Source organism: Lissotriton helveticus, chromosome 6, assembly GCF_964261635.1.
Source record: "Lissotriton helveticus chromosome 6, aLisHel1.1, whole genome shotgun sequence".
Taxonomy (NCBI): domain Eukaryota; kingdom Metazoa; phylum Chordata; class Amphibia; order Caudata; family Salamandridae; genus Lissotriton; species Lissotriton helveticus.
The window spans coordinates 35,738,836-35,799,783 of NC_136067.1; the positions used below are offsets into that span (position 1 = coordinate 35,738,836).

The 60,948-nt window shown below is 46.3% G+C and overlaps 1 protein-coding gene across 1 annotated transcript; it reads left to right on the forward strand.

The window, feature by feature from the left end:
- The first annotated feature begins 10,011 nt into the window (after window positions 1-10,011).
- On the forward strand, window positions 10,012-57,568 carry LOC144762166 (uncharacterized). The gene is made up of 2 exons (XM_078647324.1): window positions 10,012-10,141; window positions 53,811-57,568. The coding sequence occupies exon 2, from the start codon at window positions 54,419-54,421 to the stop codon at window positions 56,399-56,401; it is 1,983 nt and encodes a 660-aa protein (XP_078503450.1). The 5' UTR covers window positions 10,012-10,141; window positions 53,811-54,418; the 3' UTR covers window positions 56,402-57,568.
- The last annotated feature ends 3,380 nt before the right edge of the window (window positions 57,569-60,948 follow it).

A 60,948-nucleotide genomic window follows, 5' to 3' on the forward strand; every position in this document is an offset into this window, starting at 1 on the left:
GGCTTACAGCCAGAGAATGACGACACAGACCTCTTCTCCAATGGCTGGCCGCCGTTTAGGAGGCCAGCCAATGGAGAAGAGGGGTGGGGTTTACCCTCGCTACTCAGAGTCATTAAGTCTAACTGGCGAGACTGCGCATGTGTGCAGCCTACGCCAGTCTCAACCTAAAAACTTCAATATAGGAGGTTGTACCGTCACAGCTGCCTCCGGAGGCAGAAGTGAGGGTATTGTAGAGAAGCACAAGCACTACTCAAGCGTCTCGCAGATAAGAACCAGACCAAACGTTGGTGGCACCATGATGCGGGGATTCTGCACATATACAGAACTATGCACAGGAAAACAGGACCTCAGTAAATAGGTGATGTACCAACCTACCACATCCGTACCCAAAATCCAAAGCTGACTAGCTATAGTGTCACATTCGTTCTCCGGTTGTATGATTAAACAACTACCTCTGGAATCACGTGTGCCTAAACCACGAAGGCTAAATAACGACCAAATCCTAACCACTATTTTTTGAACCACGACTTACTGAACCACGTAAAAAATTCTATTGACATAAAAACCGAATCTAGTAGCAGGAATCTTGTTATTGTTTAGTATGCCCTTTATGAACAGTCGCTTTCAGTAAACCATTCTTTTATACTTTTTGAATTAAAAACCTAATATCTTCGATTATGCCACTGTTAGTGTTTTTCTTTTTTAACAGTACTAATATTTACACGTAGGCGCTTATCTCTGTTTTTAATGACATTGTCTACAATGCTACTAATCGTTAATCTCCGACTTGATTTAAAGAAAAATGTTGCTGGTGTTGACGTTTTATTACGGAAAGTATATTGTCACTTTGTGAACTTGGCCAAGCTGTTTTAGGATGGTTTCTTCGAACATGAAAATACTCGCAGCGGAGGCATTCCTAGAGCTGAAGAAATAATGGCAGAAAAGAGAAGAGAATGGAGGAAAAGAAATTAAGGAAACCCGTGAAAAGAGCGATTCTAGTGATGAAAAAGAGCCTGTTAGTATCAGATATAGAAATAGGAAGTGCCGGGTGGTCTGTTATTAAAATGATAACATATATTCCAGTAGCTGCTTGATGCAGGAGGACACATCAATTTACTTTTATTTCTGATCACTGAGTTATATAATCTGAATAAACATTTGCTAAATGACATAGATCATACAGAATGACACTTTGAAGCTGGGATGTGAAAATGGTCATAACTAGAATGCTTACTTAATTGGTGGCATATCAAACGAAATACTAAAACCAAATGCAGTATTTAAAGCGATTTAAAAAAAACGTCAGCATAAAAACAGTTGAAAACAATCCTACAGTGCCATCTACTGGCCTCACAAGGTAAATTAAAACTGTGTCTCCGTCCAATATAGTTTATTAAAAATAGTTTTCATTCATTGATCTTTAAATTAGTTAAATTTTTTTCGTGATTAAAGGTCGGAGTCGTTGTTAAGGCCGCTCGTTGTTTACTAAAGTAGTTCTTGAGGAGGTCGTGGGTCACTTCCAGGTCGTTGTTTATGAGTCGTTGTTAAGGACACTCGTTGTTGAAAAATCGTTGTTCAATCCGTTTCCCTCGTTCTCCGTCTTCAGCGAAGCTACCAATGATTAGAAAACCCAGAATACGTCCCTCTATCTTGGGAATCGCGGGAGCCAGATACTCTTTCACTTACACACTCATACCTGTCCACAATGCAAGTAATCAGAGACGCAGTATAGTTTAAAATGTTTACTTCAACTAACGTACTCTATGGTGCAGTACAGGAGCCAATACTAGCAGCAAAATGCATAAACACAATATAGTCAGCATTGTTACAATACCATAGAATACAAACGGGAATGTCATGTTATAATAAACAGTGGCAAAGGACTGAACGACCTAACCACCCTCCCCGTGATAAGAAATAGTTTATTATAAGAAAGAAGCCCTCTGGGCTTTGTCAGCAGACCCCCATACCTCAAGGACTAGATGCAATGCTCACATTGCAGGACAAGTGCAGCTCTTCTCTCTGGAAAGGTGTCTCTCCAAGTGTGTAAAAACAGGTTACAGTTGCAATATTAAAGTACATGATTTCCAGGAGTGCAGCTGTATGTAGCATGTTATGTCTAGGTGCGAGGGACTGATCAGAACAGAATAACAAGGGGCATTGTTGTTTAACCTTGAACATCGTGTGCAGACTAAACCTCAGAGCACAGCAAAGAATTTGCAAGGTAGACAGTTCTTATGTGAAAGGGGCACAAACAGAGTCTTATGAAATATATGCATGCAGTGTAGTGCGCAAAAGCAGCCTCATAGCAGCGAAGCTCATGCTAACTTAGTAATTGTCGACAATGGACCTATAAGCCTTACTACACAGTCAAAGGTATTTTGCATTTGTAGGGTAGGACCTCGTAGCACTATAAGTAGCAGCCCTGCCAAGTATCACGCATCAGGCACTAGACTAAGGCATTTTAGCGTGGTGGTCCGCATCACCGCACTAAAATGCGAAGTCACGCATTTATAGTGCCTCCTTGCACTACCCATGTGGAGGCAGACAGACACCAATGGGACAAGAGTATCGCCCTGCACTCATTGTTGTGCAAGCAGGGCGTATCCCGTGCTGTTCTGGAGTGTATGACTGCAGCTCTAAGTATGTTTTCATCAGGCCGGGCGTGTCGGTCGTAGGGCTGGACCCTCGAGCGTTAGCTGCAGCATTCATATATCACAGCTTTGCTGCTGAGACTCAGCCTGGCTCGGCTACAGCGGCATTCACATTGTGTTATGTGACTGCACCAGTCCGTTGGTTTATCTCCATTTGCCAGCAAGTGAAGTTGAGTGAGTGTAGCGCGGCCATTATGGATCTTTCGATATTGCAGGTACCTCAACCTACTGTGCTGTAGAAATATAGGGCCTAGCCTTAATATCTACGATAGCATGCATTGCCCGGTGAAGGTTGCACAGTCAGCGCACTCGCAGAGGCAGGATCATCAAGAGATAATCAATTGTCAGTCCGGGCCCCATCGGAAACCATGGTTGTTGAGTGACAGACAATCTCTATTACTGACCTCCTGTCCTCCAGTTACATGTGTTTGTGATTGCCTGGTGCAGTGTTTGTCCAGTCAGAGCTTGGCCGCAACAGACGGCGGAGCACACAAGTTTTTAAGTGCGACCACCAACCAGCTGGAGCCCTGTTGATCACTTTTGAGCTCCTCTGCCAGTGGTCCTACTCCAGTATCGATAACTGGGTCCTTGGAAGAAAAAAGGCTGTCTGTAAAATTGAGACAGAAACAGCAGCCTGCCCAACCACAGAGCATGACAGCACCAATATATAAAGCACCTGACAGTCTCTGGAGGATTTTAAAGGCTAGCCCAGTAGTAAGTCAAGTGGCCATTCAGAACTTTTAGTTTGTTATGGCGGTAGGGAGGACTGTGGTTGTGATACTGTTAGTTAGGATTGGCAATGACAATCGGCCTGGTTTGTTGTTGTAAGTTCAGTATGTTTCTCATGTGGGCTAGTGGCCTTCCATTTCTGGTGCTCTGCAGAGTTTCTAGTTGCTCAAATGTGTGTAATTTCTGTTATTTATATGTTTCGCTCATCTTCCTTACTTGAATTTTGATTACAAGAAAGTGTCACTCATAGTTGTTGAATGTCACTCATAATTACACTGAAATTATGAAAATGTCACACATAAGCAATCTGAAACCTTGGCAGCTATGCCTTACCATCTCTGGTTCCAATTATAGACAAATGTTCCTCCCTATCAGGTTGTAAAATAAATTGGGACACAAGTGAAGCACTACCTATCTCTGATGGTACTACGTGAGCAGCTATACATGGATTCCCTTTTCATTAGAAACCTTCACACCTTAAGTATCTGTGGATTCTGCTTAATAAAGGTATGGAATATATGATTACTGACAATGTGAATCCTTTGATCGCTTTAATGCAGTGAGACTTTGATAAATGGAAGATTTTAAATCTCTCTATGTGGGGCAGTGTTCAAGCTGTTAAAATGGTAATTCTTCCATATTTTTTATACACCCTCGGTATGCTTCCTCTTCACATACCTTTGTCCATGTTGCGACATATAGTCTCAAAAATTAAAACTTTTATACGGGGTTCAGCAAAATCTTGCTTAGCTGTGGCAAAATTAAGAGCTCATCATTCTCATGGGGGAATGAGTCTTCCATCAATTGAACATTACACCCTAGCATTACAAATCTCTCAATTGTCGTATTTGCTGCAGGAGATTTCTGATGTCCGACAATGGGTCCATATAGAACGACACCTATGATCCTCGGATTCAGGTATTTCTGCTTTATATGGTACAGGACTTATTCGCCGAAATCCCCAAAAAGACAATTTTATCAGCTATGTATAAATCTTGGCAAAGGGACATCGCTTATTAGGCATAAACCCAAATATTCATAAAAAGCGCCTACTTGGGGTAACACCAGCATTCGCATCAATAGAAAAACATTATCTTGGCCATTATGGCAGTCAGCTGGCATACAAACCCTAGATCAAATTTTTCATAACGGTGATTTTAAATCATTTACATTAATGGAAAAAATGTGGTCTCCCAATGCATCAATCCTTGAAATATATCCAACTTCAACAATGCTTGAAAAAACAACAAGGTCCATCTCCTTGGTCACTCCAAAATTCAAAAATAGTATCATATTTAAACACATGGGGCAGACCTAAAGAAGTAATTTCTGGTCTCTATAAAATTCTTACAACATACCTTTATTCTCAACCTCTCTCACATGCACTACAATTCATATGGCAGGCTCAGCTTTCAATGTCCTACACTACAGAGGAATGGGAAGTGTTGGTGGATGAATTAGACAAAAGAGCTCGTAAAGCTAGATGAAAATTCTGCCTCTTCAAAACCTTGCATGACTGGCACTGGTCTCTTGCGAAACTGCAAAAAGCTGGCCTACTCTCCCATGCTAATCGCTGGAGATGCTCTAATACTAACTGTAACACAACAATCAATCAATCAATCAAAGCATTTATATAGCGCACTACTCACACGGAGGGTCTCAAGGCGCTGGGGGGTGGGGGGTCCGCTACCGCTCGAACAGCCAGGTCTTGAGCTGCTTTCTGAAGGCGAGGTGGTCTTGGGTCAGGCGGAGGTGGGCCGGGAGGGAATTCCAAGTCTTGGCGGCCAGGTAGGAGAAGGACCTTCCTCCTGTGGTGGCTCTTCGGATGCGGGGGACGGCGGCGAGGGCGTGGCTGGTCGATCGAAGCTGGCGTTTGGGGGCGTAGAAGTTGAGGCGGCTGTTTAGGTATCCTGGGCCTTGGTTGTGTAGGGCTTTGTGTGCGTGGGTGAGGAGCCGGAAGGTGATTCTTTTGTTGACCGGGAGCCAGTGCAGATCTGTCAGGTGTCCGGATATGTGGCTGCAGCGGGGGATGTCCAGGATGAGTCGTGCTGAGGTGTTCTGGATCCGCTGGAGTCTCTTCTTGAGTTTGGCGGTGGTTCCGGCGTAGAGGGAGTTGCCGTAGTCCAGTCGGCTGGTGACGAGGGCCTGGGTGACCGTCTTCCTGGTCTCGGTGGGGATCCACCGGAAGATCTTACGTAGCATGCGCAGGATGTTGAAGCACGACGAGGAGACGGCGTTGACTTGTCTGGTCATGGAGAGGGAGGAGTCCAGGATGAAGCCCAGGTTGTGTGCGTGGTCTGTTGGTTTGGGTGCGCTGCCCAGGGCGGGGGGCCACCAGGAGTCGTCCCAGGCGGAGGGTGAGGATCCCAGGATGAGGACTTCCGTCTTGTCCGAGTTCAGTTTCAGGCGGCTGTTCGACATCCATTTGGCTACGTCTGTCATCCCTTCGTGCAGGTTGGCTCTGGCGGTGGCGGGGTCGTTGGTGAGGGAGAGGATCAGCTGGGTGTCGTCGGCGTAGGAGATGATGTTGAAGTTGTGCTGGCGTGCGATGGCTGCGAGGGGGATCATGTAGACGTTGAAGAGTGTTGGGCTGAGCGAGGAGCCTTGGGGAACGCCGCAGATGACTTCGGTGGCCTCCGATCTGAACGGGGGGAGGCAGACTCTCTGTGTCCTTCCGGCGAGGAAGGAGATGATCCAGTCCTGTGCCTTCTCCTGGATGCCGACATTGCTGAGGCGCTGTACTAGGGTACGGTGGCAGACAGTGTCGAAGGCCGCGGAGAGGTCCAGGAGGATGAGGGCCGCTGTTTCTCCGTTGTCGAGCAGGGCTCGGATGTCATCGGTAGCTGCGATCAGGGCGGTCTCGGTGCTGTGGTTGGCCCGGAAGCCGGACTGCGAGAGGTCGAGGGAACCATTCGTCTCGAGGAAGGTGGCCAGCTGCTTGTTGACGGTCTTCTCGATGACGTTTGCCGGAAATGGGAGCAGCGAGATGGGGCGGTAGTTCTGGAGGTCGGTGGGGTCGGCTGATGGTTTCTTAAGTAGAGCGCTGAGTTCGGCATGCTTCCAGCTCTCCGGGAAGGTAGCGGTGTCGAAGGAGGTGTTGACGATGTCCCGCAGGTGGGGTGCGATGACAGCGTCGGCTTTGTTGAAGACGTGGTGAGGGCAGGGGTCGGTCGGAGATCCGGAGTGGATGGAGTGCATCGTGCGGATGGTGTCTTCGGTGCTGATCGGGGTCCATGTGCGGAGGGTGGTGGTGGGGGGCGGTGGTTCGGTCGTGGCGTGCATCGGTTGAGTGCTGAAGCTGTTGTGTTTGTCCGCGATCTTGTTGTGGAAGTAGGAGGCGAGGGAGTTGCAGAGGTCTTGTGAAGGGGTGATGTCGTTGTTTCCGGCGTTGGGGTGGGAGAGCTCTTTCACGATGTTGAAGAGTTCCTTGCTGTTGTGTGCGTTGTTGTCCAGTCGTTCCTTGAATGCGGTTTTGTTGGTGGTGTGGATCAGTTGGTGGTGTTTTCGGGTGGCGAGCTTGAGGGCAGTCATGTTGTCCGGTGTTGGGTCTCTGCGCCAGGTTTTCTCGAGTGCTCTGCAGTTCTTCTTGCAGCTCTTGAGTTCGTCGTTAAACCATGGGGCTTTCTTGCTGCCGGGTCTGCTCGGCGGGGTCTTCAGAGGGGCGAGGTCGTCTGCGCAGTTGATGATCCACTTCGTGAGGTTGGTTGCCGCTTGGCTGGGGTTCGTTGAGCTGGCGGGAGGGTTCTTGCTCAGGGAAGTAGCGAGCTGGTCTGCAGTGATCTTGTTCCAGCTTCTGCGGGGAACCTGTTGCTGGTGAAGGTGGAGCGTGGTCCTCCTCAAGCTGAAGTGGACGCAGCTGTGGTCCGTCCAGTGGAGTCCCGTGGCGTGACTGAAGGTGATGTCCTTGCTGGAAGAGAAGACCGGGTCGAGTGTGTGTCCGGCGAAGTGGGTGGGGGTGGTCACCAGTTGCTTGAGCCCGAGGTTGGCGAGGTTGTCCAGCAGGGTGGTGGTGTTGCGGTCGTTGTTGTTCTCCAGGTGGAAGTTGAGGTCCCCCAGGAGGATGTAGTCGGCGGAGGGGAGGGCGTGTGGGCTGATGAAGTCGGCGATGTCTTCGCTGAATTAGGTGCGTGGTCCCGGGGGTCTGTAGATGAGGGTGCCTCGGAGGGTGGTCGTGGGGTTGACGTGGATCTGGAAGTGCAGGTGTTCGGCGGGTGCGAGGGTGTCGTCGGTGTTGGTCGTGATGCGGATGGTGTTCCTGTGGATGATGGCGATCACAACACACATTATATGTGAATGTCCAATGATACCGTCTTTTTGGATATATATGGGTAAAGTCTTACACTCCACAATGCCATTACGCCTCCCACTTACACCCACTTGTATTCTTCTTCATGATTTACAACTCTCTTCAAAGATCTCCAAACCACAACACCATCTTTTTCATACAGCTTTGGCTACAGCGAAAATATGCATACTACGACATTGGAAATCTGTATCCCCCCCTGACCAGAAAAATGAATGGCAACGATGATACAAACAGCATCACATGTAAGAGTAATTTACAATACCAAACTGATGTTTTTCTCCAGGTCTGGTCACCTTTCCTAAATATGAATTGTGATAGTACTGATACTGTTTCCGCAACAAATACTCCCAACTCTTAATCTAATATCTCTTTCTTAAGTGCTATTACGCTTACTTATCCTCTCTAATTCCCCTCCCCTAATCTTTGGCTCCATTTCCTCTAACTACATTACCTCTAACTATATCTCATTTAATCTTATTATAACTTATATTATCTCATACTCTTTCCTATTTTTATTTTAATGTATTCTGCTACTTATATAAACTATTCTATTCTATATTAGTGTTATAATTGACTTGTGTCTCTTTTCCCTGGCTGTGGCAGGGTATGCTCAGACGTGAGTCCCTTGCTCACTTGGCCACTGGATTCAAGATAGCCTGGCTGATGAGGATTATGAATCCGAAACCGGTCCCAGGATGCTTGTTTCCGGTCCATGGAAGACATGGCTTGGTAGTTCGGGCTGTACTGTTCCCATGAGGCACAGGGTCAGACTGATTTGCATATAGCCATGTTTGAAATGGGGTGGCTGAGTGGGCTAAAGAATGGTGGTGGATTAAACCCAGATCAGTTGACTGGGGGTGAGTGTTTGATTTGCTCAAACGCTCCGTCCATCATCCCCTTTTGTATCGCTTTGTATCTCTTTTCCCTGACTGGCATTTCCCTGTTGCTTAGATAGTGTGAGTGGTAGAATGCTTGGTGACATCATGGAATGTTTGGTGCCTGGCCTGTGTGTGGAGTGGCAGTTGAGGGCAGGCAGGCTGAGCGACAGGGAGATCGCTCCTGGTGGGGTTTTACATTTCAATCTACTCATCTTCTTACCTTGAACTTGACCTGGAACCTAGGCCTGAATAAAGCTATCCTGTTTTGTATACCTGTGTTGAGTATGTACTATAATTGTTCCGCCATCACCTTCATTATGGCCTGTATTATTACAGTATGTTTTTCTTGTTTACTGTCCCGACGTCACTGCTGCCATCTCCGAATGTTCGGAGACGTATTTATGTGACGTCACTGTAGACGCCGGGTCAGTCTGTGTCCCTGCTGTGACCTGAGCGCTTCCCCTATTTGCCTACCGTGGGCCCATATAATTACCTTAATAAATACTTATATATATTATCTTCGCCTTTGCCCTTTTCTTTCCACAACACTTGGCGATGAGGACGACGAGGACGACAGGGACGACGGGCTCACGAGATAAAATATTGAGGCAATATAAGAAACGAGAAACTTAACATAATAAGGTGGAGGAAGCACAGCATGGTAATAATTGTATGGAAAAAACAAAGCAACAGGAAACGCAATGAAGTGAATTTAAGTAGTAAAACTTCGAGATAACCGCTGCTGCATCGGAACTAAAATCTTGTCAGCAGGCACTTATAATTACCTTAATAAATACTTATACATATTATCTTCGCCTTTTCCCTTTTCTTGCCACAACAACCTGGCTGCTGGACTTTCTGTGTACAACAATATTTATTCTTTAATTCTGATTCACTCTATTTTATTTTTTCATTATAAAGTATTTATTCAAGAATTATAAAGAAAAATATCCTACTATCATTTACAGACAGTTGTAATGGTTTAATTCATGTATTTATTGAATTCTATTGTAATCTGCTTCTCATTTCTGTGCACTGTCCCCTCCCTTCTTTCTCTTTTATATTTCCCTCAACTATTTAACTTTTCAACGTTTTAACCAGTTAATCGAATATTAGTTTATTTATATAATCTATTTACTAACAAATGGTACTTATTACATATATTTCTCATTCGCATGTATTCACTTATTTATTATGAATTACTAGCTATTACCCTTGCAAAACGGTAATAAAAAAATTGCAACACAAAAAAACAACTCCTGGGGCTCAACCAATAGGAGCAAGAAAATATGGGCCAATCAGAGGCTGTTCTGCCCCAGTAGGCCAATCAGAGGCTGTTCTGCCCCGCTGGCGCTGCTGAAAGGCAGACTGCGTGCGCTTGCGCAGACGTTCGCCAACCGGAAGAACTAATCTTCGTATGCACTTTGACATCGGTACTGAATGCAAACGACCCCGGAAGAGCCGCTCACGGTGTCATCAGCACGCCTTCTGATGGGAGTTTCTCCGGGCGGGTGTGGACCCTCTCGCCCTGCACCCTCCACGGATATCACTGCCCTCTGACCCTCGGAGTAGAGGTGAGCTACTTTTTAATTGAAAAGTTTAAGTAGAGCCTGCTGACTTTAACGAGTCTTTTCTAAAAACACTCCATTTGATGTTGAAGTTAGTCAAGTCCGGTTGTGAGTGTTTACATCTGCGCTCTGCTCGCAAATGTATTTATTTTATTATTTATGCGTTTTTATATAGCGCGGACTTTACCCGAAGGTGTCAGAGCGCTTCACAATAGGAACAGTAATCATACATGAGAAGAAAATTACAAGTGAACAAATTACAAAAGCAAACGTGACAGTTGTGAGCAAACAAAATACAAGAGGTAGCAAACAGTGCATTACATGAGGAAAAGTGACGTGTGTGCAGGTTACAAGAGAAAACAAAGTACAATTAGAGGTATAATACTGCAGTCTATGGCAGACATTCAAGCACAAGAACAAACGTTACGTAGGCAACGTTTCAAGACTATTTACTTTGGACTGTCGCGTCTTTTAAAATGACTCCACTGTATTGATGGAGGGTTATATGGATGCTTCTCCATCGAAATAACTGTTAGTGAGAATATTACTAGAATACTGCTAAACTCCACGAGTAAGGGCAAGGCTAGGGGTTGGATTAAGAAATATTCTTGCCTTTAGGGCCTGGGGTATAGTTAGGGTTACTGAAGTGAGGGTCTGGGGTATAGTTAGGGTTACTGAAGTGAAGGTCTGGGGTATAGTTAGGGTTTAGGGTTACTGAAGTGAGGGTCTGGGGTATAGTTAGGGTTTAGGGTTACTGAAGTGAGGGTCTAGGGTATAGTGGAGTATAGGGTTACTGAAGTGATACACAAAGGAGTCGCTTCACCAAAGGTTGTTGTGTTTATTTTGGATCGGCTGTAAACTGGGAGCTTCCTCGCCTTCCCATCCGTAACTGCTGTCACGGCCCGTTCGACTTAGTGACCAGACAAGAGCTCTCCTAAACCTGATCTGATGGTGGTCAGACCATACCAATGGTAAGGGCTCGGTCGGTACAATCTTTATATTAGAAAAGATTTGATCCACAATATGTCCAGTCTGGTGAGTGGGTTTATACACCTGTTGGACAAAGCCAAGGGAGGACAAAGTGTCTGTAAAAGAGGCTACCTCAGGGTCTAGAGGTTCGTCCATATGAAGGTTAAAATCACCTAACTCTAAAAAAAAAAAAAAAAAGGTTAGGGAGCCAGGATATCGCTCAATTATCTCCGAAAGGGGCCAGCATGACCCGGAGGTCTGTAAACCAAAACCCCAGCAATAGACTGCTGGGAAGATAGAGAGGAACGAAAGCCCTACCTTTCAGCTCCACCTAGCTCCTCCAAAGGGATATAAACATTCATGCTCTTGTTTTATGTATTATGGCCACACCTCTACCCTTAAGGCGCTCTTTCCTGAGGATTTTATGTCCCAGAGGAATGGCTGTAGCTAAGGTTGGATTAGAGAATTTTTAGTGAGCCCTGTTTCTGTTAAAAACAGACAGTCAGTCTGGCTTTTCTTCATCTAGTAGCTCCGGTATATACAGTTAAGGCTTCTGCAAGGAGTGGGCTTTTAAAAGCGCAGTCGAGAATACTTCTGAGACTGGGCTAATTTTTTTTGGGCATAAATGGTATTAATTTCTGGCCTGGACATTCGGGATCCATTAACAGTGTGTGCACGAAAATACAGGATTCAGAATGTTAGGTTGGCAGTGAGGTACACAGGGTTACTTGGGGGGCCTAAGCTGCGTAGGGCTGGACTGTTGTGGGAAACCAAAGACCTATATTTTGCATAAAAACTGGCAGAGTGACTGGTGCTGGTGGGCACAGACGGGCTTGCCTTTGGCGCGTCAGTGGTGCACCCACTGTATGCGTGTGCTCACTGCCTCTCCTTAAATGCATGTGGCCAGGGACTAGAGCTCACACTACTCCGTATGACCACATTTCTCTCCCTAGCAGCTTGTTCTTGGGAGGAGTGGATCTGTATCTTACTTTGTGCATTCCCATTATTGCGATGGCAAAACCATAGAATCATCTTGATACTAATTGCAGATAGGGGCCACACTCCTTTTACACCCCTTCCTTAATTATGATTTAGAATTGGTCGCAAATCCCCTTTTGCGATTCAGAAAGTTTTCAGTGTCACAAAAGAGTTTTAGTATGTTGCTAAGAAAGATTTTGCAGTCCCAGTTGCTGTGATTTTGCAAATGACATTGTTTGCAACTGCTAAATGTTTTTACTAACTGGTTCTAAATGAACATTTACCTTGCCTGCAAAGGAACAGAATAGAAAGAGCTGCAAGTCACCTTTCGGGCTGTTGACTTTGGTGAGCCTTGTGAAGTAATTCAGCTAGGATAGTTACCTAACCTTTGACTCCTGCGGGGCAGCTATTTGTTGTTTGGGAAGCCATACAAGTGGGATCTCCTGTTTTGTTCGCAGTTCCTGTGTTGTTCTTGAAATAAACGTCTGAGCTGGGTTTAGCCTGGAAGTCATGATCCTGGATAAATGGATGCATCAAGAGTGTCTGAGTGATGTTCTCGCGATGAAGAAATATATATTTGATAATTTCCTTCCCCTGTACTGTTACTGGAGAAAACAAATAAAGTATGTTAAAAAAAAGTGTCTGAGTGGACATTAGGAGATGTTTAAGTAAATCCAGTTGTAAGGTTTTTCTGGCTGCACAGTTTGCTGCCATTTGGATAGAGTCAGGAAGTGTGTATTTGTGAGGAGCATGGCAGGCCGAGATGCTGGATGCTACCAGAGGGTGAGAAATTGTACCTCCATGCTGATAGTAGTTTTTCTCTTTTATTGAGAGCCACCAGTGCACAATTGGGACAGAGTAAGGCTCTGACCATTTCAATAGAGTTGATTTCATGTCTGTTCGTTCTGAAGGATGGCACTGCATATGCACTACTAAGTCTCTCAGAAGTGTGGGGAATGCTGGTTGGTAGTGCTTTTGACCCCAGCAAAGAAATCTGATGCTCATGGCTACGTAAATGTGAGGAATGAATTATTTTCATCAATATTTGGCTTTTTCAGGGCATTATGTGTTAGAAAATAATCTTATACAGTGTAATTTTTTATCTCTATTCTTGAGAAATTTGTAGGGATGCTACATTTTCCTGGGTACTGTGCAAGCGGCAGATTAAAATTCTGAACTCAAAGATTCAGTGTGGTATGGTCACTGTGAGAAATTGGGGTATTAGCTGGCGGGCAGGTACACACATTAGGTAATGGCACCAATCCTTGCTGGGGTGAACCCTCAAAGTCACTAAATTAATTTGAGCTCAATCCCTCTTTTCTCTATGGCACAAAGCATTTAGCTTAACTTATAGGCAGTGTGTAACGTGTTTATGCTGTACTAAAGCAGTAATAAAGTTGCAATGAAAATCCCAAAACAATGTAGAAAATAGAGTAAAAGATCATAAACCAATTCATACCACATTGATAAAAATCTAATAAGGGGTAATGGCGGCATCCATTTTTAAAGTTTAAATAGAAATAGTCTAAAGGGTGCCTTTGGTAAATGGCCATAGTAGAACAGTACCGAGGCGCAATTTGATGCTGACTATGATGGAGCATGGGCCGCATACACTAACAAGGCATTGTCCTGGTCAAAGATTTTACTTTCTGGCTCATACACCACAGGAGTACATTTCTAAAGCTCATATAGGACCTCAGTGTAGACACTTTGAGACACTTTAAGAATCTGAGGCATACAGGAGGGTTCAGTCCAGGTCCATGTGCTTCTGGTCAGCTGCACAGTTGCACTAAAAAAGGCTCTTGTAGTTGGTTGTGTCTTTGTAACATTAACTCAACTAACTTTCAGCAGCTAGACAGTGGGTAAACACATTGTTTTAGCATTCTTTGTACTTCCTTGAAGTGTTGCCTCAAACATTACATGTAAACCTAGCAGGCCTATCAAAGAGGTTGTGACATAGTTATGTCGAAGAGGCCCACTATGATTAGCGCCAAGTCACCTATAGGTATACATGCTCTTTACAAATACTAATAGCTTAACGTAACACTGGGGCCTGACATGCTGGGAAGACAACAGACTGGCCCTTTCCAGGAGTTTAACATTTGCCTATGAATAGGAGCCCTCTTTGAAGTGCGCCACAAGTTACATTTGAACCCATCAGACCTGTCAAGCAAGATGTGGCATTCAAGCAGGATCCAACACATTTTGTTGTCTGATCCTCCCTTTCATATTCTGTCTGGTTCAGGTGGGTCATCTCTGCCCATCCAGGTCAGCCTGTTGTGGGCTACTGGGAGCAGCTCACACCTCTAGGACATGTTCAATACTAAATTTTTACATGTTCTATTCCTCAACACCATGCATGGCAGGTCACATTTTACAATTAAAACCGGCACCACTGTGCTCCACAACTCTGGCCCGCTGTCACTGCATAGAGTGGTACAATATATGTTGCAGCCCACTGGTTAAATGTAAAGTAGTTGTAGGCAAGTTAAATATGCTAATTAGGATATGTCAGTTTCATCATGTTGAAAGAGGGAGCATGGGCACCTCACCCTTAGTTAGCAGGGAGACGTCTTCACCAGCAAAAATCTGGGAGAATATCACACACAAGCTGGTCAATTCCAACAATCAAACACACAAAAAGATATGGGAGGAAATTCAAACCACTGGAATCGCTCTGCTTAGCGTTCCAACCCTTAGTTTTTTTGTTTTCTTTTGTCTTAAATGCCACCTTGTTTTGGACCCAGTCATGTGCAAATTAGTCTTGATTGTGCTCCAGTAGGAACTGTCCCATCCTAACTGCCAGGTCAGGTCCCCATTCTGGAACAAAAGCAATTCAAGACTGATTTCCCATTGATTGAGTCTAGTGAGATGCATGTAGTTTGGTTCCAGTAGCACAGTGAGTACAGGACCCAAGTCTGGGCATAGATACCCCTGCCACCATCATTTCCAAGAGACATCCACCTGTGTGGTCTTATTTTGAAGGTAATTTGTTGGGTAGTAGGGGCGGAGCGCAAAGGGGGTAGACACTAGACCACAGTGCACTTGTCCTGAAAAATCCCTACTAGAAGAAATTACCTCTTGTACTTGGTGGATATCACCTCTCTTATATGTAGGTCACTATTACCACCACCCATGTGCTCAGCAGGCAGACCTGACGTGCAAGCGGTGGGCATTGGATTGAGAGGCACAGCTTAGACTAGGAATCTCAGCTTTCCAATCAATACCTTTTTTCTCTTGGACAGAAATGATCACTGGTGTCAAAGTACACCAAGTATCTGGCTTTTCCAGTTAAGTTTTGTAAGGAAATAGACTTTTATGCAGTTTTCCCTTCACTTTATGCCGCCAAGTGACTACTAGGTGCTGGTTTAATGACTCTGAAGTGCCCTGTGCTATGCAAACAAATGATGGACGGAATGCTGAATAAATCATACATTCACCCTCAGTCAAGAGACCTGGGTTAAATCCATTGTTCTTTTGCTCAACATGGCACCCCAGTTTAGACCCAGCCATATGCAAATCAGTCTTGACCCTGTGCCTCATGGGAACAGTCCAGACTGAACTGCCAAGCCAGGTCCTCCCTGGACCGGAAACAAGCATTCCTGGGACCGATAAAGGCTGATTTGCATATGGCTGGGTCCAAACTGGAATGGCAGGGTGAGCAAAAAACGACGGATTTAGGCTTGGATCTCTGTACTGGGGTGAATGTATGACATAGTTTCTCATTCTGTCCATCAACTATTCTTTTTGCATTTGTCACCCCGAGTAGGCCCGGTATGCCCAGACGTGGGTCCCGGGCTCTCCTTGCCACTGGAGTCAAGCTACCTTGGCTGATGAGGGCTGAAAGCCCAAAACCAGTCCTAGGATGCTTGTTTCCAGTCCAGGGAGATCCCGGGCTGGCAGTTCGGGCTGGGCTGTTCCCATTGGGCGCAGGATCACGACTGATTTGCATATTGCTGGGTCCAAACTGGAATGGCATGGTGGGCAAACAATCGATGGATTTAGGCCCAGATCTCTGGGATGATTGTATGACATTGTTCTGCATTCTGTCCATCAACTGTTCTGTTTGCATTTGTCACCCCAAGTGGGACGGGTATGCCCAGACGCTACCACCTGCGCCTCATCCCTGGTGGCCAGTGGTAGGCCGTAGGTAGGTTTGTTCATCCTCCGCTTTATTGCTTTTTATTGTATTGCCTATATTTTCATTGTTGTGTCTGTGACTGCTATTGTCTGTCTTCCCCCACTGCCTGTTCGTGGTCCGTGCCCCTTTTTCTTCCCCCTGTTCCCCTCGCTGTCCCCGTGCTCTCTCTGCCGTTTTTTTTCCTGTACCCCTCGCTTCTCCCGTGTCTCTGCCCGGTTTTCCCCTCCTGTTCACCTCGCTGCCTCTCTGCCCGTTCTGCCTACTGTTCCACTCGTTTTCCCCTTGTTTTTTGTGCCTTTCTGCCCTCTGTTCCACTCGTTTTTCCCTCGGTTTTTGTGCCCCTCTGCCCTCTGTTCCACTCGTTTTTCCCTCGGTTTTTGTGCCCCTCTGTTCCACTCATTTTTCCCTCGTTTTTTGTCGCCCTCTGTTCCACTCGTTTTTCCCTCGTTTTTTGTGCTCATCTGCCCTCTGTTCCACAAGTTTCTCCCTCGTTTTTTGTGCCTTTATGCCCCCTGTTCCACTCGTTTTTCCCTAGTTTTTTGTGCCCATTTGCCTTCTGGTCCACTCGTTTCCCCCTCCACTGTACCCCCTTCAGCCCTGCCCCCCTGACTGCCCACTGCCCATTCACTGCCCCCGCCTCCCAGCTGCTCCTCCCTCCCACCTCCCCATATAGGCCGGCAGCTGCGCGGTGAGGAGAGTGACCCATGACCTCACCTGGTAGGTCGCTCCCCCTCCGCACAGCACCACCTGTGTCTCCCTGCCCCACCTGCCGCTGCTGAGGAAGTTCAAGGCCCTCCACCACTCGCAGGATACCACCTGCGCCTCATCCCTGGTGGCTAGTGGTAGGCCGTAGATAGGTTTGTTCATCCTCCGCTTTATTGCTTTTTATTGTATTGCCTATATTTTCATTGTTGTGTCTGTGACTGCTATTGTCTGTCTTCCCCCCCCCCCCCCACTGCCTGTTCGTGGTCCATGCTCCTTTTTCTTCTCTCTGTTCCCCTCGCTGTCCCCGTGCTCTCTCTGCCCAGTCTTTCCTTCTGTACCCCTCACTGCCCCCGATTCTCTGCCTGGTTTTCCCTTCTGTTCCCCTCGCTGCCCCCGTGCCTCTCTGCCCGTTCTGCCTACTGTTCTTAGTTGCCCCTGTATTTCTGTGTTCTGTATTTTGGCCTCTGTGCCACTCGTTTTTCCCTCGTTTCTGTGCCCCTTTTGCCTTCTGTTCGCCTTGTTTTTTGTGCCCTTTTGCCTTCTGTGCCACTCGTTTTACCCTCGATTTTTGTGCCCATTTTCCTTCTGTTACCTTCGTTGTCCCTCACCGCCCTCGCTGCTGCGTCTCCTGCAGCCCTGCCCCACTGACTGCCCATTCGCTGCCTCCGCCTCCCAGCTGCTCCTCCCTCCCACATCCCCATATATGCCAGCCGCTGCACGGCTGCGCCGCTGGAAGGCGAGCCCGTCTGCGCCTGGACCGCGCCCTGCGCCAGAACCCCTGGCCCCGGGACCTGCCACAACGACCGCCGCCACTACGCTGCCAGCACTCTGCACGCTCTCAACTCCGGACGGAGCCACACCTGCTTCAAGGCCGCCCCGAAACGCACACATGGCCCCTTCACCAGCCAGAACTGCAGCTACACCAGCCTCAGAGCCGACGAACCACCTGCCAAGGAAGACCCCAACCACCCCCGAGGCATACTACTGAACACCCGCTCCGCACGCAAGCATGCCGTCGAGCTCTGGGACCTGCTCGACACAACATCCCTGGACGTCGCCTTCCTGACAGAGACCTGGTTTAACGACTCCTCTGCACCCGACATCGCCATAGCCATCCCAGACGGCTACAAGATCACCCACAGAGACCGCACCAACGGAGTCGGAGGAGGAATCTCCATCGTCCACAAGAACAGCATCGACATCGCGCTCAGCACCGTCGAACACATGCATTTCCAGAGCCACACAGACCCTAATTCCACCCTCAGAGGCACCCGAGTCTACCGACCCCACTGGGCCCCGCCCCCAGTTCAGCTTCTCCATCTCCGACTTGATCAGCACGCACGCCCTGACCTCCACCGACTACATCCTCCTCGGAGACCTGAACTTTCACCTTGAGATCAACAACTCCACAACCCTGATCGATAACCCTGCCACCTCGGACTGAAGCAACTCGTCACAACGCCCACCCACTCCGCCGGCCACACGCTCGACCCAGACTTCTCCTCAAGCCCGTACGTCTCCATCATCCACACCACCGAACTCCTCTGAACCAACCACCACTGCATCCACTTCGCCTTCCAGAAACCCACCGCACCCAACAGATCCCCCGCCGCTGCTCGAGCAAAATCACCGAAGACCAACTACACGCAAACCCCGCTCTCAGCCCACCACTCCAAACCCTACAACACCGACGACGCTGCCCACAGCCTCAGACGCTGGATCAAGGACTGCGCCAACACCCTCCCCGCTGAAGAAACCTCCCCCACAGAGACACCAGCAAGTGGGCCAGCTGGTTCACCCCAGAACTCCTAGCCTCCAAGCAAGCCTGCCGGAAACTAGAGAAGAAATGGCACAGTGAACAAACTCCGGACAGCCACGCAGCACACAAGGACGCCATCCGCAAAAACCACCACCTCATCAGGGCGGCCAAGAGGACCTCCTTCAAAGACCGCCTCGACAACAACGCACACAATAGCAAGGAGCTCTTCAACATCGTGAAGGAATTCTCCAAACCCAGCTCCAACACCAATGACATCCCGCCGTCGTAAGCCCTGTGCCAATCCCTTGCCACCTTCTTCCACCGTAAGATAGCAGACATCCACGACAGGTTCAACACCCATACAGCCCCAACAGACAGCAACACAACAGACCCTCCGTACACCATTGACCGTGACCCCCTGCTAGCCTGGGCCAGCGTGAGCATCTGACACCATCAAGACCATGCACTCAATCCACTCGGACTCTCCGTCGGACCCATTCCCGCACCACATCTTCAACAGAGCAAGCAGCTCCATCGCACCCCACCTGCGCAACGTCATCAATCTCTCACTCGAGATCGCGACCTTCCCAGTGATCTGTAAACACGCCGAGATCAACCCCCTACTCAAAAAACCTATGGCAGACCCAAGAGACCTCAAGAACTTCCGGCCCATCTCTCTGCTCCCCTTCCCGGCCAAGGTCATCGAGAAAACCGCCAACAGCCTGCCTAGCCCCACCTCCGGTCTTCTTCCCTGGTCCACCACGGGGTTCTGTCCCGATTGAGTGGAGGGAAGTGCCTATTTCCGGTTGGTTGGCGGTCTAGTGCTGTTTCACTATAAATGCCCCCCGAAAGCGGAGCGCGTAGCGGACGCGCTTGAGGTAGTGGTGCTGTCTGTTTGGTAAATGCTACCCAGTGCTAGCTGCTGATACTCTACGCTTGATGTTTTAAAATTATTTTCGTTCTGATGTAATTCGCTAGCTATTTGTTTTGACTTGGCAATCACTTGATATTTACTGCGTTTTTGCTCACTTGCCTAGCCCCACCTCCGGTCTTCTTCCCCGGTCCACCACGGGTTTCTGTCCCGATTGAGTGGAGGTAAGCGCCCATTTCTGGTTGGTTGGCGGTCTAGTGCTGTTTCACTATAAAGGCCCCCAGAAAGCGGAGCGCGCAGCGGACGCGACGACGGCGCGCCGGAGTCGCGCCAGAGTCCAGCCCGTCTGCGCCAGTATGTCGCCAGGAGCTAGGCATGCTGACAAATCCCCACTAAACCATGGCCCTTGTAGTATATTAAACTACAGCAGACAAGAACTCCTTAAACTTCAGGCTAAAACATCTTCTGTCTGTAAAATTGAGCCATGGCCATGTGTTGAAGGCTCATTTTCCTGTCGTACGTGTCAGTTTCAATCATCTACTATTTTCCCAGGTCATTCTACTAACCCTCTTGTGAAAACCCTACAAGGAAAATGGAAAAATCGGTTATGTAACGTTCGCTCTCTGCCCAAACACTCTATGAAGGTATGGGACCTCGTGTCCTCAGCTCAGCCAGAGATGGGGTTCTTTACAGAAACCTGGCTAAAACCTCACTCGGTGCCGGCCATTACGTTAGGTATTCCAGAAAGATACAAAATAACCAGACTGGATAGACCTATTAAAACTGGGGGTGGCATTGCCATTGTATATAAAGACAGTATTAACATCTCTGTCTTGGACCAACGGAGTGACACCACTATGGAAGTATTAATCTTTAGGATTGATGCCCCCCTACATACCAGCGGGAAAGGGGCATTAATGTACCATCCTCCAGGACCTATAGCTAATTTTTCTCTACAACTGGTGGAAATACTTGCTCCTCATATGAACACATGCAATAACTTTCTTTTGTTAGATTTCAATGTCCACAGCGAAAACAATACTAACTTAGATGCTCAGACACTTCTGGCTGATCTATCCTTACTTGGCCTAACCCAGCTTAACGAAGGGCCAACTCATGTAGCCGGCCATACTCTGGACATTATTTTCTCCAACTCCCCTAAAATTAAATGTGAACCTCCCAAACAAATTAATTGGTCGGAGCATGCAGTTATTGAATTTTATATGCAGGACCTCATAGATCCTAAAAATTCTCGCCTGGCCACAACCTACTTATGTAGACAATGGCACAAAGTATCTGCGGCAAACTTCCAGATGGCCTTTATGAAACCCTCACTTACAGAATCCGACAATATTGAGGAGGCACTACTTAAATACAATGCGGCAATTGTAAAGACGCTTGACCGTATCGCGCCTGTGAAATCCTGTACTAGCCACCCCAATCGCCTGCAGGCAGGATGGTTCACAGAGGATCTGCGAGTTCAAAAACAAAAGTATAGGAAGTTGGTAAGGATCTGGCGTACCTCACGTAATGAGGTGGATAAGAACCAGTATTATTCCATCCTGACCGGATACCACAAAGACCTAAAAAGTGCTCGCAAATTGTATATAGCATCGCAGCTAACACAGGCTGGGAACTCCTCAAAGATGTTGTACAAAATCCTCCAGTCTTTTATCAATCCAAAGGCGTGTGGAAGTCTTGAGACTCCATCTCAACAGCTGTGCGATGATATTGCGTGTTACTTCTCACAGAAGATTGAGATCATATATGGCAAAATCACGGCAGCAGGTAATGAGGAGCATAAATCTTGTGCCCTAGAGAGCATCTTGAAAAGGGGGTGGTGATGAACAGAGTGTCTGAATTAAGCAGACCACTCTTACCCAGTCCAAAGATCAGGGCTTGATCCATCACCGTTATTTATCTCACTGCCCCATCCCAGCTCAGAACCTGGCTATATGCAAATCAGTCTGTCCCTGGCCCAGTGCATCATGGGAACAGGGCAGACCAAACTACCAAGCCAATTCTTCACCAGAAAGGAGACAAGCTACCGGGGACCGGTTTCTGGCATTTCAGCCTCTTCGGCCCGGCTTGCTTGAATCCTGATGGAGCAGTGAGAAAGGGACTCATGTCTGAGTATACCCTGCCACACCTATAGTGGCCAAAAACGATACAGAAAAGGGGGTGGTGATGAACAGAGTGTCTGAATTAAGCAGACCACTCTTACCCAGTCCAAAGATCAGGGCTTGATCCATCACCGTTATTTATCTCACTGCCCCATCCCAGCTCAGAACCTGGCTATATGCAAATCAGTCTGTCCCTGGCCCAGTGCATCATGGGAACAGGGCAGACCAAACTACCAAGCCAATTCTTCACCAGAAAGGAGACAAGCTACCGGGGACCGGTTTCTGGCATTTCAGCCTCTTCGGCCCGGCTTGCTTGAATCCTGATGGAGCAGTGAGAAAGGGACTCATGTCTGAGTATACCCTGCCACACCTATAGTGGCCAAAAACGATACAGAAAAGGGGGTGGTGATGAACAGAGTGTCTGAATTAAGCAGACCACTCTTACCCAGTCCAAAGATCAGGGCTTGATCCATCACCGTTATTTATCTCACTGCCCCATCCCAGCTCAGAACCTGGCTATATGCAAATCAGTCTGTCCCTGGCCCAGTGCATCATGGGAACAGGGCAGACCAAACTACCAAGCCAATTCTTCACCAGAAAGGAGACAAGCTACCGGGGACCGGTTTCTGGCATTTCAGCCTCTTCGGCCCGGCTTGCTTGAATCCTGATGGAGCAGTGAGAAAGGGACTCATGTCTGAGTATACCCTGCCACACCTATAGTGGCCAAAAACGATACAGAAAAGGGGGTGGTGATGAACAGAGTGTCTGAATTAAGCAGACCACTCTTACCCAGTCCAAAGATCAGGGCTTGATCCATCACCGTTATTTATCTCACTGCCCCATCCCAGCTCAGAACCTGGCTATATGCAAATCAGTCTGTCCCTGGCCCAGTGCATCATGGGAACAGGGCAGACCAAACTACCAAGCCAATTCTTCACCAGAAAGGAGACAAGCTACCGGGGACCGGTTTCTGGCATTTCAGCCTCTTCGGCCCGGCTTGCTTGAATCCTGATGGAGCAGTGAGAAAGGGACTCATGTCTGAGTATACCCTGCCACACCTATAGTGGCCAAAAACGATACAGAAAAGGGGGTGGTGATGAACAGAGTGTCTGAATTAAGCAGACCACTCTTACCCAGTCCAAAGATCAGGGCTTGATCCATCACCGTTATTTATCTCACTGCCCCATCCCAGCTCAGAACCTGGCTATATGCAAATCAGTCTGTCCCTGGCCCAGTGCATCATGGGAACAGGGCAGACCAAACTACCAAGCCAATTCTTCACCAGAAAGGAGACAAGCTACCGGGGACCGGTTTCTGGCATTTCAGCCTCTTCGGCCCGGCTTGCTTGAATCCTGATGGAGCAGTGAGAAAGGGACTCATGTCTGAGTATACCCTGCCACACCTATAGTGGCCAAAAACGAATCTAGAGAGCATCTTAGCAGATACTTCGATCTTTCTCAATGACTTTCCAGTTATTTCTGTGGCTGAGGTTGATACTCTGATCCACCAGATAAAGTCTGGCTCACCTACTGATCACATTCCTGCTAAAGTTATTCCATCTTTGTCTGATCAGCTTGCCCCTGTCATTCAATCTCTCATTAACCTCTCCCTATCAGAGGGTAAAGTTCCACTGGATTGGAAAATTGCCCAGGTTAGGCCCATCCGCAAGAACTCTAAAATCCCATGGACTGATCTTTCCAACCTCCGCCGTATCTCCCTCTCCTGAGCAAGCTAGAGGAGAAGCATGTGAACAGTCATCTTTCCAACTTTGTCGAACGGACTGGATGTTTAGACCATTCCCAGTCAGGCTTTAGGCCTAGATACAGCACATACTGCTTTAGGCCTAGATACAGCACATACTGCTTTATTGACAGTTACAAGTAATATCAGAATGACCCTAGATAAGGGCCATTCTATGATTCTGGTGCTGCTAGACCTATCAGCCGCGTTCGACACTGTTTCACACGCTGTCTTGCTCAGGAGATTGGAGGAGGTAGGGCTAAGCGTGTCAGCCTTAGCCCGGATGAAGAGTTTTTTGTCAGACCGGTCCCAGAGTGTTAACCTGGGCACGTATCCTTCGGCCCCTATGGAGTTGACCAAGGGAGTACCCCAGGGCTCTTGTTTGAGCCCTACATTATTCAACATATATGTTGCTCCCCTGGCTTCTCTCCTACGGACATATGGGTTTATTCCCATATCTTAGGCAGATGACACGCAGCTCCTTTTTCCATTTAACAAACTGACGGCTGCAATTCAGCTAGCCTTTTCTAATGGGATGAGGGCCGTATCCCAGTGGATGGTAAATCATTTCCTACAATGTAATGTAGGAAAGACAGAGGTGATGCTTTTTGGAGAAGCTCCGCTACTGTGGACTCCGGATTGGTGGCCTCCTGAACTGGGTTCCCATCCGGCCCCATAGCTTATAGTAAAAAATCTGGGCATCCGTTTGTATCAGGCCCTTAGCATAAAGGAGCATGTTATTCACACTGCTGGTACTTGCTTTCACACTATTGGACTACTTCGTCATGTTTTCCCATTGCTTCCTGATACTACCCGCAGAACCCTAGTCCAGGCTCTGGTGCTGAGCCAATTGGATTACTGCAATGGTCTGCTGATCTTGGCTAATGAAAGTGCACTCTGCAGGCTACAGGTAGTCCAAAATACAGCAGCACTGCTGGTATTGAATGCTCCCTTCAGGACCCCTTCCCAGCCACTTCTTGTTAAGCTCCATTGGCTTCCCATTCGACAATGGAGCAAGTTTAAAACCTGTTCTATCATACACAAGGCACTTCTGAACCTGAGTCCCCTTTATCTTGCGGAGATGTTTCTGCCCTATGTTCCTTTGAGATCTCTTCGCTCCAGTGGCAAACTTTTTCTGGAAGTACCTAGTATCAGGAGAGCTAGATTAGGAGGGAAGGCTCTCTCTCATCTTGGCCCTCGTCTCTGGAATGAGCTCCCTCTTTCTCTCAGACAGTGCTCCGAGCATCTGAGATTTAGAAAATTGCTTAAGACCTTTCTGTCTGGGACCTGTTAACCTGCTAGCACCACTATCTCCCTCCCCCTAGTCCGTTTAAGCGCAGAGATATCCCTTCGGGGGTCGATTCTAGTGCTATATAAACATATAAATAAAATTAAACAGACCGCTTACCCAATACCTCGAAGAAAACAGAATCCTGTACCCTTCCCAGTCAGGGTTCCGAAGCAACCACAGCACAGAGACTGCCCTCCTCGCCGCCACCGACGACCTCAGGACCCTGCTGGACAAAGGCGAGACTGTAGCACTCATCCTCTTAAACCTCTCTGCCGCCTTTGACACCGTCTGCCACCGCACACTACGCACACACCTCCACGCCGCTGGATCCAAGACAAGGCTCTGGATTGGACCACCTCCTTCCTCTCCGGCAGAACCCAGAGCGTCCACCCCCCCCACCCCCAATTCTGTTCCAAAGCCTCCGAGATCATCTGCGGCATACCCCAGGGATCCTCCCTCAGCCTGACGCTGTTCAACATTTACATGGCGAAAGCGGAAGGAACAACCTGCAGACGACCGACTACGAAACCCAGGGATTTCCCCTTAAACATCCACATCTTGAAAAACTGGATATTTGTTTGGAAAACAGTACAAATAACGAAAAAGAATTGCAATGAGCAATCTGTAATGTAAATAGCCTTGAAAAAGCCCTGGCGCGAATCGCCATAGGGGGCGAAACACGTGTCGGCTGTTCATGTTTTAACTAAAACTAATAAAAAAATAATTTTCCACATAAAAATGGACTCTTGACTTAATCTACATGAGCCAGGATTCAGCCTAAAGATATAAAGATTTGCTGCAAACACACTCACTATCCCCCTAAAAGACTTTATTGTTCAAAACTCAAGAGGTCCAGAGTTTTTTTGAGTGTGCTTCCCATACAAAAACCTGTGAAGACTGGTATAGTCTTGGATTCTCCCTTGGACCACCCTTTCCTTTTAGAAACTCAACATTTACATGGCCCTGCTCGCACACGTAGCCCGACGGCACGACCTCAACATAATCTCCTATGCCGACGACACTCAGCTGATCCTCTCCCTCACTAAGGACCCCATCACAGCCAAAGCCAACCTCCACGAAGGAATGAAGGCCATCGCTGACTGGATGAAGACCAGCTGTCTGAAGCTGAACTTGAACAAGACGGAGGTCCTCATCCTCCTGCTCCAAACCTTCAGTCTGGGACGACTCCTGGTGGCCAATGGCACTGGGAGCAGCCCGGACACCCACCGACCACGCACACAACCTGGGAATCGTCCTCGACTCAACGCTCTTAATGACCAAGCAAGTCAACGCCGTCTCCTCCTCCTACTTCAACACCCTCTGCATGCTCCGCAAGATCTACAGATGGATCCCGACAGATACAAGAAAGACAGTCACCCTGGCCCTCGTCAGCAGCAGACTCGACTACGGAAACGCCCTTTACGCGGGAGCCCCGACCAAGCTCATCAAATGACTACAACGCATCCAAAATGCCTCTGCACGACTGATCCTCGGCGTACTATGCCACAGCCACATCACCCCCCACCTGAGAAACCTGCACTGGCTCCCCTTCAACAAGAGGATATCGTTCAAGCTCCTCACTCACGCACACAAGGCACTCCACAAGACTGGCCCAGCCTACCTCAACAGACGGATCTCCTTCTACATCCCCAACCGCCAGCTACACTCCGCCAACCCCTCACTCTCCACCGTCCCACGCATCCGAAGAACAATACATGGAGCACCCTCCCACTGAGCCTACGACAGACCCAAGACCTGCTGACCTTCAGGAGGATACTCAAGACCTGGCTGTTTGATCAGTAGTGCCCCCCCCCCCACCAGCGCCATGAGACCCTCGCGGGTATGTAGTGCGCTTTACAAATGATTGATTGATTGACGTGGGTTCCGTGCTCTCCATGCCACTGGAGTCGAGCTATCCTAGCTGATGAGGGCTGAAAGCCCGAAACCGGTCCTAGGATGCTTGTTTCCAGTCCAGGGAGGACCTGTGCTGGCAGTTCGGGCTGGACTGTTCTCATTGGGCGCAGGGTAAAGACTGATTTGCATATGGCTGGGTCCAAACTGGAATTGCATGGTGAGCAAAAAAACAATGAATTTAGGCCCACATCTCTGTACTTGGGTGAATGTATGACATTGTTCTGCATTCTGTCCATCAACTGTTCTTTTTGCATTTGTCACCCAGAGTGGGACGGGTATGCCAGACGTGGGTCCCGTGCTCTCCATGCCACTGGAGTCGAGCTATCCTAGCTGATGAGGGCTGAAAGCCCGAAACCGGTCCTAGGATGCATGTTTCCGGTCCAGGGAGGACCTGACTGGCAGTTCAGGCTGGACTGTTCCCATGGGGCACAGGGTCAAGACTGATTTTCATATGGCTGTGTCCAAACTGGGGTGGCGTGGCGGGCAAAAGAACGATGGATTTAACCCAGATCTTTTGACTGGGGAGAATGTTTACATTGTCAGCATTCCGTCCATCATTTGTTTGCTGTAGTACAAATTGTCAGAACATTATTCCACTACAGTTAATACCATTTAATTACTATCCACATAATTCCACAGCAGCCCATACCACACATTTCCATTACACAACTCCAACACACACAATTCCACTACAAACAATTCCAATACAAGCCATCTCTACATTGCACTTCCACCAACCCGGTCATCTCTCCCCCACACACCCACTGCCCCCTCTCCCTCACACACCCACTACCCATTTATCAGCTCACAATTCCACTGCTCCCTCTCATCCTTACCTCACACTCCCTATCTCCTCTCTAAACTGCCTGCTCACACTTCCTCGCATTGTGCACTGGTCCACCTCTCGCCTCACCCCCCCCTGCTTTTAGGTCTCGCCTGTCAATGCAAATGCGCATTGAGCAGAGCGAGACTATAGAGGCTTAAACAGAGCTTACCTACACTGGCGATTTGATGAAGTGCATGTGCACTTTTAACTCAATGCGCAAGCGCAATTAGTTAAAATGCGCGTGCACAGCATCAAATCGTCAGCTTGGTGCCGCCAGCAGCTCTTCCCGCTCCACTCCCTGCTGCATCAAAGGCTTGGCGCTCTGCCTCAGCCCAGCCATTCTCCTCCCCTAATTACCCCCTGCTGCATCAAAGGCTTTTTCACGGCCGGCCGGCCATGCTTTCAGTTTCACGGCCGGCCGGCCGTGTCTCCTTTTCTTTTTTTTTTTTTTTTTTTATCCGCTGCATGTTGATAATAACGATATCTGCTTGCTTTGCTTTACAACACTTCTTATCATAGGTTTGCCGTTTCTAAGTTCTATCAATCACAGGTTCTACTGTTATCATTTTATTTGTACTGAATTTCCCAACCTCAGAAGCATGAATGCCTAAATAAGTCTTACTGAGATTCAATCTCATAACCTGCAGATCATGGAAGATGTCAGTGATACATTTTTAATGTGATGCAATGTCTTGCTGGCATCCTGAGCTTGACTCATCTAATCAGAATGCTTAGAATGCTTGCATTAAGTAACTACTATTTGCCTGCCTTGTAGTATTAATGTTGGGGACATGAAGCGTATGGAAACAGCCTTGGAATGCGCTCACTGGTAATCTCCCCATCTCTTGCCCACAACGAATGGATAACCAACATGTATAAAACCTCCTCATGAGTGCTGCAAAGCCCACGGCCCCCCTCCCCTCCGACAAACTTTAAGAAATCCAGGAATGCTGCTGATTTCATCTGTCATTAAGAGCCCGCAGCGTCTCAGAACCAGCTTGCTTTTTTTTTAGGCATGCCATAAGTATGCGCTATATCCACATCCACCACCACATCCACCATCACCTCCACATCCACCATGACATCCACCGCCACATCCACATCCACCATCACATCCACCATGACATCCACCGCCACATCAATCGCATCCACCACCATCGCATCCACCACCATCGCATCCACCACCATCGCATCCACCACCATCGCATCCACCACCACATCCACCACCACATCCACCACCACATCCACCACCACATCCACCACCACCACATCCACCACCACCACATCCACCACCATCACATCCACCACCATCACATTGACCACCGCATCCACCGCCACATCCACCACCACATCCACCACCACATCCACCACCACATTCACCACCACATCCACAGCATCCACCACCACCACATCCACCACCACCACATCCATCACACCCACCACCACTACATCCACCACCCCATCCACCACCACCACCCCATCCACCACCACCACCGCATCCACCACCACCGCATCCACCACCACCGCATCCACCACCACCGCATCCACCACCACCGCATCCACCACCACCGCATCCACCACCGCATCCACCACCGCATCCACCACCGCATCCGCATCCACCACCACATCCACCACCACCACCACCACATCCACAGCATCCACCACCACCACATCCACCACCACCACATCCGTCACACCCACCACCACTACATCCACCACCCCATCCACCACCACCACCCCATCCACCACCACCACCCCATCCACCACCACCAACACATCCACCACCACCAACACATCCACCACCACCGCATCCACCACCACATCCACCACCGCATCCACCGCCGCATCCACCGCCGCATCCACCACCGCATCCACCACCGCATCCACCACCGCATCCACCACCGCATCCACCACCGCATCCACCACCACATCCACCACCACATCCACCAACACATCCACCACCACACCCACCACACCCACCACCACTACATCCACCACACCCACCACCACATCATCCACCACCACCACCACCCCATCCACCACCACCACCGCACCCACCACCACCACATCCACATCCACCATCACCGCCACATCCACCGCCACGTCCACCACCACCTCCACCGCATCCACCACCGCATCCACCACCGCATCCACCACCGCATCCACCACCACCACATCCATCACTTCCACCACCACTACATCCACCACCACCACCCCATCCACCTCCACCACCACCGCATCCACCACCGCATCCACCACCACATCCACCACCACATCCACCACACCCACCACCACCGCATCCACCACCGCATCCACCACCGCATCCACCACCACCACACCCACCACATCCATCACACCCACCACCACTACATCCACCACCACCGCATCCACCACCACATCCACCACACCCACCACCGCCACATCCACCGCCACATCCACCACAACCACATCCACCACCACAACCACATCCACCACCACCACCACATCCACCACCACCACCACATCCACCACCACCACCACCACATCCACCACCACCACCACATCCACCACCACCACCACCACATCCACCACCACATCCACCACCACCGCATCCACCGCATCCACCATCACATCCACCGCCACATCCACCACATCCACCACCATCGCATCCACCACCACATCCACCTGACAAAGGTATTAATTTTGCTATTTTCAAAACCAACACATAAATAAAGTCAAACTTTCCTAACGCAAGACCTATTGCATTTCCAATGCTTGTTTCCCTGGGGTGCACTTCCCACTTGTCTCTCTGTCTCTCACACCTCTTTTGCTCTTACATAGACTCTTCTCACCTCTCTCATATTGGTTCACTGCAGATCTTCGAGTACAGTTGCTGTTCTGTGCCTTTTCAAGATTTCTGTCCCTCAACCACGCTCTCCTCCTCATATTGGGGTGTCTTCTGCATACACAGGGGTACACTCTTTATGCGTCTCTGGCCTGCTCTCCCTGTTTTCTCTTTTTCTCACACACTCTTTACACTCCTCTGTCTGCACAAACGACCTATTCCTCTATATTTTTTCTATCTATTTTGTGCAGGTCTCGCCTCGTATCTGTTCACCATGCAACATAATTCCACTACACAAATAACTTTTCACCACACAATTCTCCCACACACAGTTCCACAACTAACAATTCCAAGTCAACCCACATAATCCCAATTCAACCCACATAATCCCACTTCAAGCCACATACATCTACTCCAAACCAAAACAGTTGGGTAAAATACATTGTCATTTACAACCCCAATAGCTCTGACTTTTGCAAATGCAACACCGATTGCATTGCAAGTGCTTGTTAATATATGTAAACCACCCCAAGTTAGGCCTAACAAGCTCTAAGGCAGGGTGCTGTATGCTACAAATACGAGCATGCACTTTTACATGCGCCATCAGTAAAAACCCTACATTTTCTCAGGACAGGAGACAATAGGGGCCTGCCCAGGTGAGAGTAGTTGCCTCCCCCCAGCTCATAAGGCGAGCTTCAAAGCTGAAGCTGCCTTTGAAGGGCAAATGGGGGAAACTTGGGAAAAGGGCTGCTCTATTGTTGAGGTAGACAGACAGGCACCGGGACAGGAAATGCAAAACCAGTTTTCCACAGTCATGTAGCCCCTCTGGTAGCTGCACCTCTGAGTTGGGCTAGGGAGCTCTGGATGCTGAGAGATGGGTTCTGCCATGTTGAGATTTGGCAGAACGGTGCATCTTGGGAAAGCCATATGCCACACTTCTGAGTAAGGGGTCATCAGGAGGGAGGAAACCTGGTAGCCCATTGTCTATCAACTGTCTACTTCCGTGAGGGCATTTTCTGAGCATAAAAAGGCATCCCTTGCACCCAGAACTCTGATATCGACAGGACTGGAAGATGGACTTCCCTGCTGCACCATGGAACCTCACAGAGACTGCCTAAGTATGTACTGCACCTGTTGAACTTGGTGGCTATCAAAGAAGAGTGACTCTGACTCCTATGTTCTACTTGGGAAGAAGTAGTGTCCAGTGCCCGGTCAAAGCCCAGAAACTCCATTGGTTTTGACACTAAACATTGCAGCAGTAAACTAATAAAAAAAATTCATTAGCTTAGGATGAGCTCAAAGTAGGCACAATAAGGATAGCGGTGAGGTATTGCATCAGAAAACTTTCAAACAAATGTGATCCCCACCTCTACCATCACCAGTAGAGTCAATCCCTGTTTTTTTTACTCTTTCACTAACCTCACTAGCTGTTTAAAAATGCTGCAGTCCCCTCCGCTTATGCAAAAGCCTATTTCTACCCTTCAAGAGCCAATTTAGTTTCACTGAATATCCAAGCAAGGCCTTCATATCTTCGACATTCTGGTAAGTGGTATGCTTCAAGAAAGCCCTGTTCCTTTCCAGGGTATCCAGGAGTAGAGCACATCTACCCTCAAACATCACCACTTTTTTATGAATTGCATCATGTAGTCCTGTTTGAAGGGTTCAACAGAATTTAAGACTCCATTCCGTTCTAGCACCTTGTCGATTTGCGTTGTAGGTAGCCAATTCCCCATGCAGACTACATTAATGTTCTTGTCATCCAGGACCCCAGTAGGCCTCGTGCCGTCTTCAACATTGCTGTAATGAGTGGCATCTTGGCATTCAATAAAGTAACCCCTGGCACCCAATGGGAGGATGCCTCTCCAAAGATTTAGTGACTTGATTTTTTTGAATTCTTTTTATTGAACAGTTAAATCTATTACATAGGTACATCAGGTGCCCATATTAATTTTACACATGCAGGGTTTAATCAGCCATTATCATTACAGTCAACTTTATAGCATTTTATGGTGAATCATGGACCTCCATTGCAGGCAATTTTGGCGGGGTACAAATATTCCCTCTATACAGTCCAGATGGAGACCCATTTCTCGGGGCAGCCTCTTGCCAGGTATGCTGTTTTCTTGCTGAGCATGCACCAGTTCATGCCTCTCATCCAGGCCCCCACTGCCGGGGCGTGGTCAACGCCACAACGCTGTGCAGTATTACGCTTGGCTATCATGAGGCACAGCGTCACCCAAGTTTTATGTGCTACATTAAGGTCTTTTGGCCTCCAAGCGAATGGCCATATTCAGTGCGGCACTCGCGATTGCGTTCACATCAAGCCAGTATCGTTGTATGAAGTAACAGTTCCATAAGATATGTAAGAATGTTCCCATCTGCCCGCACCCCTTCCTACAATCCCTGCCCTCTGCCATCCCCATTTTCATCAGGCAGGTCTGTTATGCACACTCTGGGCAGATTTTTTAACTGGACGAGACGTAGCCTAGCTGATATTGTTTGAGAATTCATTAGCTTGAAATATGGTCAAATTTGAAAAGACCGTAAATGACTTGAGTGCTATATTTCGGGCTGTCTGGATTCTGATCCTGGAGGGTGAGGGTTTAAGAAAGGCAGGTAAATCTTTTAATGGCTTAGTAAAAACGATTGCCTTAACTATCTAGGGTGTCTAATAAAGAACTAACCTTAGCAAAGTTGTATAGATGCACATATGCTGATTTTGGTAACAGGAGCTTTCAGATGAAAATGATGATTGTCTGTCAAAAAGGCTCTAAAATTACGCACCACAGATGCAACTATGTATGAGCGATCTCAAAGCTTCCGGCCACCAGGCAAACCTAGAAAGAGCCAAAACCAACACAAGGAGCTCGAGGGGGAAAGGTACTACGAAGGAGGAGGCAGCCCCCCACTCAATCAGTATTCAACAATAAATACCTCCTCCAACTGACACCAACATGTCAAACAAACCTGGAGTCGAGTTGCTCAAAAGGTCAAGAAGTGTATACTTAACACTAATCAACAAGTCATGGTGTGTGTGCTACAAAGTCTACTACGGTCGTATCTAATTCCCACTATGAACTTAAAGAGAGAGCACTTCACGGTAGAAACACCCGAGGGGGTTCCTGGCCTGAAATTGCCAGTTTACCCACTTCTCATCATTGGTCGCTCTCTCCTTGTTGTGGCAAAACAACCAAAGAAAAACACTCAAATAATTGTAAGAAAATGAAAATATCAACTAATGTGGAGTGCCATACAAGTGGTCTAACCCACCACTCATCTCTATCAAAAACTAACAAACGTGAGTGTGTGCATCTAAAACCCCAGCAATGGCCAGATCACTAGCCACCGCAATTAAAATGTGGACCCACTTGCTAGCTCTAATAACTTTATTCAGCTGCTGCAAGTAGTCCAAATTAAAAATGGTTTCAAATTATACCATACTTAAATGATGCCGACATGTTTCATTGCTGTTACTTCAGAAAATTCGTCAGGGCAAAATCGGGGTTTCTGATTTGGATATTGTTTTTCTCAATTCAGACGACCTGTAGTAAAGTTAAAAAACAGACATACACCACACGGACAAGGCACAATGAATAATCAGCGTGTGACTGCCGGAATTTCCACACGAATACACACACCTCTCCAGGTGAGGTGAGCACCATGTTTTACCTGATGGCTGTCCGAAAGTTGCATACCAGCAACCATCAGTAATTTGGAGGTGGCGTGTCGACAGATCACGCGCTCGCAGGCGGTACAAATTGCATAAAAATAACCTGCAGAAAAAAATTTGTACATGAATGCACTGGGCACTGATCTAGTTGTCTTGATCAATGCCATTTTTGATATCTAATCATAACCATCCACGGGGCCTGGGACGGTGTGACTGCATACAATGAATTGCCTAACTGTTGAGGAAACAAACAAGTACAGTACTGTTCTCAGCCGTATGTCAGCACAATTACAGACTCAGGCTCCCCACATTCACAGACCTCGGCACCCTTACAGAGAGAATTATGTCGTCATATGCAATGCCCCCCGCTCCCTCTGGGCACACGTAAGTGGAAACACCATTTTGAGACTCACTCCCCTGCTCTCTTACTGCTACCGGCGCTGCTCGGTGCCAAATGCTCCCGGTCGAGGGTGCCGGTAACATCCACATTTAAAGCTGGCTGTGTGGCGTGTCACGTGTGCAGGGGTGATGACGCCGGGTACGCCTCCAGACAAAAACGTGGTGACGCGGGATGCAACAGCGTGTCCCACGTGACAAAGCCATTTAGGATTGGGGGAACTCTGTCTCAATAAAGTTAGAACGCTAAAAAAGCGTGACCCGACCTGCGAGTCAGATGCGCACCGCACCGAAGGGTATTTGAGAGGCAGACTCCCGCATAGATGATACATTATGCCGGGCGAGTCCAATCCCTCCACAAAAGGGCGAATAATAGGAGGGGTTTAAGTTTAAAGCACCATCAATGTCAGGGGGTTTGGTGTGTAAAAAGCCCCCCGTGCAGACACATTGAAAAGTAGAATTACTAGAAACAAGGTGTGACATGGAAGAGATCACTCCGAGTGTGAAAACACAACAAGGGGAACCTGTACTGTATGCTAGAAAGGGACCCACCCCACGCGCTGCTGGCCACATAAAAGGGGATTCAAGTTGTGGAATTCACGAAGTCAGACAGGGACCCACTCGCAACACGCCACTAACGTCTGCTCACTTTATTCCATTCGATGGTATCGTTGAGGCCATCCCGCTCAGCTTTTTCAGAAAAAATCAGTTTTGCTTCTTTGCGAGCCAAGATAGCGTCAATGTTGTGTGTTTCACCAACAACTTTTTCCAGAATGGTCCACTTAAAATCCCTATGACCATGCCCCTGTTCAATAAAATGTTGTACGAGGCGTGTGGTGAGATTCTTGGCCTTACGGGTACTAATGTGTTCTTGGATGCGTATTTTGGCTTTGCGAGAGGTGAGTCCGATATAGTACAGACCACAGCTACACGTCAACCTATATATTATATGGGACTTGTTGCAATTGCTGAAATATTTTAGGTGCCACGTTCTGCCGTCATGTAAAATGACAGATTTGGTGGCACACGTTAAATCGCACACCGAACAGCAGCCACAGGGATGATGTCCTCTGGGGAGGGTCCCCGAATTCGATTTCACTGGCGTGCGACTGTGAACCAGCTCGTCTCGCAAATTTGCTGCCCGTTTAAATGTAAAACGGGGCATGGGCATTTTGCCTGACGCTGTGTCCAAAATGGACCAGTGTTTCCGGATAATTTGGCGCATCTTCGTGGACAAAGGATCGAAAGTAGTCACGATGGGCAGACAGACCTGGCGTTCCCTTACATTTCTCTCAAGTAAGGCTTCCCTGGGCGTATTGAATGCTCTCTTCCGGGCTTGTTTTATCACTTTAGCAGGGTAATCCCTTTCTTTAAGTTTGGTGACCAATCCCTCAGACTGTTCTAAAAATGCCTCAGTAGAAGAGCAGTTGCGCCTATACCGGAGAAACTGCCCCACAGGGAGATTATCCCTTAACGCCCTGGGATGGAATGAGCGATAGTGGGGGAGGGAGTTTCTGTCGGTGTTCTTATGATGTACATTAGTTATTAGTCTGGAACCAGCCACAGAGATGTTCACATCCAGATATACGACAGTGGTGTTACAAATGGTCCAGGTGAAACGCAGGCTATCATCAGCCTGATTGATCCATTGTAAAAATGATGACAATCGGTCCTCTGTACCTGTCCAGATACAGAGGATGTCATCTATATATCTCTTCCAAAGTGAGATGTTACTCAGATATGGGTTGGTGCAGTGGTTGACCACATTCTCCTCGAACTGGCCCACATAAATGCAGGCCAGACTCGGGGCGAATGTGGCCCCCATGGATGTCCCGGACGTTTGTAAGTACAATTGCCCTTTGTATTCAAATTTTTTTTTGTCAATGCCAATTCTATGCATTGCAAGACAAAGGAGGGCGGGGTATCGTAAAACCACTCCAAAGAACCCAGGGCGCGTGCTGCTGCCACCAGCGTCGCGTCCTGGGGAATACTCGTGTATCAATCAATCAATCAGGAGTTTGTTAAAGCGCGACTACTCACCCGTAAGGGTCTCAAGGCGCTAGGGGTGGGGGGGGGTTGGGGGGTGCAGGTTCCATTCCATCAAGGAGGGGGTCTGTCGAAGAGCCAGGTTTTGAGGTTTCTTGCGAAGATGGGGAGCGATGTTGTCTGTCTGAGGTGGAGCGGAAGGGCGTTCCATGCTTTGGCCGCGAGGAAGGAGAAGGAGCGGCCTCCCGATCTGGTCTTTCTGGTGCGGGGGACCACAGCGTAGGAAAGCTGGGCTGATCGTAGGGTCCTTTGGGGTGCGTGGAATTTGAGTCTGCTGTTCAGGTATGCTGGTCCGGTGCCGTGGAGGGCCTTGTGTGCGTGGGTGAGCATCTTAAAGGTGATTCTCGCCTCGACGGGGAGCCAGTGGAGTGTGCGCAGGTGCTGGGAGATGTGGCAGTGTTTTGGCAGGTTGAGGACCAGTCTTGCGGCAGCGTTCTGGATGTTCTGTAGCTTGCGGATGAGGTTTTTGTTTATTCCGGCATAGAGTGCGTTGCCGTAGTCGAGTCTGCTGGTGACCAGGGCGTGAGTGACTGTCTTTTTCGGTGTTCGAGGGGGATCCATTTGAAGGTCTTACGAAGGAGGCGGAGGGTGTGGAAGCAGGAAGATGAGACAGAGTTGATCTGGCGGTCCATTTTGAGCTCGGAGTCCAGGATGATTCCCAGGTTGCGTGCGTGGTCTGTGGGGGTTGGCGGGTTTCCGAGGGCGGTGGGCCACCAGGTGTCACTCCAGGCGTCGGGGTTTGGGCCCATGATGAGTACTTCTGTTTTGTTGGTGTTTAGTTGTAGGCACCTGTTTTTCATCCATTTGGCGACAGCGTCCATGCCTTCTCGAAAGTTGCGTCTGGCGGTGTTGGGCTCGTTGGATAGGGAGAGGATGAGCTGGGTGTCGTCTGCATATGACACGATGTTGAGTCCGTAGGTTCTGACGATGGGGGCAAGTGGAGCCATGTAGACGTTGAAGAGCGTCGGGCTGAGGGAGGAGCCCTGGGGGACTCCGCAGGTGATAGGTGTGGGGTCCGAGAGGAAAGGGGGGAGTCTGACCCGCTGAGTCCTGCTGGAGAGGAAGGAGCAGATCCAGTCGAGGGCCTTGTCCTGGATTCCTGTATCGTAGAGTCTGCGTATTAGGGTGCGGTGGGAGACTGTGTCGAACGCCGCTGATAGGTCGAGGAGGATGAGGGCTACTGTTTCTCCTATGTCCAGTAAGGTGCGGATGTCGTCTGTTGCGGCGAGGAGGGCAGTTTCCGTACTGTGGTTTTTTCTGAAGCCGGATTGGGAGGAGTCGAGGATGTTGTGTTCTTCAATGAATGTGGCGAGTTGGCTGTTGATGGCTTTCTCGATGACTTTCGCTGGGAACGGGAGCAGGGAGATGGGTCTGTAGTTTTTGAGGTCGGTGGGGTCCGCTGAGGGTTTCTTTAGGAGGGGGTTGACCTCGGCGTGTTTCCAGTCGTCGGGGAATGAGGCGGTCGCCAGGGAGCGGTTGATGGTTTGGCGGAGCATGGGTGCGATGGTGTTGGCGGCTCTGTTGAAGATGTGGTGGGATTCAGAAAAGGGGGTGGTGATGAACAGAGTGTCTGAATTAAGCAGACCACTCTTACCCAGTCCAAAGATCAGGGCTTGATCCATCACCGTTATTTAGCTCACTGCCCCATCCCAGCTCAGAACCTGGCTATATGCAAATTAGTCTGTCCCTGGCCCAGTGCATCATGGGAACAGGGCAGACCAAACTACCAAGCCAATTCTTCACCAGAAAGGAGACAAGCTTCCGGGAACCGGTTTCTGCCATTTCAGGCGTCGTCGGCCCGGCTTGCTTGAATCCTGATGGAGCAGTGAGCAAGGGACTCATGTCTGAGTATACCCTGCCACACCTATAGTGGCCAAAAACGATTCAGAAAAGGGGGTGGTGATGATGTGGTGGGGGCAGGGGTCCGTGGGGGCCCCTGAGTGGATTGACTTCATTGTCTTCAGTGTGTCTTCGGTGGTGAGGGCTGTTCAGTCATCAATCGCTGGTTTCCGGGTGTCGGTGGTGGTTGGTGAGGGTTCAGTGTGTTGGTTGTCTTCGACGAAGTTGTCGTAGATGCTCTTGATTTTGTGGTGGAAAAAGATGCTGAGTTTGTCGCAGAGGTCTTGTGAGGGAGGGATGTCGGTAGACTCGCTGGTGGGTTGGGCGAACTCCTTGATGATGCTGAAGAGTTCCTTGCTGTTGTGTGCGTGGGTGGAGATTCTGTCTTCAATCGCTTTTTTCCTCGTTTCTCTGAGTTGATGGTGGGCGTTGGTGGCGGCTCTGAAGTTGTTGTGGGCTTCTGTGGATTTGGTGTTTCTCCAGGCCTTTTCGAGGCGGCGGCATGTGCGCCTGGACTCTCGAAGTTCGGTGGTAAACCATCTGGCTTTCTTGGCACGGGTATTGTTGTTTTTTTTGAGGGGGGCTATGGTGTTGGTGCTGTCCGAGATCCATCTATGCAGGGTTCGGGCTGCGGTGTTGGGGTCGTCGTTTTCCGCGATGGTTGGGGTGGAGTTGTTGAGTGAGGAGGTGAGCTGGTCATCGGTGATTTTGGTCCAGTTTCTTTGTGGAAGCAGGTGCTGGTATCTGTGGATGGTGGGTGTTCTGAAGGTGAAGTGGACGCAACGATGGTCGGTCCATGGGAGTTCGGTGGTGTGGCTGAAGGTGATGGAGTTTCCTGTAGTGAAGAGGGGGTCGAGGGTGTGTCCTGCTGAGTGCGTGGGCTCGGTCACGATCTGGCGGAGTCCAATGTTGTGGAGGTTGTCCAGGAGGGATGTGGTGTTTGGGTCCAGTTGATTGTCGAGGTGGAAGTTGAGGTCTCCCAGTAGGGTGTAGTTGGTGGATGCGATGGCCTGCGGGGAGATAATGTCCGTGATGGAGTTGGCGAAGGGTCCGCGGGGTCCAGGGGGTCGGTAGATGAGGGTTCCTCGGAGGGCGGCGGTGGGGCTGGCCAGTATCTTGAAGTGAAGGTGTTCCATCAGTTCTGTGGACTCGTCAGGGAGTGTGCTCAGGCGGAGGCTGGATTTGTGGACGATGGCGATTCCTCCTCCTGGGTGGATGGGGCGGTCCTTCCTGGAGATCTTGTATCCTTGGGGGATGGCGATGGCGATGTCCGGTCCCGAGGTGGTGTTGGTCCAGGTTTCGGTGAAGAATGCTACGTCTGGGGTTGTGCTGTCGAGGAGGTCCCAGATTTCTGTGGCGTGTTTGTGAAGGGATCGGACGTTGAGGAGGATGCATTGCAGGGTCTTCGGTTCGGTTGTGTTCTTGTGGGCGGGTTGTGCTGGATCCGTGTTCTTGGCGGTGCTGCAGGTGTGCCGGCAGCGGTGACAGCTGAAGGGTCCATGGGTGTCGGCTGGTGATGCTAGCTTGCAGTTGTTGTTGCAGCCTGGGTTGAGTGTGTGGAGTTCTGCTGGGTCGTAGCGTTGGCGGGGCGGAGGTCCAGGGTTCCTGGTGCTGGTCGCGGACGGGTTGCAGACGGGCGCAGACGTGCTTGCCTTTGACGCGCCTTTGGTCGCCATTAAGTAGGGGTCGGGGAGGAATGGACAGCTGGGAGGCGGGATCGGGGAGGGGAGCTGGATTGGGCCGGTCGTGCTGGGGGGGGGGAGGGGCAGCGGGGGCAGCAGCGGCGGGGAAAGGTAAAGGGAGGAAAGAAGGGATAAAGAAAAAAGGGAAAATAAGCAGCAATAAGGCACAAAAGAGCAGAGATGCAGAAAAGAGCAGAACGGTGAAAGATAGAAAGGGTAAAAAAAACGAGTGAAGACGAGTGAAGGAGCAGAGGGAGAGAAAGGGAAAATGGGCAGAAATAAGGCACAAAAGAGCAGAGGTGCAGAAAGGTGAAAGATAGAAAGGGGAAAAAAACGAGTGAAAACGAGTGAAGGAGCAGAGGGAGAGAAAGGGAAATGGGCAGAAATAAGGCGCAAAAGAGCAGAGGTGCAGAAAGGTAAAGATAGAAAGGGGAGAAAAACGAGTGAAGGAGCAGAAAGAAAGAAAGGAGACAGAGGTCCACTGGACCACCAGGGATGAGGCGCAGGGAAAGCTGCGGGTGGAGGAGGGCCTCGATCACCAACACTCAAGAGTGCAGGGGCAGGGGCACCTCACTTAATGGTGGAGCTGCGAGGGTGGGAGAGCAATTTCACTGACAATGAGTCAGTGGTCTTGTGTATAGTGACTCTATGTCAATAGTGACGAGTAATTGATGTTCTGGCTCGTACTCGATATCTTTAATGATGTTTAATATGTCAGTGGTGTCCTGAACATAAGAATCTTGAGCCACTACAGCCTTCCTCAGAAAAAAATCCACAAACTGAGACGAGGGTTCCAAGATGGACTGGATACCCGAGACAATGGGGCGTCCAGGGGGTGGACGCTGTGGCTTGTGAATCTTAGGCAAGATGTAAAATGCCGGTTTCCGCGGGTTGGTGTTAATAATGAAATCAGCTTCCTTAGGAGTAATCCATTTCTTCGCCACGCTGGTTCACAGTCGCACGCCAGTGAAATCGAACTCGGAGACCCTCCCCACAGGACATCATCCCTGTGGCTGCTGTTCGGTGTGCGATTTAACGTGTGCCACCAAATCTGTCATTTTTACATGACGGCAGAACGTGGCACCTAAAATATTTCAGCAATTGCAACACGTCCCATATAATATATAGGTTGACGTGTAGCTGTGGTCTGTACTATATCTGACTCACCTCTCGCAAAGCCAAAATACGCATCCAAGAACACATTAGTACCCTTAAGGCCAAGAAACTCACCACACGCCTCGTACAACATTTTATTGAACAGGGGCATGGTCATAGGGATTTTAAGTGGACCATTCTGGAAAAAGTTGTTGGTGAAACACACAACATTGACGCTATCTTGGCTCGCAGGGTGGATCTTGGCAAGCAAAATTGATTTTTTCTGAAAAAGCTGAGCGCGATGGCCTCAACGATACCATCGAATGGAATAAAGTGAGCAGACGTTAGTGGCGTGTTGCGAGTGGGTCCCTGTCTGACTTCGTGAATTCCACAACTTGAATCCCCTTTTATGTGGCCAGCAGCGCGTGGGGTGGGTCCCTTTCTAGCATACAGTACAGGTTCCCCTTGTTGTGTTTTCACACTCGGAGTGATCTCTTCCATGTCACACCTTGTTTCTAGTAATTCTACTTTTCAATGTGTCTGCACGGGGGGCTTTTTACACACCAAACCCCCTGACATTGATGGTGCTTTAAACTTAAACCCCTCCTATTATTCGCCCTTTTGTGGAGGGATTGGACTCGCCCGGCATAATGTATCATCTATGCGGGAGTCTGCCTCTCAAATACCCTTCGGTGCGGTGCGCATCTGACTCGCAGGTCGGGTCACGCTTTTTTAGCGTTCTAACTTTATTGAGACAGAGTTCCCCCAATCCTAAATGGCTTTGTCACGTGGGACACGCTGTTGCATCCCGCGTCACCACGTTTTTGTCTGGAGGCGTACCCGGCGTCATCACCCCTGCACACGTGACACGCCACACAGCCAGCTTTAAATGTGGATGTTACCGGCACCCTCGACCGGGAGCATTTGGCACCGAGCAGCGCCGGTAGCAGTAAGAGAGCAGGGGAGTGAGTCTCAAAATGGTGTTTCCACTTACGTGTGCCCAGAGGGAGCGGGGGGCATTGCATATGACGACATAATTCTCTCTGTAAGGGTGCCGAGGTCTGTGAATGTGGGGAGCCTGAGTCTGTAATTGTGCTGACATACGGCTGAGAACAGTACTGTACTTGTTTGTTTCCTCAACAGTTAGGCAATTCATTGTATGCAGTCACACCGTCCCAGGCCCCGTGGATGGTTATGATTAGATATCAAAAATGGCATTGATCAAGACAACTAGATCAGTGCCCAGTGCATTCGTGTACAATTTTTTTTCTGCAGGTTACTTTTATGCAATTTGTACCGCCTGCGAGCGCGTGATCTGTCGACACGCCGCCTCCAAATTACTGATGGTTGCTGGTATGCAACTTTCAGACAGCCATCCGGTAAAACATGGTGCTCTCCTCACCTGGAGAGGTGTGTGTATTCGTGTGGAAATTCCGGCAGTCACACGCTGATTATTCATTGTGCCTTGTCCGTGTGGTGTATGTCTGTTTTTTAACTTCACTACAGGTCGTCTGAATTGAGAAAAACAATACCCAAATCAGAAACCCCGATTTTGCCCTGACGAATTTGCTGAAGTAACAGCAATGAAACATGTCGGCATCATTTAAGTATGGTATAATTTGAAACCATTTTTAATTTGGACTACTTGCAGCAGCAGAATAAAGTTATTAGAGCTAGCAAGTGAGTCCACATTTTAATTGCGGTGGCTAGTGATCCTGGCCATTGCTGGGGTTTTAGTTGCACACACTCACGTTTGTTAGTTTTTGATAGAGATGAGTGGTGGGTTAGACCACTTGTATGGCACTTCACATTAGTTGATATTTTCATTTTCTTACAATTATTTGGATGTTTTTCTTTGGTTGTTTTGCCACAACAAGGAGAGAGCGACCAATGATGAGAAGTGGGTAAACTGGCAATTTCAGGCCAGGAACCCCCTCGTGTGTTTCTACCGTGAGGTGCTCTCTTTGTTTTCACATTTCAAACCTAGAAAGAGGCCTGAAGTGAAATATTTACATCTGGGCCATATTGGGATCAACAGTAATATGACATCCAAGAATAAAGAAAACAGGCAGAAATGATATATTTATCAGGAGAAGTCCCCTGACGATCTGAGAATCAGTGTCATCAGCTTAAGGCTAGCCCCTCCTACCATAGGGAAGTGCAGTGGTGATTATTTACAAAGTAGGAGCAGAAAGAGGGAGCAAACCTCCTCACAAAATAACTTTTGGAGGAGAAATGCCCTACATAAATCTGTTGGCTCTGATTAGCTAGGGCACAGCCAGTCCAAGGCATTCTCACATACCCAGACCATATGCTCAGCCATGAAAAGTGTTGCTCTTGATCAAAAATGAAACACACTGGTAAGAACTCCAAAATTATATAAGCAGCTGCTTAACCTTTACTCCAAATTTCTAACAACTACTTTTGAGTAATGGAAGAACCTTTACTTTTGCGAGACCTGAACCTCATTGGTACTCCAATAGCAGTGTCTCAGAGTTCAGGTAGATCTGAAGTTGGGATCTTAGAAATGATTCAACTAGAAATGGCAAGGAGTCATGGCTACTAGAATCTCTTTTAATTTTGATATTTTTACTTTGATTTTATGAAGCATTCAGTGTAGCACTCGTTGATACTGGTTTATACAAATTCATTAAGGTATATAATACATAAATTACTTTTTGTTTTTACATATAATGGATTCCTAAAATAAAGACTCAATAGATGCTCATAGACAAGTAAAAGGTGCTAGTGCTGTATAAATTGCTTATATGCAGCAAGAAGTAGTGCCCATTAGTGATCACCCCGTCAAATCTTTTCCCCCTGTCGACGTCTTCTATATCTTTGTTTTTATGCAGAGACTTTTTCATGTGTTAAACTGCAAGAAGCCTAGAACTCCACATATCAAAGCTAGGTCAGTCTGATTTGAGCCAATCTGACGCCACACATAGTCTAGCTACAGCCATTGGCATAAACTTTATATATTGTTGATTTTTAAGATCATTTTCATATTCCATCATCATCGAAGTCATCATCATCACCCCCCTGTATTAAACGTGTCAATTTTGGACATAAAACATGTACATAATATCCACCTGCTCCGTACCACAACTTTTACATTTCCTATCACAGCGATTTCTCCATTTGGACATTCTTGCAGGAATATAATATAAGTTAAAACGTGGCGGTTTCAGTTTTGTTGTGAAAATGATCTTATCAGCTAGAGCTAAGGACTCTTGGAGAGATCACCTTCGCATCCCAATCTTTGATTCCTTTTCTCATTCTGTATCTCCAAGTCATTATTTTGCGTTTGAGTTAGCAGCGTGTATATAGGTCCTATTCTATATTTATGCTTTATAGCCTCTATTAGTGGGATCTTCAGCTTACAATTCGAGTCTTAGATTATTGAATAAACAATCTCGAATTTGTAGATATTTATAAAAAGTAATTTGTTGTATATTAAATCTCTGTGGTCTTCAAAGGAGCGAAGGCGTGAATGATCATAAAAATCCCCTATTTTCATAATTCCTTTTTGTCTCCATTCTGCCTTCACTGTCCCTCTGAAAATAAAGGTAGAGTAGGGGGTTTAAAAACTGCGATTATTAAGCCCTATTTGTCTTTTAACCTGGGTCCATAGCCTTAGTGCTGCCTTCAAGATTTTGCTTTTAAAAAATTTTTTTTATGATAACTTGGTTCAATGTTCTTTACCGCATTATTTTCAGCCTCTTTTCCCAGCAGCATTTCATAAATTGATGGGATCTCAGCTATATCTAAATCCTGTGGCCTGCCTGTTATTTAAATTGGCATATTTTGTAAAACACAGACCCAGCAATATAATGTAAAACTATGACCTGGGGAGAGTCATATATTTACCTGCCCTCTATATGCCCACAAAAATCTAAAGCATGTAGGTTCTAACTTTGTCAACCATTCTTTATCGATCAACAGTGGTATAGAGCTAAATATATACAAAACTTTGGTGAGAACATTCACCTTCAATATATGAGATGCAGATGATTAATCCTGTCTAGTTCAGACCGTACTTTATCAATCACCTGACTTAAATTGATTTTGACCTTGCGGTCTAGAGCGTCAGTAACTTTTATCCTGAGATCTAGAGCGGCAGTAACGTTTATCCTCAGATAGGTTGCCTCTGCCGTCACCCGTTGATCTTCAGTATGGGTTTGTTCTGTGCGGATTAGATTAGATTAGATTTCCTGTAACTTCTATCTTCAATAAATTCACATGAAGTTACCAACAACGAATGGACTATTATTCTTAATTTTACACAGCGTCTTAGCACTATTCAGTACATATCCTGAATATTTTCCAAACTGTTCAGCTAGTTTTTAGGTCTCATTTGATCCAGCACATGGGCTGTTAGGCGAGACATTTAGTAAACAGGGCTTTTACAAGTGCGACGGCACGCTTTTGGCTGGCATTATGCCTGCATTCACGTGCACAGGCACAAGCAGAGGCGCCATATGGATTTCCTCTCGCTCAGCCAAGCACGTGCGCACCTCACTCCAATGCCCCTCCCCCACCACAGAGCGCGTCTTGCAGCTCGAGGCGCGCGCGCGCAGCCAATGCTTTTTTTCTATTTATTTTTATTCCACTTTGAACCTCAACTTCGGACTTCCTGAAACAACAAGTGCTTTGTGTGTTTTACAGTCCTTCCAGGGCGTCGGAGAATGTTCCATGCACCAGTTGAACTTGGGTATCATCTGATATGGTTCAGAAAGCTGCCGTGTGCACGGCTGAAACCCCATACTGGAGTAGGGTCATTTGTGCCATTCCTCTGAGGGGGAATCAGCTCTCATCTGCCCCTCTGTGAATAGGCGTGCTGTTTCCTACCACGCTGTGAATGCGCTGCTATGCAGTCATACGTGCAAAGGTTTGCGCTTGTCTGACTGACTGGCTAGCATAGGTAGCTGGATTAGGCCTTTTATTGTAGGTGACGCAGTTTCTTTTATTTTATTCATTTTCAATCGCGCTGGGTCATTCTTGGACTACAGATTGGGCTGTGAAACATCTGCGTGGATTAACGTGGATGAGCGAGCGTTGACATAATTGTGCTAGCACTGAATACACTGCCTTTCATTCTGCCAGGTGCATTATTTAGGGATTTTTAGCCATCCGTAAATTAACGAGGAGTCTGCAGTGTCACGCTTTGCTTGCTAGGCTTGGCATAGATTATCCGTGGGCATTTGAAATTCTGATCGTGTCTGTATGAACTTCTCTGCTCACTCTGGAGCAGTTGGCTCTGACCTTTAAAATGTGGCCTGAAAATGCAGTTTTCTCTTCACCTCTGTGCTGTGTTCCGGTTGAAGTGGGTTGGAGGAGGGCACCTGAGCTGCGGAGGGCACCTGAGTTGTAGCTTCTTGGGCACGTTTGCTTTTGACAAAAAATGTGTTGGCGCTGAACTTGGCAGCCGGCGCAGTACTTCTGCCCTGGAGAATTGTTTGCATTTCATCTTCATGATATGAGACTGCCCTTTCAAATTTACCTTTATAATCTCTAGGAATAATTAAGCTTTGTTAAGGTTTTGATAGAACCATGCTGGTGTTACACGATGAGGTTCATTGTAACTGCCTGGTTTAGCAGTGCTTGCAGCTGGCGAGTTAGGTTTTGGGTAGCTCATTATAGAACTAGTTACATGCATGATTAGGGGGATCAGCTAATATTTGGTTGGTGATTAGTGCTTGAATAGCTGGCAGCAACTTCCTGCTGCTATAGAATCAACACTGGATTCAAAATGGCCGTGAGGGTTTAATGACAGGTATACTGACAGGCATGCCTATGCAAAATGTCTTGTCTATATTTATTGATACAGTCAGAATCTAATTAATCCTGTTTGTCAAAGCACCTACAGTCTTCCTATTAAAATTGATCAGCTGTCTCAAAGTCAGATCCAAACCTACCAACCTTCAGATAAAAGCACTGCAAAGGAAGAAAGAACTGCCAACCAATGGGCTGTTCCCCTTTAGCTCCCTACAATTCTTCTTCAAGTCTCATGAAGTGTTTGTTGGAACCCTTAGGCCAATCCCTGTTTGCACTGCGGCCCCAAGTAATTACCACTCCATTCAGTTATCAACTCTATATATAATCTCTATTTTCCCTGACCTTATTAGGTAATCCCGCCAGTGCAAAGGGACACACCTTCCCACAGAAACGAACCTATCCAACCTGGGATTCCTGGCCTATAATAGACATTGTGCTCAGTCACCTTTTATAGATCAAAATGAATTTAACTCTGATTTGCTTTACTCCTCTATGTATTAAACACATCAAGGTAAGTTATTCATATTTAAAGGTCCATGACATCTTCACCTGTTTCTCATAGCTGTCATGTTGTGATTCGCACAACACTTCAACTGCCACTGACCTTTGCAGTCTACACTAAGACTTGAGTTGTACCGTACCTGTCAGCTCCTCCTCTGCTCCCACCTGCAGAAGGCCACTCTGACGCACTCACATCTGTGCTGAAACCATAACTACGGACATTGTATGCTGAAAACTACTGACATCCCCAGTTTGTATTGAGTGCCCAGCGCCATGCAACAGTTGCATAACTAAATACTTATAAGGTCCCAAAAGCGAGACCTATTGGCTATGCCAATGCTTGTTCTATTTCTGGTAGCGATGCAGTTAGATCTTGAGTTATCACTGCAACATCATCTAAATAAGCAAACACCTTGTACTGTATTCCATCTTGAGTTTACTGGTTTAATAATCACACTCTTCTCCAGTTGAAACAATGGGGAGCAAGGACATCCTGGTCTTGTTCCCCTATCGATAGCAATCATATCGAAATCTGTATTATTTATTCTAATCCTGGCGGAGCGAGTTTTCTATAGGCCCTTGATGCTTTTATAAACCCATTCAGAAGCCTCTCTCTTTTACAACTGCTTACAGATAAATACACAGCCGTCTGTCAAATACTTTTTCTGCGGCTAGGAGTATAAGTCTGAGTAGCGTCTGCTGAATCAAAAAGTATGCCCTTCCATGAATAAACCCATGCTGTTTAAGGGAAACCAGCGGGGTTATTACTCTTCTCATTCTATTTGCCAAAACCGTAGCATATATTTTGCTATCACAATTTCATAGATTGGCCTATATTACCTGGGAAGCAAGGGAGGCTTGTCTTTCCTAACAAAACTACTATGCTTGCTTCTTTCCAAGAATGTGGCATAAAGCCCCTTTGTACATCCCTAAACATCAACCTTCAGTTCAGAAAAGAAAGCTTAACACACTTCTACCTGGAGGGTATCAGGCCCTGCAGCTTTTCCCCAGAGGCCATAGATCTTATGGCATCTACTATTTCTTGCAAATATATTGGAAGACCTAAAGCTGTCTGATCTTCCTTACTCTGCTTGCATCCCCCCTGCCCAAAGTCTGGGCATAGATTGGCTGAGGTGTCTACCTCTGTATATAGCTTTGTATAGTAACCCTCAAAGATTTTAACAATCTCGGCTGGCGTTTCTACAATTTCATCTTCTATATTTTTGATAGCGTTTATGCATCCCCTTCCTCCCTTAGCACTATTTCGCTTTGGCAAAGCCTACCCGTGGCTCTCCCATATCCATTATATTGGATTTTAGAAGTGTGATATTTCAGCACCACTTCTCTGCCAAAATACTGATTAATTTTGGCTTTCGTTTTAGCCGTTTCCTTTTGTATTTCCTGAACTTGATTTTTTCTTATTTTTTTTTAGCCAGTTCTTCTTCTGCCAGCTTCTTACACAGATCTTGTATCTCCTCCTTTTCCACCCTCCGTAGATGTAAATTAAAACTAAGGCTTTCTCCCCTAATCCCAGCCTTTAACATTTCCCAAACTAAACTCCTGGGGTCCGTACCCCTATTGATCTCTAAAAACTGGTGTATCCAAGTTTTCATATGCTCTACATATGATAAATTTGCCAGAGGCTTGCTATTAAAGGTACATACCTCCCTTTGTCTACCTATTTTCCCTACGGGTATCATGAGGGTTAATGGATTACGATCAGATATCGCACAGTGAGAAATCTCAATTGTCATTGTGCTGGCTTCGCTAGCTGTTATAAAAAAATAATCTAGGCGCATCGTCTTGTTGTGCGGATGGGAATAAAATGTAAAGCTCTGGTCCGGGGCCATATGCTTATCCCATAGATCTACCAAATCATGATCTTCAGCCAATCGTGCCAAGCCCTATACACCTTCGGTTTTCGTCCCAATATACCTGTTCTTTAAAATGAGTATAGATCACACTTGAGTGAATATTAAGATCCCCACAAACCATCAATGGAGTAGGCCATGTAGCCAGCTCTGTATTCAACTCATTAAAAATCGTTGCCTCGTCCAAGTTAGCCCCATAAATTGAGCCTATGTAAATCGCATCCCACCTACTCTCCATTCTACGATTACCCAAAGTCCTTGATTATCTACAATTTGGCGGGGTGTGACTGAGTGAGTGAGCTTTTTGCAAGAATTGCAAGCCCCCCCGCTTTCCACTTCGCTCACACTTTGTCGAGTGCAGGCCAGAATATTTAATCCTATTTCTTTTATCAGCTCTTTCTTTCCAAATGGGAAATGTGTTTCTTGGATGCAGATTATATCGGCCCTCAATTTCTTTAAGACCAGGGCTGCTCTGGCTCTCTGGTGCCTGTTTTTTAAACCACAAATATTTATAGAGAAAGTATGTAACTTATCAAATTGATTTAGCCCTCTTTTATCTGCCATTATTGGTTGTTTTCTTCCTTATCTTTTCCCCCACATACAAAGATATATGACAAAGAAAGGGAAAAAAGAGGAAAAAATATAAAGCAAAAGCATCCTTCTTATTAACTTCTACTGTTGCATCTATGCAATCCCAGATTTTCTTCTTATCCTGCTTAACAGTGCCAGTATTCTGTGCACTACTTCTATAATCCTTCAAACCCTCGTGTTCCGCCATACCTTCCCTCCTTTCCACATCTCCTCTCTGCATCCCCTGCCTCTCTTGCGGTGCTTTAGGACCTATCGGGTCCTGCTTGATGGTATACAACCCATGATACTGCCCTCCGCTTCGAATCACAGATACCTTCTACTTTTGTTTACATCAATTTCTTTCCCGTCCTGCTTCATTATTCAACAACACATATTCAGTGCATATTTCAAAGACTCTTTAGCAACTAAATCTGTGGTAAAACATTTTATCTCACCACTGCCGCCTTTTTTTGCTGGATTCAACAAAAAAAGCCTGTGCCTGTTTAGCTTGACGTAGGGCTATCGATTGATGCAGCCTCTACCTTTTCTACATGGTGGTGTTGCAATAGTCTGGTCTCATGAAAAAACTCCTGTCTTGTAGCTTGCTGTTTTCCATCTGGTCGAGCCAGATCATAAAGAGCCTTTCGGGCCAAAAAATTACCCAGAAAGATGAAAAATATCTGTTTGGGTTTCCCCCTGCCCTTCTCATGTTTTAACTGAAACCTATGTGCTCTTTGTACTTCTGAGTCCCAGGCCCTTTGTGTCAGTTCAGGAAGGGCTTATTTGCAGAGCTCTAGCACATATTTTCAGACATCAGACCCTTCCTCCCCCTCAGGTATGCCCAAAATCCTTACGTTATTTCTTAGTCTACTTTCCAAATCTTCAAGCTTCCATTGAGTATCTGTGTGGGCTTTCATAAGGTCGGTTGTCTTTCTGAGCTATGGTTTCATCTTCCAGTTCGGATATTCTGTTCCCTGCCACTACCATTCTATCAGAAAAGTCTGAGCACGATTTAGATATTTGTCTAATTGCTGCATGCATTTTTCGACAGACTTTTAATGTTCGCTGACTCTTTGTCCCCTCTCAATGGGACTTAATACTTTGATATATCATTCCCAGTGATATATCTCCAGCAGGGTCTCCATCAGGCGTCTCTGTTTCAGCCCCCTCCACACCCTATGCCTGGGGTAACCGAGTCATCCCATACCAGAGCTTGCTTGCCGGAATTTAGATTCTGGCTGTCCTTTTTCAGGATTTCATTTGTTTTCTTTTTCTGAACTGTGCTGCGTTTCTTCATTAAGGTTTCTGGAGCCCAATATAGCTGTTGTTCCTCTCCCATATTGCTCTCATCAGTTCCTGCACGCCTTATGTAGCTTCTTCTGGAAGAACATTCACTGAGCTCCATCTCCTCTTACCCAGATCTATTGAATGGTCCGAAAAAACAATTATCACCAGGCTTAACCTCCAGCCCTGCTATCCCCAGTACCTGGATCTGTGGTGCTACCTGAGGGGTTTCTAGGGTGATTTTAAGGTAATCCACAATTTTTTCTCCGGCTCAAGCCTCCATGGTATTATTGGGGCTATCAACATCTTTAAAAGTCCTTCCCAAAAACAAGGGTGGGAATAATGTATCCGATAACCCAGCTGCCACAGTAGACCCCTCTTGCATCCTTGTTGCTGTCTTTCCCATGGGGGGGGGGTGGAGGGGGGGCTTTTGTTTAAATCCTCCCTCATTGTCTCATCAATGCTCCTCTTACCTCCTACCGCCTGTACTTCAGTGAGTGGAGGTACTCTACTCTCTCAACATGACCACATGGAATTGCCTTAATTGACATCTTCGTTGAGGCATTTTAGTTTTTTTGCCCTCTGCCCAATTACCATGGGGCCCAGTGAACTGATTGCGTGCTCCCTTAGTGGCTAATTTCCTTACTGCCGTCTCAGCCCCTGCAGCTACCTGTACTTTCAGTGCTGCCTGCGTGCTGCCGTGAGGTTTCCTGTCCCTCGCAGCCTTAGGCGGCATTGTCTCTAGTCGGCTCAGGAGACACAAGACCGCATCGAAGATCCAGCAGCAACCTCTGCACATGGCGTACCACGGTCAGAAGCCTCGCTGGTGACAGATTAAACGATCTTCCCTTGGCCCCAATCTCCCTTAAAAATACACGGGCGGCAGGCAGTTCATTGCATTCTCTATTAAGGGTTAACTTGAAGATGTCTAGCATCCTCTGGAGGGTAGTTATGATAAGAGGAGTAACAGTTTGTTTATCTCATTTATGGAGGACCCCCTTTGAAGAGATGCAATCGCTATAGTTGCAATATCCTCTGCAGAAAAAGAGAGCTATTGTGTTTTGACAGTTTACCTGGAATTATGTTCTGGAAGTCAAAGGGTTTAACCTCGAAACTTTCAACAAGATCACTAGTGGAAACTTAAGAAACCGAATGAAACATTTTACATTGGGCATTCTGTTCATCATCCTAATATTGTGAGTTGACATTCACTCAGAGATAAAAAAAATTCCCTTGGTCGGTAACCTGACAAAAAATAAAAAAGTTGCAGAATGTTTAAGCCGCCAAATGCCAGAGCCAAAGCAACAGTTGTCCTCTCTCAATAGCTCTTGAATAATTCCTTTCAAGTGTTAGCAGAGAAAGTGAAGTACCAAAATACAAAACATATTTATGATTTTATTTTGGGGTTTCAAGAGAGGCAAGTGGTGCCTTCACACCTAATTTACAGCTCTTTGAAACCTGACATGAAGTACAACTCCACAAGAAGAAAAACTTGTTTTAATCCTGCATGAATTCTGGCAAGGTGGCCAAAATCCTGCAGAAGAAAATGCCTTACTTCCAGTAGTTTGCTGAATGTTGTATAGAGGTGACCATGTAGACATGGAAGCGTTAAAGGGGATGAAAGTTGTGAAAAAGAAAATGAATGGTATTTCCCACAAAGGCCATTTTCATTGAATGGTAGCACTAGTTTGGTACTGGTTCTAAATCGAGTAATGCATACAATGTGTCCAGCTGCTTGATAATAAATGATCTGTGTGGCATTGAAAAAGATACTGAAATCCAGGGTATTTCACTTCTTGTCATTTTGAAATCACTTTTCAGGGATTTGTAGAGGGAGTGTTAATAATTAAGACTCTATCAAACCACCGGGATGTTCGCATAACAAAGTCTTTTGCATTCATGACAATTTGTTACCTATGAGTTGTGATCGAGGATGGATTACCTACATTGCACCCTGAGTGTGTGCTATAGATTGAGATATTATTTTGACCCAAAACTTCTCCCTCACAAGGAACATTTAGGAAGACCACCTCTTTATGTTGATACATACTGGTTTTCAGGTTGTCTGTCTGTCTTCCGTGTGAGAAAGAGCTGCTCAAGATTACTTTATTATTATTATTTTTTTTAAAGCATTGCAGTGTCAGATTTCCCTTCTCTTCTCATACAGAGGGAGTGTAGAGGAAATGAAAGAAATAAGCATGTGCTCTTTGTAGGTATTGCTGCAATACCTCCAATGTAGTTCCATACCACACTGGATAGATAAAGATGCTAGGAAGGTTCTAAAAAGGAATACAGGTTTCCAAACAAACCAAACCAACTGGGACTATTTCTTTGACCATAGGAAAATTATATATCAACAGAGGAGTACATGCTCATTTCTTTTTGCACTGTTAAAATATGAGGCTGGTAAGGTCCAGTGCCTTAAATTAATCTCCTCCATCCAATTCAATCAAATTTGGCGACACCATCCAGGAACGGGATCCCTGGACTTTTCTTCACACTGGGAACAGTGTATAATAGATGTACAAAATAAAATCATGATTTGCATAGTTTCTCTGCTTACTAGTGTGGAATCCATATTCATTCTTTCTTCAAATCTTTGCATGGGAAAGATGTACACACACATTGAGAATGCCATATTACTTATATTCCTTAGGCAGTTAAAGTGTTTTCAAGGTTTTCTTTAGCTCCACTTCACACTGCCTGTTCTATTTTTGTTTAATTTATATTGGAATTAAGCTCTATGTTGTGTATGTTTATGCAAATGGAATTCTAATTTTGGGTACTTTTTCAATCTAACAGGTGCTTGACCTACAAGAATTAAGGAGTACGTGATTGCCTTTTGAAAATCGCATTGACATAAAAACCAGCTGTGAAATAGCTGTCCAGAGCAACATCTTCGCATGCCAGCTAACTTCCCTCTAAACAAATGTTTTTTTGCGAATTGGAGAATCAGAATGTAACTTGATGAACCTAGTACCAGGAAAAAGGAAACCTTTATGTTCACCTATGGAGTAAGGTCCATCAGTGTTACTGATGTGAAAATAGGTTATAACGCAGTCATGTGCACTGCATAAGCTCACCTGAAATGGCAATAAGGATATACCTAATAGATGACGTCTTAAGTAAACTGAATCAACTGCAGAATTACATCAGAGAGCATCAAGTCTTGTGACTTTATAATCAACCCTGGTGGAAATGCCTTCAGTGTCGCTATATCAGAAAGCTCAGCCACTTGATATCACTCCTCAGAAAGACTACTTAAACATGCAGGCTATCATGTACCTATTTTTATAAGGATTTCCCACTGAGTGATCAGAAGAATTGTTCTTAGCAGAATCCTACAAATGCTATCATTGTGCAAGCAAATCAATTAGAAAGATCTGTTTGCGCATAGGAAGGTGCACATAATGGATACACTTTATAGATGTAATGATTGCGATCAGGCTTTTATCACAGAGATGCTTTTAATACAACATCAGGTAAGACATTCTTCTGAAAGACCATATTTATCTACTGAATGTGATAAGGATTTCAAAACAAAACAACATATAGCAGTTCTTCAGCGATATCGCACTGATGAAAAGCCTCATACATGTACTGAATGTTTCAAGGCTTTTATCACAAAGCGGCAGTTTAGGCGACATCTGAAAACCCATACAGAGGAACGACCATATAAATGTACTGAATGTGGTAAGGCTTTCAGAACGAAAGTACAGATAATACAACATCAGATAACACATACTGTTGAAAGAGCATATAAATGTATAGATTGTGAAAAGTCTTTTAAATCAAAAGCAGTACTAGTACAACATAGGAGCATTCACACTGGGGAAAGGCCATACAATTGTACTGAATGTGACAAAGCTTTTAGAACGGAGAAAAAATTTACGGTACATCAGAGAACCCACAGTATTGAACCACCATTTAAATGCATTGAATGTGACAAAGGCTTCAAAGCAAAAGGAGACCTAATACGACATCAGAGAACCCATTCTGGGGAAAACCCATATAAGTGTATTGAATGTGATAAGGCTTTCAGAACAAAAAGAGATATAATACAACATCAGATAACCCATACTGATGAAAAACCATATCAATGTATAGAATGTGGAAAGGCTTTCAAGTCAAAAGCAGTTCTAATAAGACACCGGAGCACCCATTCTGAGGAAAGGCCATACAAATGTACAGAATGTGACCTGGCTTTTGGGACAAAGGAACGGATAATGCTACATCAGAGAACCCACAGTATTGAACAACCATATAAATGTACTGAATGTGACAAGACCTGCAAAGTAAAAGGGGATCTAATACGCCATCGGAGAATCCACTCTGGGGAAAAACCGTACAAATGTACTGAATGTGACAAGGCTTTCACACAAAAAGCATCACTAACAGCCCATCATATGACTCACACTGGTGAAAAACCATTCAAGTGCACCCAATGTGACAAGGCTTTTAAGACCAGTAAAGATCTAACACTACATGAGAGTATCCACTTTGAAAAAAGACCATATTATTGTACTGAATGCTCAAAGGATTTCAAAACAAAGCGATATCTACTGCTGCATCAGAGAACCCACACAGGTGAAAAACCACATAAATGTAGTGAATGTGTCAGGGCTTTTCGGACAAAAAGAGAACTAAGTGTACATCGGAGAACTCATTCTGGTGATAAACCATATATATGTACTGAATGTGACAAGGTATTCGGGACAAAAGGAGTTCTAATGTTACATCAGATCATTCACTCTGAGGAAAGACCCTACAAATGTTCGGACTGTGATAGGGCTTTCAAGTCAAAACCAGTGCTAATGCTACATCAGAGAATTCACACTGGTGAAAAACCATATAAGTGTATAGATTGTCAGAAGGCTTTTGTTACGAAAGGCCATCTGATACAACATCGTACAACCCATACTGGTGAAAGGCCATATAAATGTACTGAATGTGACAAGGCTTTCACGACAAAACAATGGCTAATGCTACATCAGAGAATCCATACTGGTGAAAGACCATTTAAATGTACTGAATGCGACAAAACGTATATAAAAAAAGAAAATCTAGTGGTGCATAATAGATCACACACTGGTGAAAGACCCTATAAATGTACTGAATGCAACAGGGGATTTATAAGAAACGGAGAACTAACACGACATCGAAGAGTTCATAATGGTGAAAAACCATATAAGTGTAAAACATGCGTCAAGGCTTTCATGTCTAAAGGAGAGCTAACACGACATCAGAGAACCCATAGCTGTAAGAAGGCTTTTACGTCAAAGGGAGAGCTAATGCTGGATCAGAAAATACACTCAGTGGAAAAACCATGTATGTACTCTATTGAATATGAGATGGCATATAATGCCAGAGAACAGACTTTGAAAATCCAATAAATGTACTGAATACATATTTTTACTGCTTTTGATTCAGTGGTCCACAACACCAGAAGTACTCTAGTTATATACGTATTGTAGAGATAAGAACGATTGAACTTCTATGGTTTTCATAATTTCTATAAAACCTTTTCTGTGTGGTATGATTAACGTAGTTACTTTGATGCCTCTGAGATAGAATGCAGGGTTCCATATGGATCTAGCTTTCCACTTATCTTTTTAACTACCTTATAGATCTTTTACTGAGTAGATCAGGTGGTGGAACAGGTGATTTAATTTCTGCATAGATGTCCTATGTGCTGGTGGAAGTTCAAACGTTTGCTTCTCAGAACAGCTTGATGGGATTTCAGAAGAATCGGGAGATTGTTCCAGTGAAATGGAGCAGAAATTGAATTGGTGTTCATTGATAGAAAAACTGGCGCTGGACCGTCTACTTTCTTCTTAGATAAACACTGCATCTTGTATAAACATCCCAATACTGGGCCACTCGAGGCACATTGTAATGGAACTCCTGGATAGTTCACATCTTTGCTATTTTAATACTCCCATAATAGCACAATAAGATTAGTAATAGGCCTGCCAAAATGTGCTGATTCACTTAAAGATTGCTAAATTCTCTACTAGCTTAAAGTGTAGGAAAAACCACAGCTACATTTTTTTATAGACCATCCATTAAAGGATTTTTATATGGGAGGTGGTAGTACAACTATACCATTGATTCTCTCCCATTAAAAAAACAACCTTCTTGCTCCTAGACATCAGTGCCAGTGTTTAGAAAGTGGAATTCCCTTAAATAACACTCTTTGAAAATAACATATTTATTCTATTAAACCATAGCTTGGCACAGGACAGGAAATTGAACTTTGCGAAGGGATGGTATACGTATTATCATTGCTTCCCAAACGTCTTAGAACCAGACACCATTTTTGTAATGAAACTTTTGCGACCCACCTAGTTTTTGCAGACATAAGGCAGGGATGATCCTTTTGTTGTGTTAGACATGCTTTCAAAGGGCTGTGAATAGCCAAAATAGACTCTACATTATTTCTGCATTCCTTTCTAAAAGCAATTGTAAATGTAATGCCCTTTACCACTCCCTTTGATTATATATTTTGGTCACAGTCCAATAAAGATCTTTATCTGTCCACTAAAGTGGCAGATTATGAACTGCGCTGCAGCGAAAATAATTTTCAGAGTTGGATGCTGGCCTGTGGTATCTGTTAACAATAATCACATGGCTTCTGAAAAATATTGGTGTTGATACTAGCGACTTTTGACAAATTTGAAAAACTCCTTCTGCAGCAGATTATGGGTAATGCTTTGTATTCAATTTCATTTTAAAATGAGGCCCAGTGATTGATGTGCGTCTATATATGTTAGTAGGTATCATGTTATGTGAACTAACTCACCAAAGCTTTACTGGAGCCTGTGAACAAGGACTGTGAGGGTCTGAAACGCGTCGGGCATTAGAACAGAATCGTAGTGTGAATGCCGGTTTCCTGTCTCGCATTTTTTAAGAAGAGTTCACCTACAAGTGAGTGCGTCTTCGTCCTGTGGGCAAATTTGGTCTCTTTATTTATATACACACCACCAAATTCCCTCACCAGGGATTTCATGGATCACTCTTCGGTTATAAAAACTTCAACTTATTTTGGCAAACGCATTTCGACGATTTCCGCCTTTCCCAATGCCATAGTGCACAATTTAAACATCACACGTAATATAATGCTCGTCACTTAGTTACTACAGCAAAAATAAAAAACGGGTTCCCTAAATGGCTCCTATGAACACTTACCTGTTGCAGGTCAGAGCATGGCAGGGCAAGGGACATATTCTTCAATAAAATCCATATTTGCAGAGAGAAAAATTTATGCGACATGCAATATGATTGTGTTTGTCCAGTATGACTCATCTCTACGAAGTGACAAGCATTATATTAAGTGAATTCACGATTATACCGACACACTGAGAGAAAATTATTTGAGTATGGGGTACATCAAGGGAGCAAATCTGTCATCCCTCATAACACTTCTCTGTCCATTGAAAAGGAGACCGTGTTTAACTGTAGCAGTGGTGCTAAAATTGTGCACTATGGCATTGAGAAAGGTGGAAATCGCGGAAACACGTTTGCCAAAAATAAATGGACGTTTTTTAACCGAAGAGTGCTCTGTCAAATTTTGTGAATTTGGTAGTTAATAATTTTCGAGACAGCCACAGTCGTGACGGAAGCACCCGCCCGTAAGTTTGTCTGGCAGCAGTGGCATTGGGTGGAGAATATGTATGTTTGTATGTGAATATATGTGAATGTGTGTGTGTAAGTATGTGTCTGTGTGTGTGTATATATATATATATATGTATGTATATATATATATATATATATATATATATATACTGAAAAAAACAGGTTTCAGGGACGTTATAGTTAGAAATTAGCATTTAAAAAACCTTCGAAATTCACTGAGAAAACCATAGGTTTCAGTGACGTTATAGTTAGCTGGACATTTCAATCTTACAAAACCATAGAAATTCGGCCGTTATAATTGGTTCAGCTAACTATAACGCATCACCTGCGATGCACTGCTCATGATGTCACATATGACATCATTCATTACGTTGTCCGTGACATCACTGATGACATCTCAAATGACCTCACTGATGACATCATCCAGTGACTGTGTATTTCTGTAAAGTTTAAATATATTTTATATATATTCCAAGGTGTATTGAAGAATGAGTGGGTGTATAGGTGTCTGGATGGAGGATTTAGTAGGTGCATGACTGACTGTATAAGTGAGTGATTAAATGTGTCTTGCTGAATGCATGGGTTAGTGACTAAACTGTGTGGATGTTTATCAGTCTGTCTGTTGTGCAAGCTGCTGCATGGGTTGGTCAGTAGCTACATGAGTGTCTATATAGGTTATTGATTGGTTGTCTGGTATTTTTGGGGGAGATTGAGTGTGTGAGAGGTGTGTGACTGCGTAGATGTGTGAGTGGTTGAGTCACTGAGTGAATGCGTTCAAGAGTGCATGTGGAAACTGCTGTATGGGTGCATGAGTATATGTGTGTGTTGGTGAGAATGGATGTCTCAGTGGTACATGTCAAAGTAACTACATATGTAAAAGGAAGTGTATGTGAGAGTTGAAGTATATATAAATGACTACATGATAGTCAGTGATTGTTAGACTGGCAGTATGGATGAGTGTGTACTTGTATCACTGATTATATAAGAGAGTAAGTATGCGTTGGCACAAATGTGCTGTATTTGCCCCACACACAAATCTGACAGCCAAATCTGGTGGCTTTTCACTTTGTTAAAAGAATTTGTCCCCCCCGCCCCCACACCCTGTAAAAGGCAGTTGTAGGTTTGAAAAACTGATCTTCTGTGCTTTTCCATACAGGAGTTACTATAAATAATTACATAGAGTAAGATTGTGAGTGGGAAAAGTTTATCTTCATAGGCAGAAAGGAACCTTCACATAAGTCCTTGAACCCTCCCAGGTGACCACTTCTGAGCTGCGAAACCTGACTTTTTTTTTTTAACCTGTTGTCTGTGTTACGTGATTCATTTTGCGACATAAAACCTATTTCACTACAACTGAGCAATCATGAGTGCCTCTGCCCTCTTATTCTCGTACCACCGGAGAGGTAGGCAGCTGTTTCTTGATAAAGTGGAAACCTAGTGTGTCCCAGCCAGTGCTTAATTTGAGCCAGTGGTTTCCGGTGTCCAGCCCTGGCACTTATTACAGCGTGCCACCAGGTGGGGCTGTTGGAATAATTAAGAGAGGAGCACTAAAACAATTGTTTATTACTTCAATATACATTCAAAATTATCAATACCGGCTGCCCAAGCCAGTCTTACAGCTTTGCGGCACTGGATTAGGGTGAATTCTCTCACATGTAGAGTGTAATGTAGAGTGTGATGGTTAGTAGTGGTGTGAGAGCTGTAATTGGAAACACTGGAAGGGGCAAGCTGCAGCGGCCTCCTGATGAGGGCTCTGGCACTTCTTTTTCTTCTTCTTTTAAATTAAGCACTGGTCCCAGCCCATTGAAACGCTGGGGAGCATTATGCTTGCGTCTCTCTGTGTAAGAGCCGTTCCATCTTGCCAGCTGGTTGGCTACGTATAAGAGCTTGGAACTGATTCATATGGCTCCAATGGAAGGGGAGCCTCCGATCCAATACAAAGTTCAGCTCAGAAATACTTTACATTAACCTTTACATAACCTGGACCATGTACCTGCCGTTAGCTCTGTGTGTCCTTAAATGGCTTCTTAAGGACAGACCATTATGAGAACACTGATACGGCTGCAAGAGGTCAGCTGTTTTTCAAGGGCCTTAAGAAAAATGATCACATTATCTCCATCCTCATGGAAATCCATAGGCTTCCCTAGCAACATCTTCAAAATCAACGGCATCATTCACAACGCCATCATGACTGCTTATCCTGCAGACAGGTTCATCTCTGGTTGTTCTCGACACACTTGCAGCTACAACACAATCAGATAACAGGCTAAAAAGTTTAAAAAAAAAAAAAAGCAAGGCACAGTCA

Bases quoted from the DNA above. Each gene is read 5' to 3' on its own strand.
- LOC144762166 (XM_078647324.1), top strand. From the start codon at position 54,419: ATGGATACACTTTATAGATGTAATGATTGCGATCAGGCTTTTATCACA.